General features: G+C 46.5%; 1 protein-coding gene and 2 long non-coding RNA genes across 3 annotated transcripts; 2 read left to right on the top strand and 1 right to left on the bottom strand.

Moving 5' to 3' along the window:
- The first annotated feature begins 31443 nt into the window (after positions 1–31443).
- Positions 31444–32612, top strand: LOC123040129 (uncharacterized). The gene is made up of 3 exons (XR_006418053.1): positions 31444–31619; positions 31695–31838; positions 32321–32612. It is a non-coding gene; the product is annotated as an uncharacterized lncRNA (long non-coding RNA).
- A 5324-nt stretch (positions 32613–37936) lies between these two features.
- On the bottom strand, positions 37937–38670 carry LOC123040128 (uncharacterized). Its single transcript, XR_006418052.1, has 2 exons — positions 38582–38670; positions 37937–38279 (listed from the first exon to the last, which is right to left on the bottom strand). It is a non-coding gene; the product is annotated as an uncharacterized lncRNA (long non-coding RNA).
- Positions 38671–51847: 13177 nt separating this feature from the next.
- On the top strand, positions 51848–53893 carry LOC123040127 (uncharacterized). Its single transcript, XM_044463058.1, has one exon. The coding sequence runs from the start codon at positions 51848–51850 to the stop codon at positions 53891–53893; it is 2046 nt and encodes a 681-aa protein (XP_044318993.1).
- Positions 53894–72089: the final 18196 nt, after the last annotated feature.

Genomic DNA, 72089 nt, shown 5'->3' with positions numbered 1-72089 from the left:
GCTGGTCTCAGGAATGCCCAGTCCCATGCTTTAAGCAAACTAAATAAAATAATTGCAAACAAAACTCCCCCTTGGACTGTTGCTAGTTGGAGACACTCGTTGTTTCGAGCAAGTCATGGATTGATGCTTGTTGGTGGAGGGGGAGTATAAACTTTACCATTCTGTTTGGGAACTGCCTATAATGTGTGTAGTATGGAAGATATCGCCATCTCTTAGTTGCTATGTTGACAATGAAAGTATGCCGCTCAAAATATTATTTATCTCTATTTCAAAACCGAGCTCTGGCACCTCTACAAATCCCTGCTTCCCTCTGCGAAGGGCCTATCTATTTACTTTCATGTTGAGTCATGACCCTCTTATTAAAAGCACTAGCTGGAGAGCGCAGTTGTCATTTGCATCCATTACTATTAATTTATATTGGGTATGACTATGATTGGATCTCTTTTACCATGAATTACAATGTCTAGTCAGTCCTTGATCTTTAAAGGTGCTCTGCATTTATGTTTTGCGGTCTCAGAAAGGGCTAGCGAGATACCATCTTGTTATATCATATTATAATTGTTTTGAGAAAGTGTTGTCATCCGAGATTTATTATTATGACTCGCTAGTTGATTATGCCATTGATATGAGTAAACATGAGACCTAAGAGTTATTGCAAATGTGGTTAGTTATAATCTTTGCTGAAAACCTGAATGCTAGCTTTACATATTTACAACAACAAGAGCAAACAGAATTTGTAAAAGTTTTTCTTTTTCTCTTTCAGTTTATCAACTGAATTGCTTGAGGACAAGAAAAGGTTTAAGCTGGGGGAGTTGATACGTCTCCGTCGTATCTACTTTTCCAAACACTTTTGCCCTTGTTTTGGACTTAAACTTGCATGATTTGAATGGAACTAACCCGGACTGACGCTGTTTTCAGCAGAATTGCCATGATGTTGTTTTATGTGCAGAAAACAAAAGTTCTCGGAATGACATGAAACTCCACGGAACATCTAGTTAAAAACAATAAAAATCCTTGCCAAAGATGAAGACAAGGGGGCCCACACCCTGTCCACGAGGGTGGGGGCGCGCCTCCCCCTAGGGCGCCCCACTACCTTGTGGGCCCCCTGGAGCTCCTCCTACGCCAACTCCAACTCTATATATTTGCTTTCGGGGAGAAAAAAATCAAGGAGAAGACATCATCGTGTTTTATGATACGGAGCCGCCGCCAAGCCCTAAAACCTCTCGGGAGGGCTGATCTGGAGTATGTTCGGGGCTCCGGAGAGGGGGATTCGTCGCCGTCGTCATCATCAACCATCCTCCATCACCAATTTCATGATGCTCACCGCCGTGCGTGAGTAATTCCATCGTAGGCTTGCTGGACGGTGATGGGTTGGATGAGATTTATCATGTAATCAAGTTAGTTTTGTTAGGGTTTGATCCCTAGTATCCACTATGTTCTGAGATTGATGTTGCTATGACTTTGCTATGCTTAATGCTTGTCACTAGGGCCCGAGTGCCATGATTTCAGATCTGAACCTATTATGTTTCCATGAATATATGTGTGTTCTTGATCCTATCTTGCAAGTCTATAGTCACCTACTATGTGTTATGATCCGGCAACCCCGAAGTGACAATAATCGAGACCACTCCCGGTGATGACCATAGTTTGAGGAGTTCATGTATTCACTAAGTGTTAATGCTTTGTTCCGGTCTCTGTTAAAAGGAGGCCTTAATATCCCTTAGTTTCCGTTAGGACCCCGCTGCCACGGGAGGGTAGGACAAAAGATGTCATGCAAGTTCTTTTCCCTAAGCACGTATGAATATATTCGAAATACATTCCTACATTACATTGATGAGTTAGAGCTAGTTCTGTGTCACCCTATGTTATGACTGTTACATGATGAACCGCATCCGGCATAATTATCCATCACAGATCCAATGCCTACGAGCTTTCCATATACTGGTTTACGCTTATTTACTTTTCCGTTGCTCTAGTTACAATCATTACAAAATACCAAAAATATTACTTTTGCTGCCGTTATCTTTTGCTACCGTTACCATTACTATCATATTACTTTGCTACTAAATACCTTGCTGCAGATATTAAGTTATCGAGGTGTGGCTGAATTGACAACTCAGTTGCTAATACTTGAGAATATTCTTTGGCTCCCCTTGTGTCAAATCAATAAATTTGGGTTGAACACTCTACCCCTCGAAGCTGTTGCGATCCCCTTACACTTGTGGGTTATCATGGCCCCCCCTTGGTTTCATTTTGCACAGGATTTTTTATTATTTCCAAAATAGACGTTCCATGGAGTTTAGGTCATTTTGAGAACTTTTTCTTTCTGCACAAAAATAACACCATGGAAAGTCTGCGAAAACAGCGTCAGTCCGGGTTAGTTCCCATTCAATCATGCAAGTAGAGTCCAAACCAGCAAAAGTGTTTGGGAAAGTAGATACGAGGAGACGTATCAATCCACACAACGGGATTGCTCACGAGGCTCTTGGAATTTGGCCCGGTGTTGTATTCTCCACCACCACCATGGCCACTCCGTCATGTCACCTCTAAGAGCTTTGTTTAACGTCTTCCCCGTCTAACTGTGGGGAACGTTGCAGAAAATTAAAATTTTTCCTACGGTTTCACCAAGATCCATCTATGAGTTCATCTAAGCAACGAGTCTAGGGAGAGAGTTTGCATCTACATACCACTTGTAGATCGCGTGCGGAAGCTTGCAAGGTGATGATGTAGTCGTACTCGACGTGATCCAAATCACCGATGACCAGCGCCGAACGGACGGCACCTCCGCGTTCAACACACGTACGGAACAGCCACGTCTCCTCTTCTTGATCCAGCAAGGGAGGGAGGAGAGGTTGAGGGAGATGGCACCAGCAGCAGCACGACGGCGTGGTGTTGATGGAGCTGCAGTACTCCGGCAGAGCTTCGCTAAGCACTATGGAGGTGGAGGGGGTGTTGGGGAGGGAGAAGGAGGCAACCAAAGGCCGAGACGTTCAGGTATGAAGTCCCTCCTCTCCCCCACTATATATAGGGGTGCCAAGGGGGGGGTGGCCGGCCCTAGGAGATCCAATCTCCTAGGGGGTGCGGCGGCCAAGGGGGGTTTTCCCTCCCCCCAAGGCACCTAGGAGGTGCCTTACCCTCCTAGGACTCTTGCCCCCTTGAACCCTAGGCGCATGGGCCTATGTGGGGCTGGTGCCCTTGGCCCATTAGGCCAAGGCGCACCCCCTTACAGCCCATGTGGCCCCCCGGGGCAGGTGGACCCACCCGGTGGACCCCCGGGACCCTTCCGGTGGTCCCGGTACAATACCGATAACCCCGAAACTTGTCCCGATGCCCGAAACAGGACTTCCCATATATAAATCTTTACCTCCGGACCATTCCGGAACTCCTCGTGACGTCCGGGATCTCATCCGGGACTCCGAACAACATTCGGGTTACTGCATATACATATCCCTATAACCCTAGCGTAACTGAACCTTAAGTGTGTAGACCCTACGGGTTCGGGAGACATGCAGACATGACCGAGACTCTCTCAGTCAATAACCATCAGCGGGATCTGGATACCCATGATGGCTCCCACATGCTCCTCGATGTTGTCATCGGATGAACCACTATGTCGAGGATTCGATCAAACCCTGTATGCAATTCCCTTTGTCAATCGGTACGTTACTTGCCCGAGACTCGATCGTCGGTATCCCAATACCTTGTTCAGTCTCGTTACCGGCAAGTCACTTTACTCGTACCGTAATGCATGATCCCGTGTCCAACACCTTGGTCACATTGAGCTCAATATGATGATGCATTACCGAGTGGGCCCAGAGATACCTCTCCGTCATACGGAGTGACAAATCCCAGTCTCGATCCGTGTCAACCCAACAGCTACTTTCGGAGATACCTGTAATGCACCTTTATAGTCACCCAGTTACGTTGTGACGTTTGGTACACCCAAGGCACTCTTACGGTATCCGGGAGTTACACGATCTCATGGTCGAAGGAAGAGATACTTGACACTTGCAAAGCTCTAGCAAAACGAACTACACGATCTTTTATGCTATGCTTAGGATTGGGTCTTGTCCATCACATCATTCTCCTAATGATGTGATCCCGTTATCAACGACATCCAATGTCCATAGTCAGGAAACCATGACTATCTGTTGATCACAACGAGCTGGTCAACTAGAGGCTTACCAGGGACATAGTGTGGTCTAAGTATTCACACGTGTATTACGATTTCCGGATAATACAGTTATAGCATGAATACAAGACAATTATCATGAACAATGAAATATAATAATACTTTTATTATTGCCTCTAGGGCATATTTCCAACAGTCTCCCACTTGCACTAGAGTCACTAATCTAGTTACATTGTGATGAATCGAACACCCATAGAGTTCTGGTGTTGATCATGTTTTGCACGCGAGAGAGGTTTAGTCAGCGGATCTGCGACATTCAGATCCGTGTGCACTTTGCAAATCTCTATGTCTCCATCTTGAACATTTTCACGGATGGAGTTGAAACGACGCTTGATGTGCCTGGTCTTCTTGTGAAACCTGGGCTCCTTTGCGAGGGCAATAGCTCCAGTGTTGTCACAGAAGAGTTTGATCGGCCCCGACGCATTGGGTATGACTCCTAGGTCGGTGATGAACTCCTTCACCCAAATCGCTTCATGTGCTGCCTCCGAGGCTGCCATGTACTCCGCTTCACACGTAGATCCCGCCACGACGCTCTGCTTGCAGCTGCACCAGCTTACTGCTCCACCATTCAACATATACACGTATCCGGTTTGTGACTTAGAGTCATCCAGATCTGAGTCGAAGCTAGCGTCGACGTAACCCTTTACGACGAGCTCTTCGTCTCCTCCATAAACGAGAAACATGTCCTTTGTCCTTTTCAGGTACTTCAGGATATTCTTGACCGCTGTCCAGTGTTCCTTGCCGGGATTACTTTGGTATCTTGCTACCAAACTTACGGCAAGGTTTACATCGGGTCTGGTACACAGCATGGCATACATAATAGATCCTATGGCTGAAGCATAGGGGATGACACTCATCTCTTCTTTATCTTTTGCCGTGGTCGGTGACTGAGCTGAGCTCAGTCTCATACCTTGTAACATAGGCAAGAACCCCTTCTTGGACTGATCCATTCTGAATCTCTTCAAAATCTTATCAAGGTATGTGCTTTGTGAAAGACCTATGAGGCGTCTCGATCTATCTCTATAGATCTTGATGCCTAATATATAAGCAGCTTCTCCAAGGTCCTTCATTGAAAAACACTTATTCAAGTAGGCCTTAATGCTGTCCAGAAATTCTATATTATTTCCCATCAGGAGTATGTCATCTACATATAATATGAGAAATGCTACAGAGCTCCCACTCACTTTCTTGTAAACGCAGGCTTCTCCATAAGTCTGCATAAACCCAAACGCTTTGATCATCTCATCAAAGCGAATGTTCCAACTCCGAGATGCTTGCACCAGTCCATAAATGGATCGCTGGAGCTTGCATACTTTGTTAGCGTTCCGAGGATCGACAAAACCTTCCGGCTGCATCATATACAGTTCTTCCTTAAGATGCCCGTTAAGGAATGCTGTTTTGACGTCCATCTGCCATATCTCATAATCATAGTATGCGGCAATTGCTAACATGATTCGGACGGACTTTAGCTTCGCTACGGGAGAGAATGTCTCGTCGTAGTCAATCCCTTGAACCTGTCGATAACCCTTAGCGACAAGTCGAGCTTTATAGATGGTAACATTACCATCCGCGTCCGTCTTCTTCTTAAAGATCCATTTGTTTTCTATCGCTCGCCGATCATCGGGCAAGTCTGTCAAAGTCCATACTTTGTTTTCATACATGGATTCTATCTCGGATTTCATGGCTTCAAGCCATTTGTTGGAATCCGGGCCCGCCATTGCTTCTTCATAGTTCGAAGGTTCATTGTTGTCTAACAACATGATTTCCAGGACAGGGTTGCCGTACCACTCTGGTGCGGAACGTGTCCTTGTGGACCTACGAAGTTCAGCAGTAACTTGATCCGAAGTACCTTGATCATTATCATGGTTTTCCTCTTCAGTTGGTGTGGGCATCACAGGAATGGTTTCCTGTGCTGCGTCACTATCCCGCTCAAGAGGTAGTACTTCATCGAGTTCTACTTTCCTCCCACTTACTTCTTTCGAGAGAAACTCTTTTTCCAGAAAGCATCCGTTCTTGGCAACAAAGATCTTGCCTTCGGATCTTAAGTAGAAGGTATACCCTATAGTTTCCTTAGGGTATCCTATGAATACGCATTTTTCCGACTTGGGTTCGAGCTTTTCAGGTTGAAGTTTCTTGACATAAGCTTCGCATCCCCAAACTTTTAGAAACGACAGCTTAGGTTTCTTTCCAAACCATAATTCATACGGTGTCGTCTCAACGGATTTAGACGGTGCCCTATTTAAAGTGAATGTAGCTGTCTCTAGAGCGTATCCCCAAAATGATAGCGGTAAATCGGTAAGAGACATCATAGACCGCACCATATCCAATAGAGTGCGATTACGACGTTCGGACACACCGTTTCGCTGAGGTGTTCCAGGCGGCGTGAGTTGTGAAACGATTCCACATTTCTTTAAGTGTGTACCAAATTCGTGACTTAAGTATTCTCCTCCACGATCTGATCGTAAGAATTTTATCTTTCGGTCACGTTGATTCTCCACCTCATTCTGAAATTCCTTGAACTTTTCAAAGGTCTCAGACTTGTGTTTCATTAAGTAGACATACCCATATCTACTCAAGTCATCTGTGAGAGTGAGAACATAACGATATCCTCCGCGAGCCTCAACGCTCATTGGACCGCACACATCGGTATGTATGATTTCCAACAAGTTGGTTGCTCGCTCCATTGTTCCGGAGAACGGAGTCTTGGTCATTTTGCCCAAGAGGCATGGTTCGCACGTGTCAAACGATTCATAATCAAGAGACTCTAAAAGTCCATCGGCATGGAGCTTCTTCATGCGCTTGACACCAATGTGACCAAGGCGGCAGTGCCACAAGTATGTGGGACTATCGTTATCAACTTTAAATCTTTTGGCATCTACACTATGAACATGTGTAATATTACGCTCGAGATTCATTAAGAATAAACCATTGACCATCGGAGCATGACCATAAAACATATCTCTCATATAAATCGAACAACCATTATTCTCAGACTTAAATGAGTAGCCATCTCGTATTAAACGAGATCCTGATACAATGTTCATGCTCAAACTTGGCACTAAATAACAATTATTAAGGTTCAAAACTAATCCCGTAGGTAAATGTAGAGGCAGCGTGCCGACGGCGATCACATCGACTCTGGAACCATTCCCGACGCGCATCGTCACCTCGTCCTTTGCCAGTCTCCGTTTATTCCGCAGCTCCTGCTGTGAGTTACAAATATGAGCAACGGCACCGGTATCAAATACCCAGGAGTTACTACGATTACTGGTAAGGTACACATCAATCACATGTATATCAAATATACCTTTGGTGTTGCCGGCCTTCTTATCCGCTAAGTATTTGGGGCAGTTCCGCTTCCAGTGACCCTTCCCCTTGCAATAAAAGCACTCAGTCTCAGGCTTGGGTCCATTCTTTGACTTCTTCCCGGTAACTGGCTTACCAGGCGCGGCAACATCTTTGCCGTCCTTCTTGAAGTTCTTCTTACCCTTGCCCTTCTTGAACTTAGTGGTCTTATTGACCATCAACACTTGATGTTCTTTCTTGATTTCAGCCTCTGCTGACTTCAGCATCGAGAACACTTCAGGAATGGTCTTTTCCATTCCCTGCATGTTGTAGTTCATCACAAAGCTCTTGTAGCTTGGTGGGAGCGACTGGAGGATTCTGTCAATGACCGCCTCATCTGGGAGGTTAATGTTCAGCTGGGTCATACGGTTGTGCAACCCAGACATCTTCAGGATGTGCTCACTGACAGAACTGTTCTCCTCCATCTTACAACTGTAGAACTTGTCGGAGACATCATATCTCTCGACCCGGGCATGAGCTTGGAAAACTAGTTTCAGCTCTTCGAACATCTCATATGCTCCGTGATGCTCAAAACGCTTTTGGAGCCCCGGTTCTAAGCTGTAAAGCATGCCGCACTGAACGAGGGAGTAATCATCAGCGCGAGACTGCCAAGCATTCATAATGTCTTGGTTCTCTGGGACGGGAGCGTCACCTAGCGGTCCTTCTAGGACATATTGTTTCCTGGCAGCTATGAGGATGATCCTCAGGTTCCGGACCCAGTCCGTATAGTTGCTGCCATCATCTTTCAGCTTGGTTTTCTCTAGGAACGCGTTGAAGTTCATGTTGACATTAGCGTTGGCCATTGATCTACAAGACATATTTGCAAAGGTTTTAGACTAAGTTCATGATAATAAAGTTCTAATCAAATTATGAACTCCCACTTAGATTAGACATCCCTTTAGTCATCTAAGTGTTACACGATCCGAGTCGACTAGCCCGTGTCCGATCATCACGTGAGACGGACTAGTCATCGTCGGTGAACATTTTCATGTTGATCGTATCTTCCATACGACTCGTGTTCGACCTTTCGGTCTCCGTGTTCCGAGGCCATGTCTGCACATGCTAGGCTCGTCAAGTTAACCCTAAGTGTTTTCGCTGTGTAAAACTGTCTTACACCCGTTGTATGTGAACGTAAGAATCCATCACACCCGATCATCACGTGGTGCTTAGAAACGACGAACTGTAGCAACGGTGCACAGTTAGGGGAGAACACTTCTTGAAATTTTATAAGGGATCATCTTATTTACTACCGTCGTCCTAAGTAAACAAGATGCATAATACATAATAAACATCACATGCAATTATAGTTGTGACATGATATGGCCAATATCATATAGCTCCATTGATCTTCATCTTCGGGGCTCCATGATCATCTTGTCACCGGCTTGACACCATGATCTCCATCATCATGATCTCCATCATCGTGTCTTCATGAAGTTGTCACGCCAACGACTACTTCTACTTCTATGACTAACGTTTAGCAATAAAGTAAAGTAGTTTACATGACGTTATTCAATGACACGCAGGTCATACAAAAAATAATGACAACTCCTATGGCTCCTGCCGGTTGTCATACTCATCGACATGCAAGTCGTGAATCCTATTACAAAGAACATGATCTCATACATCACAATTCATCATTCATCACAACTTCTGGCCATATCACATCACATGATCAATCGCTGCAAAAACAAGTTAGACGTCCTCTAATTGTTGTTGCATCTTTTACGTGGCTGCAATTGGGTTCTAGCAAGAACGTTTTCTTACCTACGAATCACCACAACGTGATTTTGTCAACTTCTATTTACCCTTCATAAGGGCCCTGTTCATCGATTCCGCTCCAACTAAGGTGGGAGAGACAGACACCCGCCAGCCACCTTATGCAACTTGTGCATGTCAGTCGGTGGAACCGGTCTCACGTAAGAGTACGTGTAAGGTTGGTCCGGGCCGCTTCATCCCACAATACCGTTGAGCAAGAAAAGACTAGTAGAGGCAAGTAAGATGACAAAATCCACGCCCACAACGAAGTTGTGTTCTACTCGTGCAAAGAGAACTACGTATAGACCTAGCTCATGATGCCACTGTTGGGGAACGTTGCAGAAAATTAAAATTTTTCCTACGGTTTCACCAAGATCCATCTATGAGTTCATCTAAGCAACGAGTCTAGGGAGAGAGTTTGCATCTACATACCACTTGTAGATCGCGTGCGGAAGCTTGCAAGGTGATGATGTAGTCGTACTCGACGTGATCCAAATCACCGATGACCAGCGCCGAACGGACGGCACCTCCGCGTTCAACACACGTACGGAACAGCCACGTCTCCTCTTCTTGATCCAGCAAGGGAGGGAGGAGAGGTTGAGGGAGATGGCACCAGCAGAAGCACGACGGCGTGGTGTTGATGGAGCTGCAGTACTCCGGCAGAGCTTCGCTAAGCACTATGGAGGTGGAGGAGGTGTTGAGGAGGGAGAAGGAGGCAACCAAAGGCCGAGACGTTCAGGTGTGAAGTCCCTCCTCTCCCCCACTATATATAGGGGTGCCAAGGGGGGGTGGCCGGCCCTAGGAGATCCAATCTCCTAGGGGGTGCGGCGGCCAAGGGGGGTTTTCCCTCCCCCCAAGGCACCTAGGAGGTGCCTTACCCTCCTAGGACTCTTGCCCCCTTGAACCCTAGGCGCATGGGCCTATGTGGGGCTGGTGCCCTTGGCCCATTAGGCCAAGGCGCACCCCCTTACAGCCCATGTGGCCCCCCGGGGCAGGTGGACCCACCCGGTGGACCCCCGGGACCCTTCCGGTGATCCCGGTACAATACCGATAACCCCGAAACTTGTCCCGATGCCCGAAACAGGACTTCCCATATATAAATCTTTACCTCCGGACCATTCCGGAACTCCTCGTGACGTCCGGGATCTCATCCGGGACTCCGAACAACATTCGGGTTACTGCATATACATATCCCTATAACCCTAGCGTAACTGAACCTTAAGTGTGTAGACCCTACGGGTTCGGGAGACATGCAGACATGACCGAGACTCTCTCAGTCAATAACCATCAGCGGGATCTGGATACCCATGATGGCTCCCACATGCTCCTCGATGTTGTCATCGGATGAACCACTATGTCGAGGATTCGATCAAACCCTGTATGCAATTCCCTTTGTCAATCGGTACGTTACTTGCCCGAGACTCGATCATCGGTATCCCAATACCTTGTTCAGTCTCGTTACCGGCAAGTCACTTTACTCGTACCGTAATGCATGATCCCGTGTCCAACACCTTGGTCACATTGAGCTCAATATGATGATGCATTACCGAGTGGGCCCAGAGATACCTCTCCGTCATACGGAGTGACAAATCCCAGTCTCGATCCGTGTCAACCCAACAGCTACTTTCGGAGATACCTGTAATGCACCTTTATAGTCACCCAGTTACGTTGTGACGTTTGGTACACCCAAGGCACTCTTACGGTATCCGGGAGTTACACGATCTCATGGTCGAAGGAAGAGATACTTGACACTTGCAAAGCTCTAGCAAAACGAACTACACGATCTTTTATGCTATGCTTAGGATTGGGTCTTGTCCATCACATCATTCTCCTAATGATGTGATCCCGTTATCAACGACATCCAATGTCCATAGTCAGGAAACCATGACTATCTGTTGATCACAACGAGCTGGTCAACTAGAGGCTTACCAGGGACATAGTGTGGTCTAAGTATTCACACGTGTATTATGATTTCCGGATAATACAGTTATAGCATGAATACAAGACAATTATCATGAACATTGAAATATAATAATACTTTTATTATTGCCTCTAGGGCATATTTCCAACACTAACGACCTTCAATTCCGAGTCCGGCCATGGTTGAACTCCATGATACTCCGGCCGTTGTGATTGGTCCAAGTATGGCTGAAACCAGGGAGCCCATGTATTCTTTACCGTCATGATTGAGAACTCAGACTCCCTCACGGTAAGAGGGTGATTGACGTCCACATTCCTAACACGGGATGCATTTAACAAGTGCTAGCATGGGAGATGAAGCAACGATGGCCTCATGCAGCTGCAATCACACCATGTTAGGGAGACCTTGAAAGCGCGGCCTCCGTGTTGGTGGCCATCGTTTGTGGTTCCTCCAGGCTCTTTCACCTCATACTTCCACTCCTTGTCATCATATAGTACAGCTTCTTGTGAGTCTGCCTTTCGTGATTGAAAGTCCAACCATTCTTCAACCTTTGGTGGGAAATAGTACTTGTGCTTATCCTTGTTCTCACCAGCAATCTTCTTATCCGTCTCCATTGAGTACTTTAAAAAGTATCCATTCATCTTGTCAAATGTGTATTGAACTATTGCCGTCATGGGTAATGCACGTACACCCTTGAGGACCTTATTGAAGTATTCTGCCATATTGCTTGTCATTTGACCGTACCTCCAGCCATCTTCATCGAAAGCACGTGCCCACATATTCCTTTCGACAATGTTCTTATTGAGAAATTCAAGACCACCGGGGTCAAGTTTCTTGTGTTTGAGCAATGCATTGAACAATGCGGCAAAACGCTTGTTGGTGAAAGCGAGACAACAATCTTGAAGATCATTGGCCAACTCCTTGATACCACATGCCCTATAGAAGTTTGCACAAAAGTGCCTCATGCACCATCGATGGTACAACTTTGTATGTCCGGGAATGTCAACCACCACCGCATTTAGAATTCCTAGATGGTGATCCGATATGACACAAATTTCCCTTTCAGCCGGTAATACCCTTGTTCTCAATTGATGCAAGAACCACTCCCAGTTATCATTGTTCTCCAACTCAACCAAAGCGAAAGCGAAAGGCAACACCCGGTTATTAGCATCACTTGCTATTGCAACCAATAAAGTGCCCTTGTATTGTCCGGTCAAGAACGTGCCATCAATGGCGATGACGGGCCGCCAATGCTCAAAAGCCCTCACGCATTGCTCAAAGGCCCAAAATGCACGGCCAAATACTCGGACGGTCCTCCCATTATGAATCAATGTTTGGTGCCCATGAGGCTCAAACACGTGAACCATGCCTGGGTTTGTGGCGGCCATAGCTAACAACAACCTAGGGAGACGGTTGTATGCTTCCTCCCAATTGCCATACAACATCTTGAATGTGGCTTGCTTCGCCTTCCATGCCTTGCCGTACTTCACCTTGTAATGAAAGATGGCTTTCACAAGGTCAATGACACTCTTGATGCTCATTATTGGAAGTGTAGATATTTGGTTGGATAACCTGTAAGCAATGAACTCGGACGTGAGTTGTCTATGTTGTTGGTACACAAGCTCGCCATCCGCATTCTTGTGTCGGCACATGTGAGTTGGTATACAACCCACTATGCGCCAAGTGGGACCTCCTTTCCATGGCCTTGCACGCACAATCCATGGAAATCTTGGCACTTCACATTTGACCGTGTAGCGCACATTGACGTCCGAGTTGGCCACTTTCTGTGGACGATAATGTGTAACCGAGTAGTTGTCGAGCCACATCTTTAATTCCAAGAAGGATTGAAACTCACAACTGGGATATATCCCGTTCTTGCCGTCTTCCAAATCACGGTGAGAACTTGGCCTAGCTCCAAGAGACATGCATTTGCCACCATCCACAATGGCTTCATCCGCGAGACTAAGATCCTTGAACAATGGTGTCTTGTGATCCCGCCCGAATACCTTCTTGAATGCTTGGGACTTCTTCAGCGTCAACCCCTCCTCATCAACTTCTTCATCGGGACCATCGTCATCCGAGTCCGATGCATATGCATGGGAAAAAGGGATGGATTGGTCCATTATCTCTTGCACATGATATTGGTCGAGATCACCCACATTGTTGTCATGGAGATCAACTTCGTTGTCATCCTCCTCGTACTCATCATTCTTCTCTTCAAAAGCTTCATTTTGGTTGTTTGGAGTCGGGCTCAATGTTGGCCAATCTTGTTGCGTGAAATGAGGTTCACTCATTTGATCTTGGTTCATGGGTGGGGGAGTGCTAGCAACCAACGGGGAGGGGTTCCGGTTCAAGTCCAAACTCAATGTAGACTCAACCTTCTTCGAGGCAAATAACCCAAGAGCCTTGTCTAGAGATTCGGCAACCGTCTCCTTGTATGCAACCCAACGTTGCTCGGAGTTCACACGCATTGTCTTCCAACGGATGTGCATTCCAGAACCAACATTATGCCTTCCCTCGAACTCAACAATGTCACTTGGGTCCATCCAATTCAAACCATCCTCACTTGTTCCAAGAGCACCGCATAGCTAGGACTACTCTCAAACACCATGTCAAGCTCATCCGGGTCTGGCTCAACATTGCCTTTCAAAAAGGCCTCTTTATCCACATGATGAACATAAACACATGTTCTCCCCATCCCTACAATAATCAAAAACACACATATATCAAGTAAGTACTTAACAAAAAAATTTGCACAAAATACATATGCCCTAACATATATATGAATTAATAACCCTAACCCCCACTTAGCAATAACCACAACCCTAACCATAGCATAACCCTAACACCAACATCAAACACACATAACCCTAACCCTAGCATACTATGAAAGCCTAACCATACCAAATTAGCAAAGAAACATAACATGATTCAACACAAATTTCCAAATCCAAGCAAAAACTAGGGTTTCCCCAAACTAGCAAGATTTGAGCAAATGTGAGAATTCCTATGGATGAAAACGAGGGGATCATAGGAGATTACCTTAAGGGAGGGGTTGGCTTCAAAATCCACGGTCAAATACTCCGGATTTGCAAGATTTGAGAAGGATTTGAGAGGGAGGAGAGGGGAAGAGAGGAGGGGCGCAAGGCTAAGGGTTTGGGTGGGGTGGGGGTGGGAGGGGAGAGAGGGTGGGGCCAGCCTAAGTGGCACACAGACTGTGCAGCGCCTAAGGACTAGGCTGTTGGGGAACGTTGCAGAAAATTAAAATTTTTCCTACGGTTTCACCAAGATCCATCTATGAGTTCATCTAAGCAACGAGTCTAGGGAGAGAGTTTGCATCTACATACCACTTGTAGATCGCGTGCGGAAGCTTGCAAGGTGATGATGTAGTCGTACTCGACGTGATCCAAATCACCGATGACCAGCGCCGAACGGACGGCACCTCCGCGTTCAACACACGTACGGGATGGGAGACGTCTCCTCCTTCTTGATCCAGCAAGGGGGAAGGAGAGGTTGATGAAGATCCAGCAGCACGACGGCGTGGTGGTGGATGCAGGGCGTCACAGCAGCAGGGCTTCGCCGAGACTACGAGGGAGAGACGTAACGGGGGGAAGGTGGAGGCGCCAGGGGCTGGTGTATGAAGTCCCTCCTCTCCCCCACTATATATAGGGGTGCCAAGGGGGGGCGCCGGCCCTAGTAGATGAGATCTACTAGGGGGGGCGGCGGCCTAGGGGAGGTTTCCGTCCCCCCCAAGGCACCTAGGGGTGCCTTCCACCACTAGGACTCCTCCTAGGGGGAAACCCTAGGTGCATGGGCCTATAGGGGCTGGTGCCCTTGGCCCATGATGGCCAAGGCGCACCCCCTACAGCCCATGTGGCCCCCCGGGACAGGTGGCCCCACCCGGTGGACCCCCGGGACCCTTCCGGTGGTCCCGGTACAATACCGATAACCCCGAAACTTGTCCCGGTGCCCGAAATAGCACTTCCTATATATAATTCTTTACCTCCGGACCATTCCGGAACTCCTCGTGACGTCCGGGATCTCATCCGGGACTCCGAACAACATTCGGGTTTCTGCATATACATATCTTCATAACCCTAGCGTCACCGAACCTTAAGTGTGTAGACCCTACGGGTTCGGGAGTCATGCAGACATGACCGAGACGCTCTCAGTCAATAACCATCAGCGGGATCTGGATACCCATGATGGCTCCCACATGCCCCTCGATGTTGTCATCGGATGAACCACGATGTCGAGGATTCGATCAAACCCTGTATTCAATTCCCTTTGTCAATCGGTACGTTACTTGCCCGAGACTCGATCGTCGGTATCCCAATACCTTGTTCAGTCTCGTTACCGGCAAGTCACTTTACTCGTACCGTAATGCATGATCCCGTGTCCAACACCTTGGTCACATTGAGCTCAATATGATGATGCATTACCGAGTGGGCCCAGAGATACCTCTCCGTCATACGGAGTGACAAATCCCAGTCTCGATCCGTGTCAACCCAACAGCTACTTTCGGAGATACCTGTAATGCACCTTTATAGTCACCCAGTTACGTTGTGACGTTTGATACACCCAAGGCACTCTTACGGTATCCGGGAGTTACACGATCTCATGGTCGAAGGAAGAGATACTTGACACTTGCAAAGCTCTAGCAAAACAAACTACACGATCTTTTATGCTATGCTTAGGATTGGGTCTTGTCCATCACATCATTCTCCTAATGATGTGATCCCGTTATCAACGACATCCAATGTCCATAGTCAGGAAACCATGACTATCTGTTGATCACAACGAGCTGGTCAACTAGAGGCTTTACCAGGGACATAGTGTGGTCTAAGTATTCACACGTGTATTACGATTTCCGGATAATACAGTTATAGCATGAATAAAAGACAATTATCATGAACAATGAAATATAATAATACTTTTATTATTGCCTCTAGGGCATATTTCCAACAGTCTCCCACTTGCACTAGAGTCACCAATCTAGTTACATTGTGATGAATCGAACACCCATAGAGTTCTGGTGTTGATCATGTTTTGCACGCGAGAGAGGTTTAGTCAGCGGATCTGTGACATTCAGATCCATATGCACTTTGCAAATCTCTATGTCTCCATCTTGAACATTTTCACGGATGGAGTTGAAACGACGCTTGATGTGCCTGGTCTTCTTGTGAAACCTGGGCTCCTTTGCGAGCGCAATAGCTCCAGTGTTGTCACAGAAGAGTTTGATCGGCCCCGACGCATTGGGTATGACTCCTAGGTCGGTGATGAACTCCTTCACCCAAATTTCTTCATGTGCTGCCTCCGAGGCTGCCATGTACTCCGCTTCACACGTAGATCCCGCCACGACGCTCTGCTTGCAGCTGCACCAGCTTACTGCTCCACCATTCAACATATACACGTATCCGGTTTGTGACTTAGAGTCATCCAGATCTGAGTCGAAGCTAGCGTCGACGTAACCCTTTACGACGAGCTCTTCGTCTCCTCCATAAACGAGAAACATGTCCTTTGTCCTTTTCAGGTACTTCAGGATATTCTTGACCGCTGTCCAGTGTTCCTTGCCGGGATTACTTTGGTATCTTGCTACCAAACTTACGGCAAGGTTTACATCGGGTCTGGTACACAGCATGGCATACATAATAGATCCTATGGCTGAAGCATAGGGGATGACACTCATCTCTTCTTTATCTTTTGCCGTGGTCGGTGACTGAGCTGAGCTCAGTCTCATACCTTGTAACATAGGCAAGAACCCCTTCTTGGACTGATCCATTCTGAATCTCTTCAAAATCTTATCAAGGTATGTGCTTTGTGAAAGACCTATGAGGCGTCTCGATCTATCTCTATAGATCTTGATGCCTAATATATAAGCAGCTTCTCCAAGGTCCTTCATTGAAAAACACTTATTCAAGTAGGCCTTAATGCTGTCCAGAAATTCTATATTATTTCCCATCAGGAGTATGTCATCTACATATAATATGAGAAATGCTACAGAGCTCCCACTCACTTTCTTGTAAACGCAGGCTTCTCCATAAGTCTGCATAAACCCAAACGCTTTGATCATCTCATCAAAGCGAATGTTCCAACTCCGAGATGCTTGCACCAGTCCATAAATGGATCGCTGGAGCTTGCATACTTTGTTAGCGTTCCGAGGATCGACAAAACCTTCCGGCTGCATCATATACAGTTCTTCCTTAAGATGCCCGTTAAGGAATGCTGTTTTGACGTCCATCTGCCATATCTCATAATCATAGTATGCGGCAATTGCTAACATGATTCGGACGGACTTTAGCTTCGCTACGGGAGAGAATGTCTCGTCGTAGTCAATCCCTTGAACCTGTCGATAACCCTTAGCGACAAGTCGAGCTTTATAGATGGTAACATTACCATCCGCGTCCGTCTTCTTCTTAAAGATCCATTTGTTTTCTATCGCTCGCCGATCATCGGGCAAGTCTGTCAAAGTCCATACTTTGTTTTCATACATGGATTCTATCTCGGATTTCATGGCTTCAAGCCATTTGTTGGAATCCGGGCCCGCCATTGCTTCTTCATAGTTCGAAGGTTCATTGTTGTCTAACAACATGATTTCCAGGACAGGGTTGCCGTACCACTCTGGTACGGAACGTGTCCTTGTGGACCTACGAAGTTCAGCAGTAACTTGATCCGAAGTCCCTTGATCATTATCATGGTTTTCCTCTTCAGTTGGTGTGGGCATCACAGGAACGGTTTCCTGTGCTGCGTCACTATCCCGCTCAAGAGGTAGTACTTCATCGAGTTCTACTTTCCTCCCACTTACTTCTTTCGAGAGAAACTCTTTTTCCAGAAAGCATCCGTTCTTGGCAACAAAGATCTTGCCTTCGGATCTTAAGTAGAAGGTATACCCTACAGTTTCCTTAGGGTATCCTATGAATACGCATTTTTCCGACTTGGGTTCGAGCTTTTCAGGTTGAAGTTTCTTGACATAAGCTTCGCATCCCCAAACTTTTAGAAACGACAGCTTAGGTTTCTTTCCAAACCATAATTCATACGGTGTCGTCTCAACGGATTTAGACGGTGCCCTATTTAAAGTGAATGTAGCTGTCTCTAGAGCGTATCCCCAAAATGATAGCGGTAAATCGGTAAGAGACATCATAGACCGCACCATATCCAATAGAGTGCGATTACGACGTTCGGACACACCGTTTCGCTGAGGTGTTCCAGGCGGCGTGAGCTGTGAAACGATTCCACATTTCTTTAAGTGTGTACCAAATTCGTGACTTAAGTATTCTCCTCCACGATCTGATCGTAAGAATTTTATCTTTCGGTCACGTTGATTCTCCACCTCATTCTGAAATTCCTTGAACTTTTCAAAGGTCTCAGACTTGTGTTTCATTAAGTAGACATACCCATATCTACTCAAGTCATCTGTGAGAGTGAGAACATAACGATATCCTCCGCGAGCCTCAACGCTCATTGGACCGCACACATCGGTATGTATGATTTCCAACAAGTTGGTTGCTCGCTCCATTGTTCCGGAGAACGGAGTCTTGGTCATTTTGCCCAAAGGCATGGTTCGCACGTGTCAAACAATTCATAATCAAGAGACTCTAAAAGTCCATCGGCATGGAGATTCTTCATGCGCTTGACACCAATGTGACCAAGGCGGCAGTGCCACAAGTATGTGGGACTATCGTTATCAATTTTAAATCTTTTGGCATCTACACTATGAACATGTGTAATATTACGCTCGAGATTCATTAAGAATAAACCATTGACCATCGGAGCATGACCATAAAACATATCTCTCATATAAATCGAACAACCATTATTCTCAGACTTAAATGAGTAGCCATCTCGTATTAAACGAGATCTAGATACAATGTTCATGCTCAAACTTGGCACTAAATAACAATTATTAAGGTTCAAAACTAATCCCGTAGGTAAATGTAGAGGCAGCGTGCCGACGGCGATCACATCGACTCTGGAACCATTCCCGACGCGCATCGTCACCTCGTCCTTCGCCAGTCTCCGTTTATTCCGCAGCTCCTGCTGTGAGTTACAAATATGAGCAACGGCACCGGTATCAAATACCCAGGAGTTACTACGAGTACTGGTAAGGTACACATCAATCACATGTATATCAAATATACCTTTGGTGTTGCCGGCCTTCTTATCCGCTAAGTATTTGGGGCAGTTCCGCTTCCAGTGACCCTTCCCCTTGCAATAAAAGCACTCAGTCTCAGGCTTGGGTCCATTCTTTGACTTCTTCCCGATAACTGGTTTACCAGGCGCGGCAACATCTTTGCCGTCTTTCTTGAAGTTTTCCTTACCCTTGCCCTTCTTGAACTTAGTGGTCTTATTGACCATCAACACTTGATGTTCTTTCTTGATTTCAGCCTCTGCTGACTTCAGCATCGAGAACACTTCAGGAATGGTCTTTTCCATTCCCTGCACGTTGTAGTTCATCACAAAGCTCTTGTAGCTTGGTGGGAGAGACTGGAGGATTCTGTCAATGACCGCCTCATCTGGGAGGTTAATGTTCAGCTGGGTCATACGGTTGTGCAACCCAGACATCTTCAGGATGTGCTCACTGACAGAACTGTTTTCCTCCATCTTACAACTATAGAACTTGTCGGAGACATCATATCTCTCGACCCGGGCATGAGCTTGGAAAACTAGTTTCAGCTCTTCGAACATCTCATATGCTCCGTGATGCTCAAAACGCTTTTGGAGCCCCGGTTCTAAGCTGTAAAGCATGCCGCACTGAACGAGGGAGTAATCATCAGCGCGATACTGCCAAGCATTCATAATGTCTTGGTTCTCTGGGACGGGAGCGTCACCTAGCGGTCCTTCTAGGACATATTGTTTCCTGGCAGCTATGAGGATGATCCTCAGGTTCCGGACCCAGTCCGTATAGTTGCTGCCATCATCTTTCAGCTTGGTTTTCTCTAGGAACGCGTTGAAGTTCATGTTGACATTAGCGTTGGCCATTGATCTACAAGACATATTTGCAAAGGTTTTAGACTAAGTTCATGATAATAAAGTTCTAATCAAATTATGAACTCCCACTTAGATTAGACATCCCTTTAGTCATCTAAGTGTTACACGATCCGAGTCGACTAGCCCGTGTCCGATCATCACGTGAGACGAACTAGTCATCGTCGGTGAACATTTTCATGTTGATCGTATCTTCCATACGACTCATGTTCGACCTTTCGGTCTCCGTGTTCCGAGGCCATGTCTGCACATGCTAGGCTCGTCAAGTTAACCCTAAGTGTTTCCGCTGTGTAAAACTGTCTTACACCCGTTGTATGTGAACGTAAGAATCCATCACACCCGATCATCACGTGGTGCTTAGAAACGACGAACTGTAGCAACGGTGCACAGTTAGGGGAGAACACTTCTTGAAATTTTATAAGGGATCATCTTATTTACTACCGTCGTCCTAAGTAAACAAGATGCATAATACATAATAAACATCACATGCAATTATATAGTTGTGACATGATATGGCCAATATCATATAGCTCCATTGATCTTCATCTTCGGGGCTCCATGATCATCTTGTCACCGGCTTGACACCATGATCTCCATCATCATGATCTCCATCATCGTGTCTTCATGAAGTTGTCACGCCAACGACTACTTCTACTTCTATGACTAACGTTTAGCAATAAAGTAAAGTAGTTTACATGACGTTATTCAATGACACGCAGGTCATACAAAAAATAATGACAACTCCTATGGCTCCTGCCGGTTGTCATACTCATCGACATGCAAGTCGTGAATCCTATTATAAAGAACATGATCTCATACATCACAATTCATCATTCATCACAACTTCTGGCCATATCACATCACATGATCAATCGCTGCAAAAACAAGTTAGACGTCCTCTAATTGTTGTTGCATCTTTTACGTGGCTGCACTTGGGTTCTAGCAAGAACGTTTTCTTACCTACGAATCACCACAACGTGATTTTGTCAACTTCTATTTACCCTTCATAAGGGCCCTGTTCATCGATTCCGCTCCAACTAAGGTGGGAGAGACAGACACCCGCCAGCCACCTTATGCAACTTGTGCATGTCAGTCGGTGGAACCGGTCTCACGTAAGTGTACGTGTAAGGTTGGTCCGGGCCGCTTCATCCCACAATACCGTTGAGCAAGAAAAGACTAGTAGAGGCAAGTAAGATGACAAAATCCACGCTCACAACAAAGTTGTGTTCTACTCGTGCAAAGAGAACTACGCATAGACCTAGCTCATGATGCCACTGTTGGGGAACGTTGCAGAAAATTAAAATTTTTCCTACGGTTTCACCAAGATCCATCTATGAGTTCATCTAAGCAACGAGTCTAGGGAGAGAGTTTGCATCTACATACCACTTGTAGATCGCGTGCGGAAGCTTGCAAGGTGATGATGTAGTCGTACTCGACGTGATCCAAATCACCGATGACCAGCGCCGAACGGACGGCACCTCCGCGTTCAACACACGTACGGGACGGGAGACGTCTCCTCCTTCTTGATCCAGCAAGGGGGAAGGAGAGGTTGATGAAGATCCAGCAGCACGACGGCGTGGTGGTGGATGCAGGGCGTCACAGCAGCAGGGCTTCGCCGAGACTACGAGGGAGAGACGTAACGGGGGGAAGGTGGAGGCGCAAGGGGCTGGTGTATGAAGTCCCTCCTCTCCCCCACTATATATAGGGGTGCCAAGGGGGGGCGCCGGCCCTAGTAGATGAGATCTACTAGGGGGGGCGGCGGCCTAGGGGAGGTTTCCCTCCCCCCCAAGGCACCTAGGGGTGCCTTCCACCACTAGGACTCCTCCTAGGGGGAAACCCTAGGCGCATGGGCCTATAGGGGCTGGTGCCCTTGGCCCATGATGGCCAAGGCGCACCCCCTACAGCCCATGTGGCCCCCCAGGACAGGTGGCCCCACCCGGTGAACCCCCGGGACCCTTCCGGTGGTCCCGGTACAATACCGATAACCCCGAAACTTGTCCCGGTGCCCGAAATAGCACTTCCTATATATAATTCTTTACCTCCGGACCATTCCGGAACTCCTCGTGACGTCCGGGATCTCATCCGGGACTCCGAACAACATTCGGGTTTCTGCATATACATATCTTCATAACCCTAGCGTCACCGAACCTTAAGTGTGTAGACCCTACGGGTTCGGGAGTCATGCAGACATGACCGAGACGCTCTCAGTCAATAACCATCAGCGGGATCTGGATACCCATGATGGCTCCCACATGCCCCTTGATGTTGTCATCGGATGAACCACGATGTCGAGGATTCGATCAAACCCTGTATTCAATTCCCTTTGTCAATCGGTACGTTACTTGCCCGAGACTCGATCGTCGGTATCCCAATACCTTGTTCAGTCTCGTTACCGGCAAGTCACTTTACTCGTACCGTAATGCATGATCCCGTGTCCAACACCTTGGTTACATTGAGCTCAATATGATGATGCATTACCGAGTGGGCCCAGAGATACCTCTCCGTCATACGGAGTGACAAATCCCAGTCTCGATCCGTGTCAACCCAACAGCTACTTTCCGAGATACCTGTAATGCACCTTTATAGTCACCCAGTTACGTTGTGACGTTTGATACACCCAAGGCACTCTTACGGTATCCGGGAGTTACACGATCTCATGGTCGAAGGAAGAGATACTTGACACTTGCAAAGCTCTAGCAAAACGAACTACACGATCTTTTATGCTATGCTTAGGATTGGGTCTTGTCCATCACATCATTCTCCTAATGATGCGATCCCGTTATCAATGACATCCAATGTCGATAGTCAGGAAACCATGACTATCTGTTGATCACAACGAGCTGGTCAACTAGAGGCTTTACCAGGGACATAGTGTGGTCTAAGTATTCACACGTGTATTACGATTTCCGGATAATACAGTTATAGCATGAATAAAAGACAATTATCATGAACAATGAAATATAATAATACTTTTATTATTGCCTCTAGGGCATATTTCCAACATAGGCGCCGCACATTACAAGTGTGGCGCCTAGACCTTAGGCGCTGCTCAACTGTCTGTGGGGCCGCAACTGGACCAGGGCTGCCACGATGGCAGGAGGTGCGATGCCTAAGGCCGAGGCGCTGCACAGTTGGGTGCGGCGCCTCGCTGTCGGGCGCCACACTAAAGGGTCAGCAGAGTGAATTTTTTTCGAGAGCAGGTCAATTTGTGATTTGATTTCGCCCTCAGGTCAAATATGTGATTTCTGCCCGGAGGAAGTACCAAATAGTTTGGTTGTTGGGACATTTTTTCCCTTTCACTCAAAACGGAGACCCTAGGCCTCAATCCATTGACTAACTCAAGATTCTCTCTCTTTCTCTCTCCTTTCACACACACACACACACACACACAAACACGAGATTCCTCTTTTGTGGTTCCCTTCATTTGCCACTCCAAAACCGGTGTTGAGCCAAAAATTCTCTTCTTTTTTTGAGGAAAAAAATATTCTTCTTAATTAATGAATGATGCAAAAAATGTGTGTGAGAGATATGGAGAGTGACAGAGACCACAACCACTGACTAAGCAGGAACCGACCCCAACATGGTCGCCCATGGCGACAACGGCAATGGCAACACGAGACTTGACTAAGCCGGAGGCAGTGACATCAATTGAGGCGAGTCTGTAGAAGGCACTCGCTTTGTCATTTTTCCTTTCCTTTCCTCCTGGTTTTTACGTGTTACATCCGAAAAATTCGTCACACCCCAGGATTCTTCATTTAATATCCGTCGGTTTTGATCGAGGCATCGAACCGTGTGGACCGGAACCCCTGCTGCTCAAGGAAGGCCGCGATCCGCTGGTATCAGGCCTAAGGCGCCTGCTTCAACCCGTAGAGAGAATGGGAGAGCAAGCACACATGGTCCGGAAAGTCGGGGTCAACGAAACCAGTAGGCTGCTGACAGAACACCTGCTCGTCGAGATGGCCATGCAAGAAAGCATTAGACACATCGAGCTGGTGGACTGGCCAGGCGCGAGAAACAGCAAGCTGGAGGACAGCGCGAATCGTGCCCGTTTGACAACCAGGGCGAAGGTGTCGGTGAAGTCCACGCTGGGGAAGCCGCGCACCACCCAACGCGCCTTGTAGCGCTCAAGAGAGCCGTCGGGATGAGTTTTGTGGCGGAAGACCCACTTTCCAGTGATGGCATTGACACGGGGAGGCGGCGGGACAAGCTACCACGTACGGTTGCGCTGCAGGGCATCAAAGTCCTTACTCATCGCAGCTAGCCAGTTCGGATCCCGAAGGGCTGCGCGAGCGGAGGTGGGGAGCGGAGACGGTGTCGAGGTGGACGCGGCACACGCGTACACATCAGACGTGTAGCGCGTGTTAGGAAGAAGTGTCCCAGTCTGAGCCCGAGTGACCACACCGGTGAGGGGTGCAACCGCGGGGACGGGGGCGGCCGAGGGGGCCGCGACGTCGGGGGCAGCCGAGGGAGCCGCGATGACGGGGGCTCGGACTGGCTAGCCGGCGTGGGGAGCGTGGGCAGGGCCAATGCACTGGGCGGTTCGCCAGAGGAGGAGGCAGGGGCGAACCGCGACGCAGGAGAAGCCAAGGGTGACGGTACCTGCTGAAACAGGAACACCAGCTCATCAAAGTACACATGCCGCAAAGTGAAAACACGGTGGGACACTAGATCATAGCACCGATAACCTTTGGTGGTGGGATGATAACCAAGGAAGATACACGGAAGAGACCGAGGAGCGAGTTTGTGAGGAGCAGTGGACGCGGTGCTAGGATAACAGAGACACCCGAAGATGTGAAGGCCATCATAAGATGGAACCACACCGAAGAGGAGCTGGTGAGGAGTGTAGTTCCATCGCGAATGACACGGGCGAATGTTAATAAGGAGACTGGCGGTCGTGAGTGCGTCCGGCCAGAACCGAGGAGGCACGTAGGAGTGAAAGAGTAACGTGCGGACACAGTCATTAAGAGTGCAAATGACGCGCTCGGCGCGGCCATTCTGCTGTGACGTGTAGGAACAAGTGAGACGAAAGATGGTGCCGTGGGACACAAGTAGATTGCGGACGGCGACGTTGTCAAACTCCTTACCGTTGTCAGTTTGCAAGGCGAGAATAGGACGACCAAACAGTGTGGTGAAATATGAATAAAAAGTGGTGAGTGTGGCAAGTGTGTCGGACTTGCGACGGAGAGGAAAGGTCCACACATGATGGGTAAAATCATCCAATATCACCAAATAGTATAAGTAGCCCGTGTTGCTCGCAACCGGGGACGTCCAAACATCACTATGCAATAACTGAAACGGAAAGGTGGAAATGTTTATAGACTCGCTAAAGGGAAGACGAACGTGCTTGCCAAGACGGCATGCCTCACAAGTGTGGTCGTCAACCTTATTACATGAGAAAGAAAAACTCTGAAGAATCTGACGCATAACGGTGGAGTTGGGATGGCTGAGGCGGGCATGCCAAAGATCGACACTAGCAGCGAAGGCGGCGTGACGACGGGTGGTGGTGGCGCCGGAAGAATGCACCGGGTAAAGCTCGTTCGGGCTGTCACATCGGTGGAGTACCATCCGTGTACGGGCGTCCTTCACAGAAAAGCCGATATCATCAAATTCAACAGTGATAGGGTTCTCACGAGCAAGGCGACGAACAGAAACAAGATTGGTAACTAAGTTAGGAGACACAAGAACATTAGACATGTTAACGGGAGTAGAAGTAGAAGGAAAAGACATATGACCGACATGTGTAATGGGAATGGAGGAACCGTTACCAAGGGTGATGCGAGTGGGAGTATGAATAGGAGTGGCGGATGTGAGCTTACCGGGATGAGTAGTCATGTGAGCTGTGGCGCCCGGGTCCATGTACAAGTCACAGTCGCCACCATAGGAGCTCGGTGACGGCGCGGAGTGCAGAACAGCGAGAAGGGCCGGGTCCCACGGTGGCAGCACCTGGGGAGGGAGAAACCCTCCGTAGGCCGGCGCGGGAGCGACGCTGTAGGCGGGTGCGGGCGCGGTGTCGTAGCCGCTATAGGGGGTGGCGTTCTGCGCGGTGAAGAGCGTCTGGTGGCTCGCCGGCCGAGGCCCAAGGATGCCCGGAGCGGGAGCCCGAGGAACTGGCATCGAGTACGCGTGTACGACGCCCGTCCACAGGTTGGTGCCGTAAGTCCAGGGCGGGGTGGCCTGCTGCTGCAGCTGACGAGGGGCCCCCTTGCGCCTATTTGCGCCCGCCCCCGCGACGGTTGCCGCGGCGCCCGCCACCCTGCTGCGGCAGCTGGGGGGGCAGCGGGTGGGGCGGGGGCCGCGGGCGGGAGGGGGTAAAACCCCGGAGGCGCGGGGGGCACCGGCTGGTGACGGGGCGCAGGCGCGGGCGGGGAGGCCGGTGGAGGGCACCACGCGAGGCGCCGGCGGCACGGGCGTGGTGCTGCACGCGCTTCTTGACCCCCTTCATCCGGCGCTCCTCCAACCGCAAGTATGCCACGAACTTGGGGAAGGAGGGCTCCGGTGTGAGGGAGAGGTTGGAGGCGGCGTTACCGAAGTCCTCGTTGAGGCCGGTGGTGAGCGTGCTGAGGAGGAGGTCATCATCAACCTTGGCGCCAATGTCACGGAGCTCATCCGCCAACGTCTTCAGGCGGCGGCAGTAGTCATCAATAGACTGATCATCCTGATGACAGTAAAAAAAATTCCTGCTGCAAAAAAACGCGGAGCTGAAGCTTGTTGTCGGTGAAGAGGCTCAACTAACCCACACGGCGCCGGCGTCATCACCATCGCTCACGACCGTGTGAAACAGGTCATTCGAGATGGTGGTAAAGAACCACCGAATGAGTGTGGTGTCGATCGCGGTCCACTCGGAGTCGCCCACCATGGCACGGGAGTCGACGGAACCATCAACGTGATCCACGAGGTTGTTCTCGCGGAAGAGTAGCGAGAAGTACGTCTTCCACACGAAGTACGTGGCGTCGGTGGCATCGAGGATGACGAGGATGCGGTCGTCGATGTTAATGTCGCGGATGTCAGCGGGGTCCGGCCCGGCGAAGGGGTTAGAGTAGGAGGAGGCGAAGGAAGACATGGCGGTTCGGCGGTGGTGCAGCGTTGCGATGCAAGCGAGCAGCGGCGGCGAGCGAAGCGGGCGCAGCAGCAGCGACGAAGCGGGAACAGAAGGGAGCGAGCGGCACGGGGGAGTGAGCAGGGTGGCTGGTAGCGCGCGCGGGCGGCTGGCGAGGCGAGCGCTGGCGGCTAGCGATGTGGGTTAGCGAGCGGCTAGCGGCGTGGCGCGCGGGGCGAGCGCTGGCGGGCTAGTGAGGCAAGGGAGCGAGGCGCGCGCGGCTAGCGCAGGAAGCGAGCGCGGGCGGCTAACGAGGCAAGGGAGCGAGGCGCGCGAGCGGGCGGAGGAGGGGAGGTAGCGGCTGCGTGGGGCGGCGGCGGCTAGGGTTAGGCGGAAGCGGGAGAGGATCGACTTGCGATAGATACCATGTAGTGAATGGTTTGATGCATCGATAATAATTGATCGTGCACTAGGCACATATATATATAGGTACAAGGGATGCGACTGGTGTTTTGTCTCCCAAGATACAAGTACATACAGGGGGAGAGAGAGACACTACAGGTGCGGCATACAAAACCCAGACCTAGGAACATATACACATGTCCAACATATATTACCAGTGTAAAAGCAATACGTGTGGAAAATTAAACAATTCCCTATCCCCGCCCCCCCCCCCCCCTCTAGCTCACTTATATGCGGTGTGTCACCATGTCGCTCGGGACTGTGCGAGCATGTCACGTCTCTGCAAGAGCAGCCTTTGGTCGTGCTTTTAGTTAGATGTTTCTTTCTTACACATTCTTTGGTACCAAGGCCTTGTACTGGCTCCCCTCTAGCTGCCCAACAAGGCGAGACACATGCGTCGGGTTTCCCTTTTGCACTGGTTCTACCGATGAATGGTCCGCCCTTCACTACATCAACACCGTGAAAAAACGCATAGTTACTTCTTGCATATTCTTTTTTATCGCATGATTGTGTCACCCCTAAGTTGTGCACTGTCATCGACAAATTTCGTATGTAGTTTCTGAGGTCTCCTAGAGGTACTATTGTGGTTGATCCGTGTGCTACCAGGGGAAGGAGACGGGCCTTATACAATGGGAGGTGCTCAGAGAGATGCTTAGAAAAATATACCGGGTTTTTCTGAAGCACCGGTGTCTATTTCTACAGGAGAGACATTTAGTTAAGCGGCTATCCTGTATAAATAAGCACCGGTGCTTAAAAAACGTCTAGTTTATTTCTCTAAGCATCTCCCCTAAACATTTCCCATTGTACAAGGCCTAATGTGCTGTGACATGAATGATTGATCGACATAGAGTAGAGGAGGGGGCAACCGTAGAAATGGTCGGGGCAGTGGGTTTGTGAGGCAAGGCTGGCGAGAAGAAGGGATCATATCATATCAGATCTCAGTAGGATGGTGCTAGCGTGTTTCTGTGCTGTACTTTGCTAGTGGAGAAGGTCAACTTCCGGCCATCTCCACAAGCACAAGCGATGCATGTGATGAAGTTTGCACTCTTTTCTCTACAAAAAAAGAGCCCCGCCTTAGAATGGTCTTCGGTTTCTCGAATAACAATACCCCCAACGGCCATGTCGAAAAATGCTTGGGATGATGTGTAGAACCGTCCCTTCTTGGTAACAAAACATATACAAGTGCCAGGTTTAATAATGAATTTATTGTTGTCATTTACGTCGATCGGTTGCGATTCGTAGCGACGCGGTCAAGTCAGTAGCATGAATGCAACTGACTCCGGGCGGAGCTGGTAAAGCTGGAGGGGAACGTTTCTGGTGCACCAAGGCAATTGATGCTACCGGTGCACCGGACCCTATTGCACATTTAAAAATATTCAAAAAAATTCGTAAAAAATTTAGTGTATCGACACAGCATCAATGTATGTTGTCGCAAAAATTTAAATCAAAATTCAAAACAATGCCGAAGATACAAAAATGACAAATTTGGCCTCAATGTGCTAATGGGCCAAAAATGAAGCTCAACTTGTGTTATGTACTATTCAGTGTCAAATTTGTTATTTTTATATCTCGAACAATGTTTTAAATGTTGAGTTAAATTTTTGTGACAACGTACATTAATGTCGTGTCAATGCACTAGATTTTTTTCCGGATTTTTTCGAACATTTTTTTACGTGCAACGGGCGACCGGTGCACCGGTAGCACAAATTGCCCCGGTGCACCAGATACATTCCCAAAGCTGGAGTACGTACCGGGCGGAGCTGGTAAAGCTGGAGTACGTACGTAGGTAGTGACATACTGACATCCACTCTTTAAAAACTGAAGTGTAGATTCTACACGTATAAGATATACTCCCTCCGTTCCAAATATTTGTCTTTTTAGGCATTTCAAATGAAAACAACATACAGATCTATGTAGACATATTTTAAAATGTAGATTCACTCATTTTGCTTCGTATGTAGTCACTTGTTGAAATCTCTAGAAAGACAAATATTTAGGAACGGAGGGAGTATATGCATGGACTAATTGTGGCCAGAAACTTCCGGTTTACTCGTGATGTCCTCCTAGTAATGGCGCGGTGGATCCTGCCAAGGGCCGGCGGGAGGGCTCCGTTGTCAGTCTTTTTTTCAATCTTGTTAGGGTTTGTCCTACTCAGGAAGGCGAGACGGCGGCCGCTCCCTGAAGATGGAATAAAGGTCTCCCCGCCCAGCCCCCGTTCCGGCGATGCGTCTAGCATCGTTGGTAGGCGTGTGGAGGTGTGTCTCCGGCAGATCTATCTTTGGTGGATTTGCTCGGATCTCACCGTTGTTCGTCTACGTTCATGTGTCTTCGGTTTGGATCCTTGCGATCTACGTTATTTTTCATCGGCGGCGGTTGCTGTTCTGGGGTGTTGGTCCTATGGGGCCTTAGCACGACGACTTCCCGACTGTCTACTACAACAAGTTGTGCCCGGCTCCGGCAATGGAGGGGCGATGAAGGCGGCGCGCCTTCGGCTCGCTTCGGTACTTGTAGTCGTCGCTAGATGTAATTTTTTATTTTTGGTATTCGTTGTACTGCCATGATTGAAGATAAATAGATTGAAAGTTTTTTCGCAAAAAAAAAGTAGTTTTTCTAGAAATGTTGTAGTTTAGCTTGAAACACACCACCCAAACTTCCTTGGATAAGAAGTCATTAGAAACATGACGTAGCATCCCTACGTGCTTCAATTATTTGATAGTTTTTTGAAAATATCCATATCTTTTAAAGCCTAATTAACTTTAGTTTTGACATGTTATATATGAAATTTGATTAAAAAAATATGTAGAATCTGAATATGATGTTCTTTTACATGTTAATAATTTTTGAAATGTTATTTAAAATGCAACCTTAATCAATAACACACGATCCGTTTTTCTTTCGTACCGGATGGAAATGAACACCTCAGCAAAATCAGATTGAAGACGAAAGAAACCATCTATAACCAAGCATGCACGCATCGACAAAACTTTGCAGGGGAAAAATAAAGATCTCTCATCTTATGCTAAGAAAGAGAGACGCCTTAGAATTGACCACATTCAAAGGTGTTGTAATTGTGTGAGCACTGATGCCACCGTCGACGAGGATGGGAAGGAGGATAAGTGACAACGCAATGTGATGCCACATGGAAATAAATGACATGGACTTATTGAGGTCTTATGTCATGATTATTTGGTTAGGGCGTGTGGTGTTTTTTTCTTCAATTACAACGCACAGGCTCTTTTACAGCATAGCTAAAGTGCAATAATTTGGCACCACTGAAAAAGCAGTCCCGGGGGAAAGAAAGAGAGCAGAAAGTACCAAGAAATGCCCAACCGATGTCTATCTACCGCGTACGTACGTACATCACGCGTCGACCCACGGGTGGTTACCCTCCACCCGCTGCTGACGGCTCGATCGCTGCTCTCGTTGGTTCTCCAGAGCAGATGGATTGACGTGCACCTGGACGCGAGGGGGGCATGGTGCATCCATGAGACGGCGAGACGCGACGTGCGAGCGCGTCGAAACTACATATACTGAGTACCACGATATACGAGGAGGATAAACAACTCTCTCTCTCTCTCTCTACCTCCGGAGATACGCAACGTACGTTCTCCACCAAGACAAGGAAGCGTCCATGGGCGACATGTGTCCCGCCCAACCACCCGCCACTCGCTCTGGACGCGGTAATACGTAGTGCAAACCTTACAAAAAGGGAGGCCTCTGGCTCGAGCTTTTGGGCAAATTCAAGCACCAGCAAGAACGTCTCCTCTTTCCTCCCGTTCAACCGCAGATACACAGAAACCTCCCTCTCCTCTCCCTCTGCAACCCCGAGCTAGCTCCTGAATTCGATCTCCTCATCCGCGCGCACCGCACCGGGGAACCCACCGACCTCATCGGACAACGTCCATCTGCGCCGTGCAACGGTACTCTCCCAAGTTCCCCTTCCTACTTCTTTTCTTTTCGTTTCCTGCCTTCTTACGCCACATGTTGTTGTCTAGACGTGCTCATTCTACATAATGGCGCTACCGCCGACGACCCCAACTCCGACTCCGAGCTACAACCATATTCTTGTTATCATTGTCGAATCTGACGGAAGCATCAGGATCATCCGTATTCAAAGCGAGGCCACCCAATAGCAGCAGGTGCACATCTATATCTCTCCTTATTGATTTGTTATTATTTTCGTTATCCAAGTAGCTCGCGTTTGCATACAAGGTACTATTTGTACGTGTACGAAAATCGATGATCGATATGCGTAATCAAAAGTTGTTTCATTTCCGTTCCTCTTGACCGCTGTTCCGGAATATAGATGCTCCCCGTAAACTTTACAGTTTCGCTTGCGTGTGAGCATGTGGAGGCTCCGTTTTGCAGTGTGGACTCGCATCTTTTTAGAAGCTTCCTAGAAATTGATTAACCAGTATGTGACCACTTTCCTAGCCAGCATGTGACCAGTTCTCTCTGTGACATGCTTTTTTTTGGGTGTGACTACTTGTTAAACAAATATACAGAGAATATATATTAAGATGATTTTCCCCTCTTTTTATAAGTGTGTTTTCTGCTGAGTTCGACGTCTCTTCTATCTATGGGCTTTCAGTAATTACTACTATATTTGTTTTCCTTGAAGGTATGGAACCTTTCTATGCGGCGCTGCTACACAAACTTGCATCAGAAACCAATATAGTGTCATACGTGGCAGCCCCGCAGCGACCGTGGGCAACCGGAGGACCATCCACCTAAAATCCATGCCCAAGACCAAGACCAAGGCCAACATCGCTCGTGCGCAAGAAATTGACTTGTAAAACACCAACTGCTTCTGAAAGCCATCAGTTTATGAAGCCATGTATACTTGCAAGTGTGTATTAATGTAATATTCAAAGAATGGCACTATGACAAATATATCTTCCACAGTTGTTTCACCTTTTATCTCCGATCAGAGCTATACGAGATTTCAGGATGTATCGAGCTGATGTTTTTTGCCGGAACATATAGCTGATTTTTTTATTTTTTTTTGCGGGTAACATATAGCTGATGTTGAACGAGATAATCTACTTTGCAACAAACGAAGAAGATGAATTGTTCAGGCGACTTTTGCAAGTTAGTACAGTAGACACGGTGGAGTGATCCACATCCATGCAACTGACTCCGTCCGGAGTCGTTGAAGTAGATTATCTTAGTCACGTCTCACATCTATGCAACTGCTTCCCCCAGACACGAGTATACATACTTAGTCACGTCTCACATCCATGCAACTGTGTAGGAATTCTTGCACATAAAATTTCATCCTACCTGGGATTTCCACTTAATATAAAAAATATGTTACTCCCTCCGTTCAAAAATAAGTGTTGGTTTAGTACAATTTTGAGACGATGGGAGTATTACACATTCAGAAAAATCTTTATTTGAAGGGAAAAGACAATTTGAACACACCTTAATTAAGATGCAGTGGACTGGTTAGACCCAAAGCATTGTAAATAGTATACCTAGTTACGTCACATGGCCATGTGTGCGGTGTTCTATTGGACTGCCCGAACAAGACCTAGACGCCCAAAAAACACCCAACCGAACACCCTATATATCCAATCCATGTGTCTAGCTTTTTTTTTTTGAGAACATGTGTCTCGCTTATTGTGAAACGTTACCTCCAGCTCGCGTCTGACGCTTCACTAAACGGGCTGGCCCAACACTATAGATCCCTATAGTGTGGTATTAGGAAAGTTATCTGATTCTTCTCAAAAAAAAAGGAAAGTTATCTGAATCATTTCGAACCGGTTTTAGAACCTTCCGTGGGTTTTTTCTTCTTCTTTCGTTTCTACTCCCTCTGTTCCTAAATATTTGTCTTTCTAGACATTTCAAATGGACTACCACATACGGATATATGTAGACATATTTTAGAGTGTAGATTCACTCATTTTGCTCCGTATGTAGTCACTTGTTGAAATCTCTAGAAAGACAAATATTTAGGAACAGAGGGAGTATATGTTATTTTCTATTTTGTTTCCTCCATAGTCTCTCTTCTGGTTTCTTTTTTCAACACGTGTCTAATTTTTTCAATACACACTATACATTTTCAATATACATGTGAAACTTTTTTAATACACATAGAACATTTTTTAGTTACATATGTATATTTTTTTCTAAATACATGTTTTGACCATATTCAAATGTATGTTAAAAAATTTCAAATACACATTGAACATTATTTTAATGGGATGGAGCATTTTTTTAAACTATGCTAACACATTTTTACATTGTATAAGCATTTTTGTAATTGTCAAAATATAGTTTTAAAACATGTGAACATTTCTTTAAAATATCAAGTACATTTTTTAAATGGTATGATTTTTTTTTCACATTGGATAAATATTTTTAAAGATGTGGTGAACATTTTTTTTAATGCGTGAACATTCTTTTATTGTCACAAATTATTTTTCAATGCTATGAATTTTTCTACATGCCACGTCAATATTTTTTTCCCTGCATGAACATTATCTAAGTGGGAGATGAACGCTTTTGAAAAATTAAGAAAAAAAATATGTTTTCCATTTTGGAAATAAAAATAAAAATAGTTAGTTATTTTCGTACCTACAGTTCACGGTAAAGAAATGTTCAAGACATATTGTAAGATGTTATAATTCACTTTGAGTGTTTTCTGTTTTGCTGATGTGGGCTTTTAGTAATTCCTATTTGTTTTCTCTGAAATAAGGGAACTTTCATATATTTGCAGCTTTTGCTCCCGGGGGTAGAAGAAGAAGGATGTGCAGGAAGTGGACGCGTTGCTGCCGTCTCTTATCTCTCCATGCCGCCATCAACTCAACACCAGGACCATGTTCTTAATAGTTTTGTGTGTGGGGTGTGTTTTACTGCGTCTTGTCGGCTGCTCTTGGGACTTAGCTTTTGCGTAGGGCTTTGTTTTATCTCTTTGTATAACACTCCTCTTCTAAGCTGATACTAGAAGAACGCCCGTGCGTTGCAACGGGGTCACATTAATTTTAAGAGTTCAATATTACGACATTGGCGACCTTTTTTTACCATCAAATCCTCACACACACACACTCTCCTCCCTCCCTCTTCCTCACTCTCTCTCCCTCTCTCTCTAACACACACACATAGCCTATTTTCCCCGCCAATAAGACTTACTCAATTGGCACGGGCTTTTTAAAAACTTACTTATTGCGTATATAGACATAATGCATGTCAAATTTTAGATGTGTAGAAAAATTGAATTCCACTTGAATTGCAATGTATTTAGATAAAAAAATGTAATTCAATGACCTATACTGACTCATCTGATGCACAAAATAAAAGAAGGTGGTTTAAGAATATACAATAGTTTTGCAGTGCATCACAAACGATAGATAACAAAAAAGGAGATTATGTTTTGGTTATGAAGCATAGAACTTCTGACAATTTTGTCCTAAGATATACTAAAGCCAAAGAATATCATAGAGGGAAATCAAATTATCTGAACGACATGATGTTATTTCACAAAATAAGTTAAATGTACATTTAAAATTTAAAATTTCCAATTGGTTATCTTTACATGTAAATAAAAAGGTGGGAGTCAATATTACAATACGCTTACCAAAAATGTTCCTCTACGAAAAATTATCATGAAGAATCACCTGCCAAGAATAAAAACTGAGAGCAAGTCTGCAAAATAACAAATTGTTAACAATATGTTCAGTAATATAAATCTCACTGTTCTTGCACACCCTTGAGACTTGAGAGCATATCATTTTTTTCCTTCAGACTATACTCTCGTTTATGAACAGAAAAAGAAAACCATAGAAACTAAATTCAAGTCTACAGAATAACACAAAGCATCACTAATAGTTCAGTACCATGTGAATGGAGACATACCATACCATCCTTTTTACCTTCTGACTGCACTTCTATTTGTGAGAATTCCAGTAAGTAGATGGGCAATTTAGCAAAATACAACCATTGGAATATGGGAAGTCGTATAAACTGAATAATGTAGATAATATCACATGTGCATTATTGGCCTCTAAGATGGAACAAAACTGAATACTACCCAAAACAACACACAAATCTGACTGACACTTTTAAAATTTCATATCTCTCCTATACTACCTAATAAATTCAAGTTGTATACACCTTTTCCAATTGCACAAAAATTTAATTCAGCTTCTAAAGTCTGCAATAGCCCCATAATTCAAAACAGTCTGCAATACCCCCATTACTAACTCTAGTTCAGCAAATCCCTGAGGAAGAGTCATTGGTGAGGATGGGCTAACTCCACCATATACCATAACAATTCTCAACTACCATATCCAGAAAAAGTATTGTTAATTTGACACGATACCAAAATTGAGTTACAAATAGAAATAACAAAAGTAAAATGTCAAGCATAAGTAGTCTATTCAGAGGAATCATTCCCAAAAGCAATTTTGAGCCGAACACCAGAGCACAGCAAGTTGTGACAACTCACATCCCAAATGATAGCAGATTTATTTAAACTGCCAGTGGCATCACAGTACAAACGTTAAAACCAGTAGCATCACACAGGAACACTGTACAGTCAATTAATGCATGCATACCTGCCGGTAACCTTGCTGCCATCACCGCTCACACTCCTCTGTGTGTCCTTCATCGTCATCTTTCCTTCGACCTAATGCTTCGGCAACTCCAACAACACGTTGTTGCTCCAAGAAATCAGTGAACACCACAGAGCGGGGCGTACTTGGATCCTAAACTCCAAGCAAACAATTAATTAAGATCCCTTGCACACCCACATACACACACACACAGAGAGAGAGAGAGAGAGATCAAGGTATCCCAGGGTGAGGGATGAGAGAATCTGACCTACGGAGCGCGGCGCCAGTTGTGTGTCGCCGACTCGCCACTGCCGCTGCAGAGATAACACGACCATCGCCGCAAGACGCAGAATCTGTCAGAGCTCGCTCGCTCAGAACCGGCGAGGAATGCCGCCGCCAAGAACTTGGAGTTCAAGCCCCGCCGCTGGACATCCTCCCGCGCCTCCTAGATCATCTCCACACCGTCCCCGGAACAGGATCCGACTCCTACTCGCCTCCTCAGCCGGATCTGGCCGGAGATCGCCCTCGCTGCGCCCGGCGGCGCGCAGCAGCGTGGCGGTGGGTGGCGGGGCACTGGAGGCGGTGCACTGGAGGTGGGGGGTGGCGCGCAGCAACGTGGTGGCGGGTGGCGGCGCACTGGAGGCTTGGGAGGGGTCGTGCGGGTGGGGGGTTCTTTTTTTATTTTCTCTCTTCGTTAGGAATGTAATGCGTACTTTATTAGTATGGAAGGAGATCGGTGGGAGAAATAAATTGGAGAGGGAGGTGATTTGTTTGGAAGGTGATCTTCTGTATATGGTATTATTTTTGAATTCTTAATTAACAAATATTTACATGATTAAATTGAATCGACACCTGCCAGATCAAGCACGAATATATGGTAACTAATCTGATGACTTATGTAGGTAGTGAAGCGAAAAGGCAGGTGGGAGGGAGACGAAATAAAACCAGCAAAATAAAACCAACGAAAGTGGTGAGACGAAAAAAACCCAGCGAAAAATAACCGGCGGACTATTCACCAACTGCTCCATTAGGAATAGAGATATTTTCAGCAGGTTTATGTTGGTTGTAACTCTGGCCATTTATGTCATCGTTGCCTGAAACCATCTCACACTTTGTGCCTTCTCGGCAGTTTCTTCTATACAAAATCAGTTAGTACGAATCGACACACATTTGGTAAATTTATAAGGAAAATATACTAATAGTATGAAAAAAAACATGTGGTTAGCTAGGATGTAAAAACATACGGAGTTCCATATAGCTGATTTCTCTGTAAAAGTTGTCCGGACCTCGCCAATTCGTGATTCCAATCCCTTATGTTTCCACAAAGTTTTTTAGTTGATGATTTGGTAGTATTTATGCTGCATCATGTCCAGGTCAACAAGGACACACCACCAAGTCCTCGCCACTAGGTCTACAAACCAGTTCTTTAGTATCCAAATAATTGGTTTCATTTTGAAGCATGTCAAAACATGAACAAGGTCACCAATAGCCACAATTTATTGGTCTCCTGAATTTATGCCAACTTTCCATATTATGCAACTAATTTTCTCTACTACAGCAGACAACACTAAAGATATCGCTAAAGCAGTAACCAAAGACTGAGAAGCGAGAACACACAATGCAACATGATATCGTGGCCGAATAACCGAATGAATTTAGCAAACAACTGGAGCGAAAACAGATATCAAATACTCAGAAGGGCTTTATTATATTTTTTTGCGTATGCTGTACAACACAAACAAAAGTGTTTGTTGAGAAAGATTTGTACGAAGTTTCTTCAGCAAATACTTGCCAGTATCATCGTAGGGACATATGGGCATCAGCAAATACTGAGAAGGGCTTTATTTTATGTAAGCTGCGCAACGCACAAATAATTTGTACCACACTATTATTCCAGGGACACAGGAGCATCATCAACCGGATTTTCCCGACGCCACCACATAAGAAAACTCCAAAGTTTCTCCCCTAGAGTTTGTCCATAAAGATTTCCCTCCTTGACAGTGTCATCCAACTTTCGTGCCGTGTCTGCCCAAACATGGTAGCCAGGGTAAATAATGATAGGAGCAAGCTATAATTTGTAAACTGAAGACAGGCTTGTGTGTACTGAAGAATCCCTCTCTACGCTCAAGATTTTCGACGAAAACATAGTCACGAGATCGTTCAGAATACAGTTCCAGAACATCGCAACAATCTCTTTTTTCTTTCGTCTCTCTTTACTACCACAGCAGCAGCGTACACTGCCCAATCTAGAATCTAGATGATGCAAACACGAAAATGATAATAGTATAAAGCATGAAAGCAAGATGAGAGATGAGGAATATGATTACCAGGTGGCATATAATACGTATCTCCATTTGAACCCACGAGCAATCCACCATCAGCCGGGTCATCTCCCGGCGACAGCCATAGCGAAGTGTCTTCATCCAGGAGCGCACCCGTGGCGGAAAGCCTACAAAACAAGAAGTACATAAAGATGCAAGCAGCAACAAGTAGTTTTCTCAGGCGGTCATGGCGGGAGATCGATGCTCCACCCGGGACCCGGCCATGGCGACCAAGGCACCAAGCATGATGGGAGGCACAAAGCACAGTAATTAGCTAGGGGAGAAGGAGGCATCACCACTGATGGACGTCCGTCGCATGATGAGCCATGAGGCGGCCGCTGCTGCGGTGGAGGAGCTCGAGGCTGCCGGGGGCTGGGCGGGTGAGGTCGGCACCACGGGGGAAATGGAGAGGAAGGAGAGACGAGGAGGTGGTATGGATATATACTAGCTAGAGCTAGATGCTGGAGCATGGCCACTTATTTTGATTCGGTCAATCATGGTTAGTTGTTGGGACTGAACAACTGTTTGTACTTCATTTTTCCAAAACGGATCGGATAGGTACCAAAGACCATACACAAAGTCCCTCGACTTAGAAATAAAGAAGTGCTCTGATAATTGGCGGATAAACCTACAGTCAAGGATGACAACATCACTAGAGTTACTAAGCTCCCAGGAAATAAGAGCTCCTGGTGAATCGCGGCTAGCGACTGGCACGCGGGCCCGTTTGACAGTGGGCAGGATGAGTTAGAGTCGGTTGAGCTGTTCTCGCGAGTTCTGGGTTGTCTAATCAAACAGCGATACAACCCAATCCCGATTTCTCTCGTGTTATCTTCTCGTGTCTGCGCGGCCTGCCGGCTCCAACACTGAGGGCTTGCTGCCACCATCCCCTGCGATTCCCTCTTCCCGCCCCACCCTTGCCTGAAGGTGCCCAGGGGATGAGCCACCAGGGGGAAGGGGGAGGTGGTGGAGGAGCTTATCGCCGCCGCCTCCCTGCGCACCCCGCCATGAATCTCATTACTCTCATCGACGCCCCCCGCACGCCTCTCTCCATGTTGCTCTGCTGCGTGGATCTGTCTCCCCCCAGCAACCAGCACGGTGAGGCCTCAACTTTCATCATCTTCTTCCTCTAAGTCTGTCCCTTTTTAGGTGCATATTTTTCTTTCTCTGTTTCATTCCCTCAATGCTTGAGTTCAAAAACATGTAAGTAAAATATCATTTGTGCACGATTTACTCAAGAAAATTATTTTAGCAGGCCAAGAATATGCAGTCTCACAAGGTCTGCAAATGTGTTGATTCGACGGTCAAAGGTATCATAATCTATTAACCTAGAGCCCAGTGCGAGTTTCTGTTTTTTCCTTGTTTTTGAGTTTTGTAGAAAGAATATCAAACGAAGTCCAAACGAGCTGAAAATTTACGGTGATTTTTTATGGACTAGAAGAAGCCCCCGAAGCAAAAGAGTTGGGCCAGAAGAGTCCCGAGCCAACCACGAGGGTGGAGGGCGCGCCCTACCCCCCCCCCCCGGGAGGGTGCTCCACCCTCGTCATTGACTCGTGGACCCCCTGACGTGAAACCGACGCCAAAAATTCATATAAATACAGAAACCCCCAGAAATAAACCTAGATCGGGAGTTCCGCCGCCGCAAACCTCTGTAGCCACCAAAAACCAATCGAGACCCTGTTCCGGCACCCTGTCGGAGGGGGTATCATCATCGGTGACCATCTTCATCATCCCGGCGCTCTCCATGATGAGGAGGGAGTAGTTCACCCTTGGGGCTGAGGGTATGTACCAGTAGCTATGTGTTTGATCTCTCTCTCTCTCTCTCTCTCTCTCTCTCTCTCTCTCTCTCTCGTGTTCTTGATTTGGCACGATCTTAATGTACCGCGAGCTTTCCTATTATAGTTGGATCTTATGATGTTTCTCCCCCTCTACCTTCTTGTAATGGATCGAGTTTTTCCTTTGAAGTTATCTTATTGGATCGAGTCTTTAAGAATTTGAGAAGACTTGATGTATGTCTTGCATGTGCTTATCTGTGGCGACAATGGGATATTCATGTGATCCACTTGATGTATGTTTTGGTGATCAACTTGCGGGTTATGTGACCTTGTGAACTTATGCATAGGGGTTGGCACACGTTTTCGTCTTGACTCTTCGGTAGAATCTTTGGGGCACTCTTTGAAGTTATTTGTGTTGGTTTGAATAGATGAATCTGAGATTATGTGATGCATATCATGTAATCAAACCCGCGGATACTTGAGGTGACATTGGAGTATCTAGGTGACATTAGAGTTTTGGTTGATGTGTGCCTTAAGATGTTATTTTACTATGAACTCTAGGGCTGTTTGTGACACTTATAGGAATAGCCCAATGGATTGATGGGAAAGAATAACTTTGAGGTGGTTTCATACCCTACAATAATCTCTTTGTTTGTTCTTCGCTATTAGTGATTTTGGAGTGACTCTTTGTTGCATGTTGAGGGATTGTTATATGATCCAATTATGTTATCATTGTATAGAGAACTTGCACTAGTGAAAGTATGAACCCTAGGTCTTGTTTTAAAGCATTGCAATACCGTTTTCGCTCACTTTTACTACTTGCTACCTTCTTGTTTTTATATTTTCATATTACAAAAACCTATATCTAGCATCCATATTGCACTCGTATCACCATCTCTTTGCCGAACTAGTGCACCTATATAATTTACCATTGTACTGGGTGTGTTGGGGACACAAGAGACTCTTTGTTGTTTGGTTGCAGGGTTGTTTGAGAGAGACCATCTTCATCCTACGCCTCCCACGGATTGGTAAACCTTCGGTCATCCACTTGAGGAAAATTTGCTACTGCCCTACAAACCTCTGCACTTGGAGGCCCAATAACGTCTACAAGAAGAAGGTTGCATAGTAGATATTAACCACCCTCAGTACGGAGTCACGAAGGAGGAATTCCACTTGCGACAAGCACACACGTTGTTCCACTTCTGCAAGTACACCATCGTTAATTCCTCGGTGCTTAAGCTGGAGGAGGACTCCATGGACGGACTAGAGGTGTACACCAGCAAGCTTATAGAAGGCATCGAGCTGTGGACGTTGATGGAGACCGAGCTCTCCCTCATGTAGGACATCCTTTACACAAAGGCGGATGTGGTCCACACCTTCTTCGGCTACCTGATCCACATTGTCTCGCCCCTTACCATCACCACCTCGTTGTTATTGTTCCAGTTCACCTCCAAGGAGGGCCACACCAGAGTCGACGTCACCATCACATACGTACTGCTGGGTGGCGCCGTGTTCATGGAGAAGACGTCGCTCCTGAATGCGTTGGCATCGTCTTGGACGTTTGCGTTCTTGAGCACCACCAGGTGGAGCTGGCTCCGGTACACCACCCTGTGCAATGAGAGATGGGACAAGTTTTGGTGCGCGGTTGTGTGGCTTCACCATCTCGTCAAGGGTGATAGCAGTATCTGGTACAAGTCAAGAAGGTGGTCCTACACCATCGGGCAATACAACGTACTGCTTTTCTGCACACGCCCAGCCGACAAGCGGCTTGATCACCAGCCCCCTGCTCGGGAGGCTGGCCAGGGCACTGGGACTCAACGAGTGGTGGATCAGGAAGCACTACTCGGCGACCGTCGAGATGACGGATTTGATCAGGCATCATATAGCGGTGTACATGAGCCGGCAGTATACAAAGGGGAGCTCCAACACTGCCTTGCTGGGGAAGAAGTGGGGTGAGAACCCACTAGACCACTGCGGGCTTTTACTATGGCGCCCTGAAGGAGTCCCTCAGCTTCGAGTTCCAGGAAGGCATCATCATCAGGCACATCGCCACCAAGGTGTTCCTTACCAAGAGCGAGAGAGCCAAGGCCGTGGATGCTACGCCTAACGTGCACGCCATTAGGGTGATGTCCAACTATATGATGTTCCTCCTGGTGGAACGTCCCTACATGTTAGGCCCCACACTCCAGCATTTCTAGGATTGTGGAGAGGAAGGGCCTCGCCAACAACTTGGATGATAAATATGAGGACAAGGGAGTCCAGCAACCTTGCTCCTCGTCTCACTCACATAGCTCGACTCACTAAGGAGCTGCTGGAGAAGGAGAAGGATGGCACGACCGACTCCTTGGAGCTTGTCCTTGACATGTGGATTGATATTCTCGTTTACGCGAGCAACAAGTGCAGTAGGGAGTTCCATGCCCAGAAGCCCAACAGTGGTGGCGAGCTGACCACCATCGTGTGGCTTATGTCAGAATACATCTATCATGTATGGGTTGCCCAAAGAGATGATGTAGTATAATTCATTAATGTCATACTAGTTGAATACCCATGCGCTGCCACCGAACCATAAACTTAAACATATAAAAACAATTGAAACATGTATGTCATACAGTTTTTGGTTGTGTTGGGATAAGCCGACAAATGTTGTAGCTCGAGTTTGCCATTTCAAGGGTACACCTCTCAGTCCGATATAGCAATCAACTAGGTTGCAGCCTTCTTCAGATGGTCAACATCAATCACATCAACTTGAGGTCCAAAGCTAATACGGTTATGAGAAAACTCCTCATAGAGAACCTGCACAAACGATACAAGTTCCCGGACGAGGACCAAGATGAGAAGAAGCTCATCAATCTCATAGCAATCACCATGTTTTCTACACCATTGAGTGGATGGAACTCCCAATTCAAAGCCGAACACATCACCTTCAAACTAGACATAAGAAGTGGCCTATGATTGCTCGGGATGAATGGGAGACCATCAAGAATAACCTTAGTAACCCTATATCCAAGGAGATGGAAAATGAGGGAAAGATATAAAGAGAAGAACATTGGTACCCACAAACTCGGAAGTCATGGTTACCCAAGCAAGAGGCCAAGGTTAGCCAGGAAAGAGGCCGAAGGTGTGAGAATGGAGACGCTGAGTTTGAGGCGGCGGGCAAACCTTATCCCTCAGAACCCTGACAGCTACCAGCCCAGACCCCGGCTGAAAATGCGGCCCAGAGCATGTGATTCGAGCTCGCACGTAAGAAATCGACATCAAATTTCAATGGAATGTTTCCCCCGTGCACAGTATCGATGATGAAAAGCTTTGGACAGAACCAGATCCCGGCCAAAAAAACGGAGCACGGGAGATCGGGTGGCTCATCGGGTGGCTACTTGCGTTAGATCTCCCCTGGGAGCACGGGACACGGCTGCAGTGTGGTGTGGTTCGACTTAGATGGGGTTACGAAGGGAGAAGTATAGAGGCAGGTGGGAGCAGAGGATTAGTACCGCCGGGGGCGGTGGAGGCGGCGAACCCTAAAAGAGAGAGAGAGAGAGAGAGGGGGGGGGGGTTGGTCCAGCGTTGCATTTCTATGGTGGTAGAAAAAAAATTGAAATGTGCATTTGTTTTGGTTTTTATTAGTGGGAGATAGTAAAAACCAGGTGGGAGGGGTGGTGGATGGTGATGCGAAAATAAACCGCGCATGCGGGCCTATCAACTCCCCCTTTTATCATTGATTGCAAATTTTTGTAGGTAGCTTACCAAGCTGACTGCTTGGTTCAACCCCCCTTTACGAGTAGAGATATAATACATTTGGCACTATTAGGTGTCGCGAAAATAATATCCAATGGTTGTTAATAATCTTCAGATAGAAGTATCAATTTATTGCTTACAACTCACGACCGAACTTACAAATTGCAAGCAGCGAACAACTAGCTAGCATAAGAAAATGACACATTATGCAGCAGGAGATGATCACTGAAGCACGTTACATGAAGCATGAAATGACGCCACAGATCTCTCTGATCACCAATCATAAGCGGGTGTGTGCCACACCAGCTAACGTGCTGGTATATTAATTCGTCTTGGCCAACAGTAGTGCAAGCACCGCCAGAAGAATGAACACTGTGAAAAAGAAAAAGAACCAGGACGGGCATCTCACATAAAGCGCAGAACCTCGGCGCGGCGGAGGGAGCAGGCAAGGCAGGGCGCAGAACCACCCCGGGTAACCAAGCCTAAGGTTAGCGCCCACATATGGAGAAGCAGTCTGGAACCAGTGCGCGAATCAGCAGCAACGCGCATGGGTATAGCACACCAGGCAGATAGACGTAGGCGAGGGTGGCGCTGTCGACCACCGGGCGAACCGCCAGATAAACTCCCCCCATGAAGACGAGGATCATGAACATGGCGGCGAAAAGCAGGAACAAGTATCCGGTGCTGAAGTACAAGAAGCATTTGGTCCGGTCCAGGAAGGGAAACCCCGCAAACGTGCAGGAAGATATGGCTGCCGCCGCGAATCCGAACGCCGCAAAGTCGGACATTACGAGGGGAAGAACAGAGAAGGAGAGGGGAAAGGGAAAGAACAGAGCGAGCTCGGGTGGACGAAGGTTTTATGTACGACGACCTTTAGTACCGGTTCGTGCCACAAACCGGTACTAAAGGTGCTGGAGGGGCCCCAGACTGACAACATCCTGCCACCACTCTCTTTAGTACCGGTTCATGGCATGAACCGGTGCTAAAGGTTCGCTACGAACCGGTACTAATGAGAGCGGCCGGCTAGCCGTTGGAACCGGCACTAATGGACACATTAGTGCCGGCTCAAATGCAAACCGGGACTAATGTGTCTCAGATTTAACCCTTTTTCTACTAGTGATGAGACGACGACTCAGACATAGGAAAGGGAGGTCGGACGCGTGAGGAAGGCGGTCGATTTTGGAGGACTTGATCAATTAGGCGTGATCTTAGGTCGGATCAAACATGGCAGACGTATCCGGGCGGCCCGAAATCCGCCGCACATATCGGTTGGTTTTGAGGGTGCCGGACGGCCTAGAAAAGTGGGGGGCTTGTAGATGATCTTACTAGTCTTTTTAGTTGATTTTTCTTGAGGGCATCATTTTTTGTATAACTTTTTTTAGAATTATTATTTTTGTATAGTCTTAGCACATAACCAGCCCATCCTAGAAAAAGGTCGCCTCTCAACCCATCTAAATCGCACCAGCCCATGAAACTAACCACGGTGCGGCAAGCCTAGCCAGGAACTCCTAAACGATGATTGATATGCTAAAATGCCCCCTTTTCACACAAAGGAAACCTCGACTGGACATACCCATCTCGCTGCATTGTAGAGCTTAGGAACTATAGCGAGCAGGAGCGGGAACATAGCACGCCTGATTTTTGTGTTATTTTTTCATTCGGATTTTTGAGAAAACATGAAAAAAGATTTAAAATGGTGCGGATATTTTTCAAAAAATTGCAAACATTTTTTGAAATGCAATATATTTTACAACGTGAACATGTTTTGGAAAAAGTAAATATATTTACAAATTTTGAACATAGTTTTGCAAACAAGAAATTTGTTCTGATTTGTGAATTTTTTGGAAGCACGAACATTTTTTTTGAATTTTGAACATTTTCTGAAAGGCGGACATTTCTAAACCACTATTTTTTAAAATTATGAACAAATTTGGTAAAATGCAAACAAGTTTGTTTTAAGCAGTTTTTGAATTTTGAACATTTTTTGTCAAATGGGAACAAAATTTTAAATTTTAAACATTTTTAAACCCCCATTTTTTTTTGAATTTGTGAATAACTTTTGGAAAAATGTGAACAACTTTGAAAAGAATAAGAAAATTCTAAATTCTATTTTTTTTGAAAAATAGAAACAAAATTTGAGTTTCAACATTTTTTAAAATTATGAAATTATAAAAAAGAAAAGAAAAAATAAAATGGGAAATAAGGAAATAAAAAAATATAAGAAAGAACCGAAAAACCAGCAGGAAAAAAAGTTGGTCCAGAGAACCGTTTAAAAGGTTATCAAAACCGATTGAAAACCAAACATTAAAACATAGGCTACGCTAGCTAAATTGGCCAGCCTGTTCACTCGCTCGTCTTGTGCGAAAGGGCGTCTATTTGAGGCAACGCACATCAAATAGGAAATCTGAGCCCATTGCTCGCCGTGTCTTCTTGAAGTGCTCTGTTCCTATGGCTAGTGTCTGCGGCCTGCTCCTCATGTGCGAGTTGTAATTTGTGGCTTCGAATGTGCTCGAGTGGTTGCCATGTTTTCTTGCTGGCTCTGGCGAGAGCAGCTCCGCTTTGCCTTCGGCGTGTCGATGGCGAGCTCCTTCCTTGGCGCAATCCCGTCTAGCCCCTGTTAGGTCCCAAGTTCTACTATTTTTATTCTCTAGTCGTAGATTTTAGCCTCATCGGTGCCTTGTATCTGTTGCCTTGGGGTTGCATCCCCATTTTTCCTTTTTATCTTTGGTTGTATTGGTTGTATGGTGTGCTCTTGTAATCCTGACTGGTTGATGGCTTTGTTAATTCAAAGCCGGGTGAAGATCGAGCTTTACTCGGGCTCGGTTCGATCAAAATAGGAAATCTGAGCGCACCCCTATTCCAGCAACCGCTCCTACATGTCGCATAGCGAGCTCGCCCTCAGGTTCAAGGAAGCCGTGGCACGGGAAGTGGGCACCCCCTGCCAGAAGGAGGAGGCCACGCCGCCACACATCCATGGTCCAGCGCGAGCCTGTCAGAAGCCAAGAACAGTTACCCAATAAGGCAAACATGTATCTTCTTAAATTTACTTTTTAGATAATAAAGATTCAGTAAACCTGTTCCTTGGACTGGGAGCACCCTTTGTTATCCCATGGTCCAACTACAAAGGTAAAAAAGGGTGCTTCACTTGTAATCTTATTATGCGAAGATGACCCAACTATATTGGTGTTGGCGCTGGCGTTGAGTAAATGTTGCAACGTAGGTGAAGGGAAGGATGCATCATCAGGGCTTGTTTGATTCCACGTGATCCCTCAGGGATCCCCATCAAAAACCGGGGCGTACAGCCCACGGGGCAAATCGGCCCGTGGATAACTACGTGACACCATGGATTCGGATCCTGATCCGCGTCGTTTCCACGGATCAGTTTTCCACGTCTCGAGGGGTCGGGGAGCAAACACTCAGCTCACCCTCTCTCACGACTAAGAAGCCACGACAAGGCACCTGATTCTCTGCCTAGCGATTTCTGATTCTGCTGCCTCCCTACGGCGACACCCTCCTCTATAGGCCTCTAGTCATCCTTCTCCGTCCGTGTGTTATGTGTTGTCTTCATGCCAGAAAAAACAGTGTCTTTGAAGTTGAGCCTGCCCCTGTATTTACATTCTAGATTTTCCAATTCCAGGCCACCTTCGCTTGTCATCGTCATAACCTGTACGATCATGGCAACTTTGATTCCATGGCAAAAAACTGACCATGGTGAACCCATGGACATGTCAAAGAGCCAACAACCAAACCTTTGTAGCCAGGGCGAAGCCAACCTATAAACTATGTGGGTTCAGCGGTAATTTGTGGGGTCAACTCACCCCACAACTTATGCATGGTACTGCCACTATTTGCAGCAACTCAGTCTCGATCATCCGATCGACAGCCACCTCCTACTATGGGCCCTTCTAGCCAGATCCATGTCCAAAATGATGCCCCGAATAGGCAACAAACTATTGAGCACCACCATCATCCCATCCTACAAGGCACATATAAATGGGTTCTCCTAGCGCATATCGAGTAAGAAGGCAACAAACGCAACCCCGATGCCTCCAGCAAGGTAACACCTCTTGCAGGTACAACAATTGTCGGCTCCAAAGTGAGTTGCACCGTGTGAGGCGTAGATAGTGTGGAGGTGGAAATTGAAGTGATCCAACAAGGAATGGAATATGCTACCGACTGAAAAAAAAACACAACCTATCATCTGAGTGGAATATGCTCTAAGATGCACATGCTATGAACTCTTCTTTAGAGTGTATTTTCTAAACACCTATGCACCAATACCCTTCTTGTGTTGTGAATCATACTAGTCCACTATTGTCACTTCATAGAAAACATCTTTTTTGTTCTCAAACAACTCAACATATTGAGTTTTCCAATCGATCCATCCAATCGTTTTTCAGCGAAACAATTTCAGCTGACAACAATAAAAGCCACATACGGTGGTTTTAAAAGAAACCAAACTCAAAAGAGCCTTTTATTGCAGTAGGTTTCGATCTGTAGAGAAAACACATGCATAAATTACTTAGACGGTTTCTTCTATTCAACCACCTCGGACAATAGCAGGAAGGAAACATAACTACAAGAAAAAAACATATGCATAAATTACTTAGGTTGTTTCTTCTATACAACCGCCAAGGATAGTACCAGGCAAAAACACGTCTATAAGGAAACAACCTCCTCATATTCAAATCCTCGCCTCATCTTCAACCTTACCTCTCTCCGTTTGCTGCCACTGAACCATGCTAGTGTTACACCACCACCACTAAGCCTAGTTGTGTCGCCCTCCATTGACCCGCTTGTGCCCCTCCACCGACACCTTATATGGATCCCCTACTGTTGCTAGTCTGAGCCTCCGTGCCGTCGTCACCGAGCCTTCCACCCCCCACAATCTCCCTTGTTGCAGCCTCAACCAACCCCTCAAGTCGACCGCCATCCATGGAGCCTACCATCGGTAGGATTGCTTCATTGTCGTGGACGAGGCTGCTTGGCGCACGAGACCGACATATTGTTGTTGTCGCATCGTCCTCCCATAGACTATGCCCTAGGCGCTTGGAGAGGGTGGCCGCCGAATCCCCGACACATTATAGTTGCCGCCCTCCCATGGCGAGGTACAACGCGCGGTACACACTGTTGTGTTGATGATTTAAGTTTTTGCTACGTTTGGTAGTGCTAATGTTTCTATGGTTAGTTAGATTCAACTGGCTGCAATGGTTTTGTTTTAGATTAGATTAGTTAGGTTTAGGTTGATTAGGTGCTTAATTTATTTAGCTATATAGGTTAAGTATAGGCTAACTATTTGTCAATTCGAGCGTGATCATGGCTATGTCAATTTAAATGTCGTCACACCTATGTCCACTATCTATGCCCTCATCTTTTATTCCCTCTCACCTTATGTATACTAAAATCTTCTTTCTCTACTCTATCAAAATTTGAAAATACAAATATCACTATCTTTTAATAACCTCTCTTGTCGTGCTAATGATGCAATAGCAAGTTGATGTTTTACCAGCCAGATAAGTTGGGACTTCATTCTCAACTTGGTTAGGAACTTTATAATTTCGAGTAATAAAAAATATATTCAATCATGCTATGAATAAAGTTCCCACATATTCTTGGGATAAACTTGGGCTTGCTCTTGCACTACATATGGTTAGTTTCCATAGACCGTCCAGGAGAAGCACCACGAATCCTTAATACTTGTGGGTTGCCTGGTGTTAACACTGAATCTTTTTTAAATAGTAAAAGGTAGATCAATCTCTACCTTATCCATTTCAAAACAGGCCAAAGGCCTGGGTGACAAAAGTCAATTACATGAGAGATTATGTGAGGGCCGCAAAAGCAGTTGCAGCAGGCCATGTGTAATAACTGTTCATGCATGGTTCTAGAGTTGGTCAGTAAAAGCCAGTGCTTTTGAAAGTGAGTCTCATATCAAAAAACATCTTATGTTTTGATAAGGAGGGAGTACAAAAGAGAAAGAGTGCGCAGAGGTGGAAGTTGTAGCTTCCGGATATACGGATACAAGACCCTCGTTCACAGAAAGTGGAAAAATGGTCTCTCCTTCAAGCGAACAGAAGAGGCGGCTAGGGTTTCTGCCTCCCGCTGGTGTCGTCGCCGATCTGCCTCGTTTCCTGTGGCCTTAAGGCCAGTGAGGCACGGTGGATCCCGGCCCTTGTCAGCGGAAGGGCTTCATTTTTATATGTTTTTTGAGTTTTGTTATGGTTTGTGTCCTGCTGAGGAAGACGAGACGGCGGCGGCTCCCCGAAGATGGTATAAGGTTCTCCCCACCTAGTCACCATCCCGGTGGCGTGTCTAGCATCATCTGAGGACGTGTGGAGATGTGTCAGTCTGTCTTCGTTCGTCTATGTCAGTCTGTCTTTAGGTTGGGTCCTTCTCATCCATAATTCTTTTCATCGGCGGCGGTTGTTGTTCTGATGTGCTCGCTCTATCTGTCCTTCGCACGACGACTTCTCGGCTATTTACTACAACAAGTTTTGCTCGGCTCCGACGAGGGAGGGATAATGAAGGGCTCGCTTCAGTGTTTGCAATCGTCGCTAGATGGTCTATAGATTTAGATGTAATTTTTATTATTTTTGGTATTCGTTGTACTGCCATGATTGATAATGAATAGATCAGAAGTTTTTTTGGAAAAAAAAAGAAAGAAAAGAAGTTTTAGCTCCCAGGCGGTAAAGCTTCAGTGGCAACAGAACTCGGCAAAACTTACGTCCACTTCTCGTTCTATAAGTGATATCGAGGAGAGAAGAGCGGCGTGATGCAGCTCCAGCAGGCTATGCCCCGGCATGCCGCTGGGTAGCACTGGCAGCTCCCTTGATCTAATCTACTGGCAACTGCAACTTTGTCTAATCTACAACTGCAACAGAAATCGATAATAAAATAAAATAAATGAAATAATATACTAGTGTACCATAGTATATATTTGATCCTGCCAGCTTAGCACTGAGTTCGGGTTGATCCATCTCCATCTCCATCTACATCTATAAAGCAGGAAGCTTCCTTATCCCTTTCTTAAGAAGCAGATCCAACGAACTTCTGATCAACTTGGCATGTCAATGGTTAGTGTGTAGTGCCGCCCACTGGCCACTGCTCCTCTGTGCCGTTTTCCACCGTTCAATTCCTGCTTCGCCGCCCCCTCGTCTCAGCGACAAGATCGACTGGTCTCCGAATTCGAAGCCACGACACTTGTCCTGCCCGACCGGTATGTAATTATGCATACACATCGCTTGACAACTCTATTTGATCGCAAGCATTACTTACATAAGTACATTTTCTAGGAGTATGTCTTTTTTTTTTGGGAGTACCTAGAACTCATCTAAATGAGATATAATTTGGTCTCATTCACTTTGTAAACAAGAACAAATACAACCCACGTCAACACGCACGCATCTTATAGCATCACATTCAATGGCTATAAAAGGTGAATGAGACCAAACTATATCTCATCTAGATGAGTTCTAGCAAAACCGTTTTTTTTTTGCTGTGCGTGTAAAAATTCAGATGTATATATACTCTGCGATGTACAATTGTGAATTTTTTTAGGATATATAGTATGATAGCTAGAGACTTGGGAAACTATAGGCAACTGAAAATTAGTAAATCCATGGACAAAATCAATGTGTTTATTGTTCATGATTTTGTGGATTCTTTTGGTTTATTTCTAACTGTATACTCCTATATCCGAAGGAGTACGATTATCGTATCCGAAGTTCTAAAACAAAACCGTGAAAAGTCATCCAGGAGAGGAGCAATCGCTATGGCTGCAGGGCCGTTGGAGCTGTGGAGCCACCAGTCGATGCAGATCCTGGTCCTCCTCAGCTTCGGGCTCCAACTCGTCCTCTTTGTCTTCGCCGGGGTCCGCCGGCGTGAGGCCCTCCTGCCGAGGCTCCTCCTGTGGCTAGCGTACATCATGGCCGACTCCACCGCCGTGTACGCCGTCGGCCACATGGCGTTCAGCAGCGCCGTGCGGCCCGTGCGTGAGCAGCAGCTGGTTGCGTTCTGGGCTCCGTTCCTGCTGCTGCACCTCGGCGGCCCGGACAACATCACCGCCTACGCGTTCCAGGACAACCAGCTCTGGCTCCGTCACCTCCAGATCCTTGTCGTGCAGGTCCTCGGAGCGGCCTACGTCCTGTACAAGCACATCGCCTTCGCCGGCGGCGGCAAGAACGGTGACTTGCTCCGGATCGCCTCCTTCCTGATGTTCGCCGTAGGCGTCGTCAAGTACGGCGAGAGGACGTGGGCGCTCAAGTGCAGCACGCTGGAGAGCATCCGCGCCTCCATCAAGACGCAGCCGCCGGCCATACACAATCATTTCCACCCTCAGGACGGAGCCACAGAGGAGGAGTTCCACCTACGTCGAGGTCACAGCCTGTTCCACATCTGCAAGTTCACCATCGTCGATTCCTCGGTGCTCGAGCTCGAGGAGGACTCCATTTACAGACCAGAGGTGTACACCAGCAAGTTTATACAAGGCATCGAGCTGTGGACGCTCATGGAGATCCAGCTCTCCCTCTTGTACGACCTGCTCTACACCAAGGCAGCCGTGGTCCACACCTTCTTTGGCTACCTGGTCCGCGTCGTCTCGCCCCTTACCGTCACCACCTCGCTGCTGCTGTTCCACTTCACCTCCAAGGACGGCCACAGCACAACCGACGTCATCATCGCATACGTCTTGCTGGGTGGCGCCGTGTTCATGGAGACGATGTCGCTCCTGAACGCGTTGGCATCATCTTGGACGTTCGCGTTCCTGAGCGCCACCAGATGGCTATGGCTTCGCTACATAGCCCTGTGCAACGAGAGATGGGACCGGCTCCGGCGCACGGTTGTGTGGCTTCACCATCTCGTCAAGGGTGATAGGTACAAGTCAAGAAGGTGGTCATACACCATCGGGCAGTACAACTTGTTGCACTTCTGCACGCGCCCCGCCGACACGCCTCTCACCAGCCCCCTGCTCGGCAGGCTTGCCAGGGCATTGGGACTCAACGAGTGGTGGAACAGGAAGCACTACTCAGGGACCGTCAAGATGACCGATCCGATCAGGCGTCGTATCTCTGTGTACATTAGCCGGCTGTACGGCAAGGCGAGGTTCAACAGTGCCATGCTGGGCAAGAAGTGGGGTCAGTACCCACTAGACCGCCGTGGACTTTACAGCGGCGTCCTCAAGGACTCCCTTGGTGTCGAGTTCCAGGAGGGCATCATCATCTGGCACATTGCCACCGAGGTCTTCCTCACCAAGAGCAAGAGAGCCAAGTCTGTGGATGCTGCGCCTGACGTGCACGCCATTAGGGTCATGTCCGACTACATGATGTTCCTCCTGGTGGAACGTTCCTACATGCTGCCAGGCATGCCCCAAAAAAGGTTGTACCAACAGACCTGCGAGAGGTTGGTCACCATGCAATCGGCTGATCCTAGGTACCCGAGCCATCCACGCGTCGTCATGGATCTCCTCCGTGTGCGCGATGACCCACATTCCAGCATTTGTAGGGTTGTGGAGAGGGAGGGCCTTGCCAACAACTTGTACGATGCATATGGGGACAAGGAGTTCAGCCACCTTACTCCTCGTCTCACTCACATGGCTCGACTCGCCAAGGAGCTGCTGGAGAACGAGAAGAATGGCACGAACGACTCCTTGGAGCTTGTCCTTGACGTGTGGATTGATATTCTCCTTTACGCGAGCAACAAGTGCAGCAGGGAGTTCCATGCCCAGAAGCTCAACAGTGGTGGCGAGCTGACCACCATTGTGTGGCTTATGGCAGAATACATCTACCATGCATCGGTTGCACAAAGAGGTGATGTAGTATAATTCTTAACGTCATGCATGTAAACATGTTACCATCATGTAACTGGATGTGTCCTCTTTAGGGGAGCGGCATGAGCAATACCCTAGTCACCGCCACCCATGTCGTGGTCCTCTTCCCTCGCTCCATTAGCCGTCACTAGAGAGCGTCGGCAACCTTGGTTAGCAATGGTGCCGGTGGCTGGTTCTCTCTGATGGTGTGATGGCTACCCTGATAGTTGCGGCTCATGTTGAACGGCGGTGATTTCCAAATAGGCGGCCCTGGCTCAGATCAAATTGGTGGTGATGCTCCTCTACGACCTGGTTGGAGTAAGCCGATGGCGCAATGAGCAGTCCCGTGACTGGGGACTGGGCTCGGTAGTAGTTGGGCTCTCTACATGGCGGTCAACATGCATATATAGGAAGTGACCATGTGTTTGCCATGACAGATCCTTCATCCATCGCCCCCCTACCCATCTGGTGACAGGGACAGAAGGTGGTGTGGTGGTGCCCAAATGGTAGGCGTCGAGATTCTCAACCTATTCTTAGATTGGTTTCTATTTGCTATAATTAATCATGATAAGTAAATTTAGGAGGATTCAACTAGAGCGGCGTTTTAGCGCTAGGGCTACAGGTAGCCTGTTATCCAGTTCATTGTTGTGGCTAGGTGAGCCTAGAACATTACGCGAGGTGTTTACACGGATGGAACATCATGAGGTAGTACACGGAAAATTCAAAGTTGGGGGTGGATGGGTCATGGGTGTTGTGTGTGTTGGTGGTACCAAAAACACTACATATCCTAAATCTAGACCCGTTTAAATTTTGAGGATATTTAGAGTTGTTTTTGCAGCCTAAATCAGTAAATCAGGGATTGACACGTGCTATTTGTTTGGGATCTGACGGGGTACAAATCGTGGGTGAACCTACCAATTACAGTTGGGATATGGTTGGTTGACTAGATTGTGATTGGCTGTTTACAAAATGGGTTGCTGCATGTTGATTGGCTGACACGTGATATGACTACGTGTTTCCATCTACCTTTGCATGCAATGATGGTTCACGGTGCCTCTAAAATCGATATCGCCCGGTGTTTCTAGAGATCATCGATTGTTTGGTGATTCGTTGCTCGGCTTGCCGGCGTCTAGCCTTTGTGTTCGCTGCGAAATCTCAGCGCGCTCGGGCGTGAGACCGGTGGCGTCGACCAAGCCGTTGACGACGTCGATGAGGGTGTGGAGCCGATGAAGTACGTGTTGCCATGTTGGTAGCTCGGCAGCTCGACCTCACGGTTACCGCATCTTATTCGCGCCGGGCCGCCGCCGGTGCCTGACCGTCTCTGTACCCGCTGCCGCCGTGGGGAACTATAGTGTGGGAAACTCTGGCGGAGGGCCCCGTATGGCAAGGTGGAACGGCTACCTTGAACCAAGAAAAAATACGTAGGTATGTATGATTGTATTGATGCTGATGACGTCTGGCGCAAGCTCCTGGTTTTGGTCCATAATAGGAAGAAGGGAGGGAAGCAGAGAGAGGAGTAGTAGTTGTGGGAAGGGGTCCGTAGTTTTCTTCGTGGGCCGAGTAGACTCTGGTGGCCTGTGGATTGTGTTGCGTGTGGACCAAGTGGCAGAGCGACGGCCGGCGATGAACCTCGCATATCGCACCGGCTGACGGGCGGACTGGGCACGCGGGCATTGGCGCGCAGACGCGCGACACAGACTCCGGCCAGCCTGCTCTCTGCTCTGCGGTCTCTCTTCTCCATGCCACAGCGCAGGGGACATCACAAGCTGCACCATATTTATGGAGTTGTGCGTGAAAAATTCGGCTAGCGAATAGCTAAGTGGACAGGAAGGGGACGTGGAGCAAAAGGCAGGGGGCATCAAAGGTTGGACTTTTTCTGAATTTTGGAAGTTTTTTGCATTTGGGTGTAAACTGAAATTCAGCTCTTTTTTTGGCATTTGTGTGTTAACCGAATTACTGAAGTGTTTTCTGCTTTTGCGACTGGTTCTTTCGCCAGAGACAAACACGCACGTACACAGGCTAGACACTGGTCAATTTAGACGGGCCTCTTGCACACGACACACACACACACGCAAGAGATTTGCTGGTAGCAAAAGGGCTACACGCAAGAGATGTTGATATGTGAGCGCTTGCAGGTTGAGGTGCTGGCTTCCGTGGACTTTGTGGGCGTGCCACATAATCCTGTGTAGAATTTGCTGCATTTATCGAGAGCCTGCAACGCCAGGAACATCGAATAAACAAGTGAAGGAACAACCGAACAACACAACAAGCGGCGCTGTACCCACCCACACAAAATCAAAACATGTCAGGCTGTAATCAGCAGATTAAGCGGCGTCTAGAACCAATCCAAACAGCAAAAAATACAACCACTTACATCAAGCGGCAAGCACTAACACCAGTCACGAAAAAAATCTGAAACAACCTAGCTACACCAACCAACCCTGAAGAAAAAACTGAAAATAGCTGAGACATACATTATCCATTCTTGTGGTGACATCACACATGAAGATTTCCTACATGCATGGCCGTCAACAATCGAGGGGCTACCGTCAAACATCATCTAACAAATTGTTCGCTTGGTAGGACCGTGATATTTGACACACGTGTACCACATAGGTAAAACTACCACATACCTCATTTCTCCCTCCTAATTACGTGCATAATTGCATTACATGAATCGCTCTTCTTCCACGTGCATTTCTTTCTCTAATTACATGCATGCGCTAGAAGACAAAAAAGTTGTTGTCACCATAGATTCTTCTTATTTCGAAAATTCAAAATGTTTTGTAGCACAAACCGTTGGTCTGATGCAAAAATGGTTTTCACATAAAAATTCTTCACGACGAGATCTTCGAAACTAGATCCCATGTTGGTATGTTTCAACGACTTTTTTTCTCGGGTCAAAAGTTACCACATCTTGACTATATAAGTTAGCACATCTGTGGTATGCAACTTATCGTGCTATTTCCACATAAGTTACCAGGACAGAAACATGGTTCTCCCACATTCTCCACATGCGCATGCATGTATGCACTAGAGGACCAAAAAAGTGATGCCATCATAGATTCCGAAAATTCAAAATGTTTTGTGGCTAGATCCGATGCAAAAACCGTTTTCACATAAAAGATTCGTTACGACGAAATCTTCGAAACTAGATCCCATATTGTTATATTCTGATGACTTTTTTCCGGGTCAAAAGTTACTACGTCTCAGCTACATAAGTTATCACGCATGTGGTATGCAGGTTATCGTGGTATTTCAACATAAGTTATCGGGGTTATGTTTTTCAACAACTTTCCCCCCTTGATCAAAAGTTTCCCCGATGTTTGTACTTAAGTTATCAAATATTTGATTCATACATTACCGTGCTATTTTCACATAAGTTACCGGGGGATGTTTTTCAACAACTTTTCCTCTTTGCTCAAAAGTTATCGCGGTGTTTGTACATAAGTTATCGGGTATGCTATTTGTATGTTACCATGTTGTTTTGATATAAGTTATCGGGTTATGTTTTTTCAACAATTTTCTTCCTATTTAGTCAAAGTTATTGTGGTGTTTGTACGTAAGTTATTGGGTATGCGGTTCATATATTATCATTTTATTTTCACATGTTATCAGAGGATCCTTTTCAACTCCCTAGTCAAGTTATCATGGTGTTTGTACATAAGATATGGGGTATGTTGTTTGTATATTACCGTCACATAAGTTATTGGGGGTACATTTTCCAACAACTTTTTTCTCTCATTGGTAAAAGTTAACGTGTTGCAAGTATGTGGTTCATATATTACCGAGCTATTTTCACATGAGTTATCGAAGGCGGGGGAGTGAGAAGATGTTTTTTAGCAACTTTTTTACCTCGTTGGCCAAACTTATCATTTGCATGGAAGTTATCGAGTGTGTGGTTCGTTTATTACCGTGCTATGTTCACATAAGTGACTGGGGTATGTTTTCAACAACTTTTTCCCCTCCTTGACCAAAGTTATCTCAGTGTTTGTACGTAAGTTATCGGATCTGTGGTGCTTAAAATATCATTGCTATTTACACAAAAATTGCCGGGGTATGTTTCATCAACCTTTTTTCCATGGGTTGAGAAGTTACCATGGTGTTTTGGACATAAATTATCAGGTATGTGGTGCGTATATTACCATGCTATGTACACTACACATCATTTACCGGTGGTATGTTTTAGAATTTTTTTTGCTCGTGTCCAAATTACCATAATGTTTTCACCTAAGTTATCTGCGATGCTTATATTATCGTACTATTTACACAGAAGTTATCAAGGATGCCTTTTCAACAATTTTTTTTAACATCAACAAAGTTACCATGGTGTTTGTACATAGAAATCAATGGGGGTTCTTTTCAATAATTTTCTTCCCTGTTGCCAAAATTACCATGGTGTTTTCTCTTAAATTATCAGGTCTGTGGTGCATATATTATCATGCTACTTACATAAAATTTACCGTGGGTATGCTTTTAGCAACTTTTTCCTCGGATCCAAAATATCATGATGTTTGCACCTAAGTTATCATGTCCGTGGGGCATATATTATCATGCTATTTTCACAGAAGTCACAGGAGGTATGTTTTCAATATTTTTTTCCTCCGACTCAAAGTTACCGCGATTCTTATATGTAAGTTATGTAGTTCGTTGTGCGTATATTACCAATGCTATGTACATAAAAAAGTTACCGTAATTATGTTTTCCAACAACCTTTTTTTCATCGGGTCAAAATCATCGTGGTGATAATTCCTAAGTCACTTGAGAGATGGCTATTAGCTCTATGCGGGAGATTATGACTTATGTCGCTAGCACTACAAATGTTGCAGCAGATCACTGATCTCATATTGCTAGAACACAAGTTAATAAAAAGATCAACAAGACAAATGATATACAGGACCTGAAAGCAGTGTATTGTGCAGAAACTAATTTTCATCTAGTACTGAATTTTATCTCTTAATTTCAAATGCTAAATCATATAAAAATCAACATCTTCTCTGTGAATCTGAATTGATATGACTGAACCTGAGTTTGCTCTCCGAATTTCAACCTGCTACACTTGAGGCAACCTTGTAGCATTTGCAAACGGACTAATTAATCCATCTGGCACAGTGCAACAACTACTTTTACTTACTTATATCTACTACTAGTACAGGAATTCAAACGACGGTCAACTAAGTAGATTAGCAGCAGTTTCAGTGCGCCGTTTTTCTACACAATTAGACAGTAGAAATTCTGGATCAAGAAACATGGGTGGCACAGCCGGGTGTGTCCTTTTCTGCTTGTTTCACAGCCGGCCGGAGCGGGAGTGACGCTTGCGCACATGGCTCACCCATCGATCACTTGCGCAGTACCTACTGTATTTTGCTGCGGCAAGTCCACATGGTGATTGGCTAGAAAAGCAGCACCAGTGCGACGGCCAGCGTCAGCGGCTACTTGGAGATGGCCGCCGCCGGCGTGGCGGATGAGCCATGCCGCTGCCACATTTGTGGCGTGCCGTCCCCCGAGGAGACAACGAGCCTCCATGCGGCCGGTGACCACCGGCCACCGAAGCAGGTCAGAAACCCAGTCGTGCCCCTTCTCCCTTCTATTCCTAGCCATTCCTCTCTGTTTCTTTGTTCTCTCCCTCGTCTCTTCCTCGCATAGACCGCCCTGGTCAACCTCAGCCCCGAGACAGAGCCCTTGTGCTGCCATCTGCCGCCGCCGATTACCTCCGTCCGTCCTCGACCAAATTCGGCTGGCCCCACGACTCTGGCCACCGGATCTGCCGTCCAGACCCAAGCCTTCCCCACTGGAAGTCGCCAGTGCTGTCGCCTACATCCTCGTCCAGAGGAGACGCGTGCCCGCACCGCCGCGTTGACCAGTACTCTTCCACCGCTCGTGTCGACAGATCCGGTGGGGGCGGGTGCGCGCGATCGGATCTGACGGTGCTGGATGCGTTAGGTGGTTTTTGCAATCTGCCACACAGTTGCCACATACACATTTCATTTCTGTAATTAACACTGCCAATACTCGCATATTTTATTATCAGCTGGATGCAACTTGGGACTTGGGTTAAACTATATGTTTTTTTTTGGCCGAAAAATAAAGACATGCCACTGATTTTGAAACAAGTGATTACAATCCTCAGTAAGAGTCACATTACAATATGAGTCACATTACAATATTGGTGAGATGAACGGGAACAACGTGTATGTGTGTTGTGTAAAAAAGTAGAGTACCTTGTGCCCCTCAGAGTCAAACACCAAAGTAATACAAGAATGTTCAGAATATCATATCAGATTTTAAGCATGGCAAATTAAATATTTTTAATGGCAAAGTCGCTGAACGGAATTCCCATGCCATGACGTCAGTTCTTTTTAGGAAATCCTAAAATGTGAACCGACCCGCATGTGTCCTTCACACGCATCTCGAAGTCTTGGAACGTCTCAGAACAACTATGTTAAGGTGGTATATCATGTACATGTACCGGGTCGGGTTCAGGGCCGGCCCTGAGGGGGGGGGGGGGGGCAGGGGGGGCGGCCGCCCTAAATCCAGCCCCCCCCCCCCCCCCCCCCCCCCGAGGGTGTATATGGCTAGGCCCATGGCCCATACAGACGCGCGCCAGGGAGCAGCAGACCGATCTGGCGATCTGCCGATCCCAGCGAGGCAGCGATCGAGTCGTTCGATAGCGAGCTATCAGCGGTAGTATTTCCTTTCAAGTAAAAAAACGAGCGATCATCGGCCCCTTCCTCTTCTGTTCGACTGCTCCATCACAATTCCCAGGTCCCAGCCCTAGCTGCTGTTCGCCGACGCCGCCGTACACGTAGGCACTCCCGCCTCGCCGCCCCCTGGTAATTTCCTTCCTAATCTGGTTATGTTTGCCGCTGATATGATTTCAATTCCGGGGCCCCCTTTGGCATTTGCAAATTTTCTCAATTGTTCTCTTCTCAATCAGGGCTGTTCTCAATCCTCTGCAGAGTGCAAACTCTATGCGCTGTGTAGTTCACTGTGTATTTATATACGCAGTTACGCACACGCACTGAAATTTGACCATCACTCCATCAGGTATTGAGGTAGATTCATATAATATTGATACAAGAAAATGCATTTGATGCGTAGTCGGCACTGTTCAACAATTGATAGAACAAATTCTTTTGTTTTCAGCATTGTGTGTCTGTTATTATGACGTGCTCCAGTAAGAGGAAATATCCATCGGGTAGTGACAAAAGGAAAAGATTTATGGAAGTGGAGAAATTGATACACACACAACATGGAAGTATTTAAAGTTATATTCGGATTTTTATTGACTGTGCCTGTGATGGACGCATCGGCTGAAAGAAGCTTTTCGAAGTTAAAATCATTGAAGAATTATTTGACGTCAACAATTACTCAAGAGAGGTTAAATGATTTGGCAATATTATGCATCGAGAAGAAATTATTGGATGAGATTGACATTGACCCCAGCATAAGTGAATTTGCATCTAGGAATGTTAGAAGAAAACTTGAAGGTAATATGTATAATTATTTCATACGCGTGCTAGTTTTGGATGCATTTAAGTGTTACTGATAATATATATATATATATATATATATATATATATATATACATATATTACAATAATATGTATATTAAGGGCCCCCAATTTTTAGTTTGCCCCGGGCCCCCAAAATCTCAGGACCGGCCCTGATCGGGTTATGTGTTTAGCCACACCTTTTACTCAACGGTCTTGCTAAAAGTCAGTCCACCAAGACTTGGTTATGTCTCATTCATGAGATCTTATGTTAAGATCCGTGTAATTTTTTTTTAGTTTTTTTTTCTTTTTTATCTTACATGTTAGGTCACTTGGTTAATCACAGTCGGCTGAGACATAGCCACTCCGTTTACTTAATTTAAGAAACTTTTGACAACATGTGCCCGTTCCTCCCTTGACGATGATAGAGCCATTGTAAACCTCCCCAAGCAAAGGCAGGGTGCTGAGGCTGCAAGGTAGACGTAGACGGCGACGACATCTCGTCCATGCGGAGCTCCATCTCCGATGGTCGTTCGTCATTGCCGTCTTTGTGCGGTGTGTCGTCCCTTGCAATCAGCGTTGAGTGAGGATGTCACGTCTCCACGGGAGCTGCCTTCCATCATGCTTTTAGAGGGATATTTCTTACGCTCTTTGGTACCAAGGTCATGTACTGGCTCTCCTCTTGTCCAAGAATGTGAGACGCATGCATTAATTGGCTCTGCCTATCTATGAATTCCCCTCAACTTCCCGTGGGGGTTGGCGCCCGTCCAGCTCGACCCGCCGCCGCGGGGGGTGGTGAGTGCGGCCAAGGAGGCGAGGGAGGCGAGGGAGGACATCATGGCGGAGGCCACCGCCAAGGAGTACATGGTGAACCTCCGCCACCAGTACCCTGAGCTGGTGGAGGCGGAACGCAAGATCTTCGCGGAGGCGGAGCGTGCGGCCGACGAGGAGGTCATCGTCCTCTCGGATGACGAGAAGGACAGCGGCGCGACGACGACTTCGACGTTGAAGAATGGGGGAGTATCTTCCCCGACTGCGGCGACGACGGCACAGGGCCAGACCCCACGGGCGGTGGGATTTCGTGGGGAGACTGAATTTCCCTCTATAAGTCCGATGATTAAGGTTTCAGTTTGACTATGCTTTGGTGGTTTATAATGTAAATCATGTTTAGTTTTATGTTTAAGTTCATGTTTAGCTTTAAACTAGACTGTTTTGGCGGGTGCTTATGTACATTCTGTCGAATTTCGGTTGTTTAAATCGAATCTATGTTGAACTTATCAAAAATTGCTTTTTACTCCGCTAAGTTTAGGAGTTCGACTTGGTCCGACCAAAACTTATTGAAGTGAAAATACTCCACTAAGTTTACTCCGCCGTTTTGCTCTATTTTTAAGGGGGCTAGAGTTGGCCTAACATAATTCAATCCCACAAGATTTAAACCCAGGTCAGCAAGGGCACACCACCAAGACCAAGTCCTCGTCACTAGGTCTACGAACCAGTTCTTTGGTATCCAGATAACTGTTAACATTTTGGAGAATGACAAAACATGAACAAGGCCACCAGCATCTACATATTATTGGGCTCCTGCAATTTATCTCTGCATTCCATATGGTGCAAACTAATTTTTCCAACTACAGCAGGACTGAGAAGTGACCAAAGACTGAGAAGTGAGAACAGACAATGCAACATCATATCCTGACCAAATAGTTGAATGACTTTAGTAAACAACTTGCAAAACTATATAACAAATACCTCATACTGAAAAGGGCTTTATTATAGTAAAAGTACTCTTTTTTTGTAAGCTGCGCATCACACAAATAATTTATACCACACTATTGTCCAGGTGACACAGGAGCATCATCAACCGGATTTTCCTGACGCCACCACATAAGAAAACTCCAAAGTTTCTCCCCTAGAGTTTGTCCAGAAAGATTCTCCTCCTTGACAGTCTCATCCAACTTCCGTGCCGTGTCTGTCCAAACACAATAACCATTGGTTAATAATGATAGTGGCAAGCTATAATTTTTAAACAGAAGAATCTCTCTCAATGGTCAAGGATTTCCACCAAAACATAGTCACGAGATCGTTCAGAATACAGTCAACATCACAACAATTTCCTTTTTCTTTCCTTTCTCTTTACTACCAGCAGCAGCGTACACTGCCCAATCTAGAATCTAGATGATGCAAAAACGAAGATGATACAGTATAAAGCAAGATGAGAGATGAGAAATATGATTACCAGGTGGCATATAATACGTGTCTCCATTTGAACCCACGAGCAATCCACCATCAGCCGGGTCATCTCCCGGCGACAGCCATAGCGAAGTGTCTTCATCCAGGAGCGCACCCGTGGCGGAGAGCCTACGAAACAACAAGTACGTAAAGATGCAAGCAGCCACAAGTAGTTTTCTCAGGCGATCACGGCGGGAGATTCCCCTCATCCGATCGATGCTCCACCCGGGAACCGGCCATGGCGACCAAGCACGATGGGAGGCACAAAGCACAGTAATTAGCTAGGGGAGAAGAGGAGGCATCACCACTGATGGACGTCCGTCGCATGATGAGCCATGAGTCCGCCGCTGCTACGGTCGACGAGCTTGAGGCTGCAGGGGGTGGGTGAGATCGGCACCACAGTGGAAATGGAGAGGAAGGAGAGAGGAGGAGGTGGTATGGATATATACTAGCTAGATGCTGGAGCATCAGTGCATCACCACTTATTTGATTCGGCCAATCATTGTAGGCTGTTGGGGCTGAACAGCTGCTTGTACTTCTTTTTTCCAAAACGGAGACCAAACACCATACATAGTCCATTGACTTAGAAATAAAGAAGTGCTCTGATAATTGGCGGATAAACCTACCATCAAGGAAGGCAATATTTGGTACATAGCCCGTGCGACCTGGCTCACAATAGACATACCAAGCAAAGAAGGAAACACCGATCACCTTGCCGACCACCCTCCACGGAACCCATCATCAACAAGGTGGCTTCCTCGTCATGGACGAGGCTGCTTGGTGGGAGGACCCGACCTTGTCGTCAATGTAGCCTCGTCTTCCTCCTAGCCGATGCCCTAGGACGCTCGGCAGGGGTATGGTAGCCGTGCAAAAGAGAAGTTGTGCGGTCGCTGCACTCCATAGCAAGGTATATTGTCGCATGGTATCGACCTTCGTATCAATGATTTTCTGTTTCTTTTTCTCTAGATTTTCCTGTGTTTATTTATGCTAATTTTCCTATCGTTAGTAGAATTAACTGCTTGCAATGGTTACATTTTGGTTTAGATTTAGACCGATTAGGTGCCTAATTTATTTAGCTATAGATTAATGATCGGCTAATATATATCGAAAGTCCTCTTCTGCTCCCTAGCTCAAATGAGCTCCATGTGAACAGTAAAATCAAAAATCAAATCAAAAAAAATATGAAGTTATTTTGTGGCAAACATTGACAAATGTTTGGTGTGCTTGACAAATTTGCTTGAAATGACATTCGTGGATGTTATGGAAAAAAATCAGCACTTCAAAATGCTTTCAAAAATAGTATTTTTGAGGCATCTGTTTTTTTCTCTAGATTTTCCCATGTTTATTTATGCTAATTTTGCTATGGTTAGTAGAATTAAATGATTGCAATTGTTACCATTTGGGTTAGATTTAGGTCGATTAGGTGCTTAATTTATTCAGCTATAGATTAAGGATAGGCTAACATTTATCAAAAATTTTCTTCTGCTCCCAAGCTTAGTGAGCTCAAGTGAGCTCGGGATGAACAGTAAAATCCAAAAGCAAATCAAAAAATTATGAAGTTTGTTTGTGGCAAAATTTGACAAATTTTAGCTTGAAATGACATTCGTGGGAGTTATGAAAAAAAATCAGCACTTCAAAATGCTTTCAAAAATAGTATTTTTGAAGCACCGATTTTGTTTCTTTGCCACGACTTTCATGAATGTTATTTTTTTGTAAATTTTTGCAAGCGCAGAAAACATTTGTGAAAGTTTACCACAAAATGTTTCAGAATTTGTGTTCTATTTTTTTATGATATTACTATTCATCATAGAGCAATTGAGCTCGGGAGCAGATACTATGCGTCCAATATTTATTTGCTAATTTGAGTGTAGTCACGCATATGCTAATTTAAATGCGGTCATGCATATATATGTCCACCATCTGTCTCTCATTTGTATTCCCTCTGACCTCATATATACTTAAAAATATTCTTTCTCTCCCCGTCAAAGTTTGAAAAGAAAAATATCATTATATTTTACTAACCTCTCTTGTTGTGCTAATGATGCAATAGCAACTTGATGTTTACTAGCCAGATTAGTTGGGAATTTATTCTCAACTTGTTAGGTATTTTTGTTTTATTATTACTTCAGAATAAAAATAGCTAATCATGCTATGAAAGTATGATTTTTCTTTCCATTTATTCATTTGATAAATATCGGCTTGTTCTTGCACTACATATGGTTAGCTTCCATAAGCCCATGAACGAGTTTAACATGCCTTCACCTATGGCACGTGCTCGGGCTCAGTGCCGCCATGTGCTGGAGAGCTCCGGCGACCAGCAGCGGCGCCTCATTCCTGGGCAATTGTTGCCTTTCTGAAGACGATGCACTGTCTTAATTGGGCCAGTTCATCCAGCAAGAAATTGCCCTCACGCTGCCTGGGCCTCCACAGGCCGAGAATCCAGCCCGCACCTCAAGTTTGGGCTGTAGCAAGACACGACATGCGCCCCCTGGCCTGGGCTGAGTAGGGACCGTTTACTGAATTCTTTTTTTTTGCGGGGTAAAGGGATTGTATTGATTAAATAATAGTCACATTACAATCCGGTAGGTCTAATATTTTATGAGGCCCCGATACTAACCAAACTACTGTTCGTTCCTCTAGACGACCAAAACGAGCAAGCAGATCGCTCGCTTGGTTCATTTCCCGGGAGATTTTGTTGACAACGAAACGCCTCCCTTGGTTCATGAGATGCTTCACGTGCTCAACTAGATGACCCGGCTCTGAGCTATCTCGAGATGGATTATTAATCATCTTAGCGACCTCCATGGAATCTGTTTCAACAAGGACATCCCGCTGACTCCACTTCAGTGCAAGGGACATGCCTTCCATACATGCACTTAGTTCTGCCACAAGTGCTGATCAACGACTAAGAAAACGGCAGGAGGAGAAAACAATTCGTCCATGATCATCATGGAGAATCATACCTGCCCCTGCCGCCCCTGTACTCTCACTGTATGACCCATCAATATTCAGCTTCAGCATACCAGCAGGTGGTCTCTCCCAACTATTGGCTGTAGCATGTGTTATATGTGAAACTACAGCAGGGGCCGGTCCATTCACTACACATTTTCCTCTGATAATTTGCTCAGTAGTCTGGTTCTTGACCTGCGATAAACTTGCCATGTAACAGCATAAAAACTGTCGGGATCCTTCTACAGATGGAAAAGGCTTGTCATGAGTAAGCTCATTATGTCCAAGTCATACTCTCCAGAGGATCATCAGGATACAAGCACAGACTTGATCAGTACGTGGGAATAAGAGCTCCGGTATCCACTCAGCTTGTAGGGAAGGTCCCAAACATCACGCATGGCGTTTCATAAAGCCCGAGCTGGCGGAGAGCGATAAAGAGCGTGCTTTACATCCTCTTGTTCCTGCCCACAGATCGTGCACACTCCAGTGACCGGGATATGATGTTTTTTCTTGTTCTCCTCTGTTGTTAATGAATTAGTAATTGCACGCCATGCAAAAGTACGGACTTTAGGAGGAACTGGCAAACTCCATAGCTTCTCCAAATCTCACGATCACCATTCGGTCTAGTACTTGTGGCTGGCACATTACGAGCATGCTCTGTCAAGCTGAGACCAAGCTTATAAGCACTCTTAACAGAGAAGATACCGTTTTTCTCTGGCTGCCAGGCAAGAAAGTCCGGTTCATGTCTTGGTGAGGTACGGATGGATAAAATGGCCCTAGCATCGATCGGTAGAAAGTTGGCCCACACGGCAGCTACATCCCATGTACCTCGTTCGTCAAGCAAACTCGAAACTCTGATGAGTCTGGACCGGCCTCGAGCGCTAAACGGCTTGAGTGAGGACGAGCGCGGTATCCAATTGTCACGCCAGATGCGGACTGATTCACCATTACCAATGCGCCATATCATGCCTTCCTTGAGAAGTTCCAGCCCATAAGATATAGCAGACCAAGTTGACGAGGGTTGCCCTGTAAACACAGTGTCTAGTAGGTTGCCTTGTGGGTAGTATCGGGCCTTCAGTACGCGTGCACACAGACTATCCGGTGTTTGCAGCAACCGCCAAGCTTGACAAGCCAGTAGTGCCTGATTAAAAATCCGCATATCTCGGAATCCCATTCCACCTTGCCCTTTTGATCTGATCATCTTATCCCAACTGAGCCAATGTGTTTTGCGCTTCCCATTTTCAGCTCCCCACCAAAAGTCTCGGATCAACTTTGATAGGTCATCACAAACAGAGAATGGAAGTTTAAAAACTCCCATAACATATGTCGGTAGTGTTTGCGCGATCGACTTGATAAGGATTTCTCACCCACTCTGTGCTTGATTGTTGTCACCCCAAAGCAATATACACTGTGTGAGTTTGGCCTGAAGACTCTGGAATTTACCACGACTCATGCGACCTTCTGGAGTTGGTAGACCCAAGTATTTCGCTTCAAACACTTGTTGCTCCACATGAAGGATTTGGCGTGTTGCTTCCTGATCTGATCTGATAGCGGACAAAGCTTGCTAAATTGGATTGAGCACTTTGCTGGATTAATGAGTTGGCCAGTACTTGCAGCATAAGTATCAATGACATGTTTAACTCTCAAAGCTTGCTCCGCATTTGCCTTAAAAAAGAGGAGTGTGTCATCGGCGAAAAGGAGGTGGGAGACCCCTGGTGCCCGACGACACACCTTCACCGGTGTAAGACCTCCAGTTCCTACCTTAGATTGTAGAAGAGCCGAGAGACCGTCAGCCACAAATAAAAATAGAAACGGAGAGAGAGGGTCACCTTGACGGAGGCCTCGAGTTGGGGAGAATGCTTCCAATAGAGATCCATTAAATTTCACTGAATACCTCACCATGGTAACGCATTGCATAATCCATTGCACCCACTGATGAGCAAAGCCCATTTTTTGCATTGCCTCCTCTAGAAACTTCCAGTCGACACGATCGTATGCCTTTGATAGATCCACTTTATAAGCACAAAAAGAATTCTGCTGTGATGCCCCATGTTCCAGAAAGTCCAGACACTCAAATGCAAGAAGAGCATTATCTGTGATTAATCTACCTGGAATGAAAGCGCTTCGGTTTTCAGAAATTATCTCTCCCATGAACGGTCGCAATCTGTTAACCAAACACTTTGACACAATCTTGTATAGGACATTACATAAACCGATTGGTCTGAAGTCCTTTAGTTCAGAAGGGTTGTCAATCTTGGGAATAAGCACAATTGACGTATCATTCACCCCCATTGGCATAATTCCTGTATGAAAAAATTCAATTACTGCTTTGACAATATCCGACTTCAATAAATCCCAGTTACGTTGGAAGAAACGGGCAGGGAGACCATCAGGTCCTGCCGCTTTGAGAGGGCCAATTTGAAACAACGCATTGGATATTTTCTCCTCCGTGAGCGGTTTACAAAGTTGCTCATTCATTCCATCAGTCACAAGGGTCTCAAATAAATTGATAACTGGATCAGCTGAGAGGGAGGGATCTCTGGTATACACATATTTGAAATACGAGACCGCCATCCATTCCATCTCCAAGGGTGATTCATGGACAGCACCGTCCCCATCCTTCAGCCGAGTAATTTTATTTCTGCGTGCACGCCAAACAGCTCGCTGGTGGAAAAATTTAGTGTTTCAGTCCCCCTCCTTAAGCCACGTTATGCGTGAACGCTGCATCCACAACATTTCTTCCCTGTAGAGGATTTCATTCATACGATCCATACTATTCCTAATTATGACAGCTGATTCATTTGTTTCCCTTTGATCCTTTAACAACCGGCGAAGCTGTGACAACTCACGCATGACATTGCCAAACTTACGACCTCCCCACGCATGCATCATGTTCATTACCTCTTTGAGCGCCACATGAATCCCACCCAAATCAGCCCTTTGAGGAACACTTTGCCAGGCCTCCTTGATGACTGTCGGAAGTGCTTCATCTCTCTCCCAACAAATCTCATACTGCCTACACTTGCGGGTGTTTATAGTTCGCACTTCATGCTCTAGTGAGAGCAAAACTGGATAGTGGTCAGAACCTGGGGAAACCAAGTGCACCACAGACACCTCAGAAAAAATATCACGCCAACTATCATCCACTAGAGCTCGGTCCAAACGGACTCTGACATTTGCACTCCGAGCTCTTCCATTATCATAAGTATATGGCAGCCCTTTGAACCCCAAGTCCTTCAGCCCACACACCAACATCATGTCCCTGAAAGCAGCCATCAAATATTCAGCCCGGGGTGTAAGCGAGAAGTGCTCAAATTGCCAAAGAGCTTCGTTGAAGTCTCCCACTACCATCCAAGGGAGAGATGAGGATGCGCGGAGATTACACAACAACGACCACATGCGGTGCCGGTTTTCAGAACGTGGCTCTCCATACACAAAAGTAGCATGCCATAATGGAGCCGAGGGGGACACACGCAAGTAAACATCAATGAATCTTTCATTCAAATCCTTGACTTCAACAGACAGACTCTCATGCCAGAACAAAGCTAAACCACCACTTAAACCATCACTATCAACTCCAGCAAAACCAGAAAGGCCTAATCGACTCCTAAGACGACGCATACGAACACACTTTTGACGAGTTTCAGAAAGAAAGATAACTTTGGGATGGTGTGTCTCTGCCACGACACAAAGTTCACGAATTGTCGCAGCATTCCCACAGCCACGACAATTCCAACTTATGCAATTCATGGCTCCTGATGGGGCACCACAATTGGCCCCGTCAGTTTACCGGCAGCCCCAAGACCGGTTGCTTCTAGAAAATTAACATCTCCCTCCACCTTCTGTTTTGTATCAGCCCCCTGCACAATCACCTTGCCACGCTTCTGGTTACCACCGCCTTGCCCTGCAACATACGGCACCAGTGCCTTGTCTTCTGCTGGCACCACCTCCTGACCATCCTTCTCTGCTGTTGTGCGCTTCCCAAGTACTGAATCTGCAGCAGTCATGACGGTGTCTGAATCACCATACAACACCCCCAAATTACTGAGGTTTCTCAGCGCTGGAATCATTTCAACTGTGTAAAAAGGTTTGCTTTGCCGAGAGGAGGGCGTCGTGCGCTTGATGACAGCTTGCTTCCCCCCACTCTTCTTCCCCTTCCCAAATTTTTGTCCTTGCCTCTCCTTTATCTCAATCTGCTTATTTATTTCATCAACGTTGTTACACACCGTCTGTTCTTTTGAATGGTGCACATTCAGAGCATTTATTTGAGCAGATAACTCACCATCAACCTCTACATTCCCAACAGACCCTACCTCCTCAAACCCATCATGTGCACCAATCGGCATACCATACTGAGGACACTGTGTCCTAGTGTCCATCTTAGCTAATGCCTCCCTGCTCTGACGACCCGAGCTTGCAGAATCTTCCCTTCCAAACGACGGAAAATCCAGCCCTCTCCGCATCGTCGGATTAGCTGGTGAAGGGAAGTGTGTCGGCCTGTGTTCAAATTTCTTAAATGGAGGGCAACGGAGCCCATCATCATAGTGCTTGGACAGAACACCTAGCCTCTTATTCTCACAAGTATCCTTATCATGCCCCATGCAGCCGCAGTGGAAGTAGTAGAATGGAACACGCTCATACTTCAGTTTAAAACTCTTTCCCACAGGTCGGCCATTCTTCATTGGGATGATCTCGTGCTGCAACCTTCTACTGTATGGTAACTTGATGCGTACCCTTAGAAATTCATTAAGGTTTGATCCAGTAGGGGGTACATCAACCCGTAACACTTCCCCTAACGTAGACCCCAAGGCAATACCAGTAGCCTCGTTCTGCTTCTTCCATGGAACATCATAGATCTGAACCCACACAGGGACTGCATCCAGCACAGATTCAGAAGGACGGGCATCTCCATTGAACGGTGCAACTAGAAGTGCGTGAGTTTCATAGATCCACGGCCCACCTCGGGCCACAAACTCGTAATCACCCACAGAGAATAGGGTAACCACAAAGTAATTCTTCTGCCGAGGGGTTACAGTCACCCCCGTTCTCAACTGCCAGACACCTTCAAAGTGTTTGAACATGGCCTTCATGTTAGGCTTCCTCGGTCCACGATAGACAGCAAGGAAGCCTCTTTTCGTTTTCACGCACCAGCACAAGAACGCCGCCACCAGATGACTTCGGGAGGGTAGGGGCCTCAGCAGCGCCGCCTTGATCACTCCGATCACCAGCAACAGACAGCAGATGCGCCATGGCAGGGGACGACAGACGATCGAGATTTAGGTGTCGAAGGTTTTAGCCAAACACGACGACGATCGTTTAGGGTTACACCCGGCGATCCTTTTATTGGAGGACCCGCGCAGAGACCTAATCTGATTCCCGTGGGTTCCAGATCCGTAGACAACAAAGACTCCGAGGAATTCCTCGATTGGACCTCGTAAGGAATTTCTGCCGGCGGGCGAACACCCATAATCGCCAGTTGCACCGTTTACTGAATTCTATTCCCAGAATCTTTGTGCCACTTAAAATTCACTGTAAAAATG

Source organism: Triticum aestivum, chromosome 2B (assembly GCF_018294505.1).
Source record: "Triticum aestivum cultivar Chinese Spring chromosome 2B, IWGSC CS RefSeq v2.1, whole genome shotgun sequence".
NCBI lineage: Eukaryota > Viridiplantae > Streptophyta > Magnoliopsida > Poales > Poaceae > Triticum > Triticum aestivum.
This window is presented reverse-complemented; position numbering and strand designations above follow the sequence as displayed.

Excerpts from the sequence above, each read along its gene's own strand:
- LOC123040127 (XM_044463058.1), top strand. The coding sequence starts at position 51,848 with ATGGCTGCAGGGCCGTTGGAGCTGTGGAGCCACCAGTCGATGCAGATC.